This window comes from Carassius carassius, unplaced genomic scaffold (assembly GCF_963082965.1).
Source record: "Carassius carassius unplaced genomic scaffold, fCarCar2.1 SCAFFOLD_121, whole genome shotgun sequence".
Lineage (NCBI taxonomy): Eukaryota > Metazoa > Chordata > Actinopteri > Cypriniformes > Cyprinidae > Carassius > Carassius carassius.
In genome coordinates, this window is record NW_026775015.1 from 19,232 (window position 1) to 87,000 (window position 67,769).

At 38.1% G+C, this 67,769-nt stretch overlaps 1 protein-coding gene and 1 long non-coding RNA gene across 2 annotated transcripts; both read right to left on the bottom strand.

The window, feature by feature from the left end:
• Positions 1-4,014: 4,014 nt before the first annotated feature.
• Positions 4,015-7,645, bottom strand: LOC132134178 (uncharacterized). Its single transcript, XR_009429416.1, has 2 exons — positions 7,582-7,645; positions 4,015-4,194 (listed from the first exon to the last, which is right to left on the bottom strand). It is a non-coding gene; the product is annotated as an uncharacterized LOC132134178 (long non-coding RNA).
• Positions 7,646-45,856: 38,211 nt separating this feature from the next.
• LOC132134179 (uncharacterized) lies at positions 45,857-50,915 on the bottom strand. The gene is made up of 5 exons (XM_059546961.1): positions 50,781-50,915; positions 47,292-47,344; positions 46,495-46,812; positions 46,110-46,355; positions 45,857-45,987 (listed from the first exon to the last, which is right to left on the bottom strand). Coding segments are annotated over exons 1-5 (750 nt in total). The 5' UTR covers positions 50,783-50,915.
• Between the last annotated feature and the right edge of the window lie 16,854 nt (positions 50,916-67,769).

Consider the following 67,769-nt stretch of genomic DNA (forward strand, 5'->3'; position numbering starts at 1 on the left):
ATGTCCTTTATATAGTATTTTGAGTGATGACTGATGAGCAGCGTGCTGCTGCTTGATTAAATAAATAAAAAAACAAAGACAAAAAAGCATCTTTACAGATGAAACTGACCTAAAACCCTGAACAGTAGTTCTGCTTCTCTGCTCCAGCAGTCCACTCTCTCTCTCTCTCTCTCTCTCTCTCTCTCTCTCTCTCTCTCTCTCTCTCTCTCTCTCTCTCTCTCTCTCTCTCTCTCTCTCTCTCTCTCTCTCTCTCTCTCTCTCTCTCTCTCTCTCTCTCTCTCTCTCTCTCTCCCTCCCTCTCTCTCTCTCTCTCTCTCTCTCGCATTGATTACTCTGAGTCTGATCCAAACCGTTTGGCGGAGGCGCGGAGAGCGCGCGCGTCATGACTAACACTTCATGACTTATTAGAGATTTAATTATCAAATGGCGGATTCGAAAATGATCGCTTTAGTACATTCGGCAGGCAATTATACAATAATGATATTAAATAGTGGGGCAAAATCGGCTGCCGGGCCACCGGGATTTCCACAGACACGCAGAATGTGCAAGTCATATATTGCATTTTTGGGGCTTATATTCACAGACACTAGTCCAAGTCATGTTTTGATTCAAGTGTACTGACCTACTTTTGATTTAGTCATCCAAAATGTGGCATATTCCGTCAGCCTTAGGCATTTCGTTTTTATGACTGGATTCTATAAACCAGACTGTGTTTCCACATCCCGGAAATTATCAGGGCGGTATGTCTCAGAATAGTCAGTGCAATTTGGGAAATAAATCAGTTAAATCTGTATGTGGATGTGTGTAAATATTCAAATGTAATCCCCTTTGTAATCGTTAAAAATTTCGTAAATAACTGTAATTTAATTACTCATTTTTTCTTAGTAACTGTAACTAATTACAGTTACAATAATTTTGTAATTAGATTACGTAACGCCGTTACATGTAACTAGTTACTCCCCAACACTGATTATATCTACTCTTCCTCTCCCTGCAGTTTGGTAATATAAAGATTCCTCCTTTGAACTCCCACCTCTTCTGTGGGTTTTATTGTTCTGGGTCTGAATTTGGGCTCCTGGGGTCTCAAAAAAGAAACATTCTCAATCTCCCAAGGTGAACGTTATGACAACACCAGTGTTGTGCTAGTTATTAAGAAATAGTAACTAGTTACAGTTACTAGTTACTTAATTCAAAAAGTAACTCAATTACTTTGTTGATTACTTACACCAAAAAGTAATGCAATACTGTTAAAAGTAACTTTTAAGTTACTTTTTTAAAGAACTTTCTTTAATGTTCCCATTAATGCGCTTTCATGCGTTATGGTCTATACAAACACAAAATAAAACAGAAAGTAATTTTTAAACACTATTTTGATTAAGACCAGCACAAACTGAATATTGTATATCACAAGGATTTCTGAAATAAATAACAAAACACCTGAATAATATATTCATAATCAAAAACTTAAGTGGCTTCTGCATCATAAAAGCTGTTGTGTTGAGCCCTTAAAAATGTTCCTTTCACAGCTTAAGTATGAAAATTATCAACAATGGACAACATAACACAAAACATTTTGAAATAAATAAATGAAAGCAATCTGAATTATTCAGAATCAATTTCGAGAAACATACATACATACATACATATACATATGTGTATATATATATATATATATATATATATATATATCAGTTTTTCAAATATTGTCCTCCTAACAAACCAGACATCACTGGAGAGATGATTTATTCAGATTTCAGATTATGCATAAATCTCAATTTCAAAAATCTTGTCCCTTATGACTGGTTTTGTGCTCTAGGGACACATTTCTAATGTTACAATAGATTTCTATTTCAAATAAATGCTGTTCTGCTGAACTTTCTGTTCATCTGTGAATCCTGATTGTTCATGTGAATCATATATTATATTGTATTATATTATATTATATTGTATGTATATTCAGGCGGCTCTGTACAGACTGAGCGGGGACTGGAACCCGCTGCACATCGACCCCAGCTTCGCTGCGATGGGAGGTAAACACTCTTTAACAGGAAGTGTGTCCTTTTGAGGATGTTACAATGTTACAGATTATATGCAGTCAACCAATGGGGTGAGTGTGTGGGCGGGACTATCCGTTTGACCGACCAATAACAGATCAGTCTGGAGACACAGAATTACAGACTTGTGTTTGAAGCTGTATCTTGACCTGATCCTCAGGGTTCGAGTCTCCCATCCTGCACGGCCTGTGTTCGTTTGGCTTCGCTCGGCACGTTCTGAAGCAGTACGCCGCTAACGACGTGTCCAGGTTCAAGGCCATCAAGGTAAGACTTTAACGACTGGGAATTAAACATGTTTACTGCATGATGAAGTCTGTTAGAATGAGCCTCAAACAATAAATGAGCCACTTATATTTATATGATATGGTTTAGTTTAGCAATTTCACACCAGCAGCACTGTTTCACAGCCGAGAAACACACAGCGGTGATTCATTACTGAATGAATCTACAGCTTTGAACGAATCAAGTGAGTCGGTGATTCAGTGACTCGTTCATTACGGAATCATTTCTGAGTGATTTAATGACTCACTCGCTGCCACCTCCTGGCGCAGTTTCATATTTAAAGTATCATTTCAATTTTATTTATAATTTTTATTATTTATGCAAAGGTTAATATAAAAAGTTGTAAAGATTCATTCTGTAATGTCTAGTCAATGCTTTTCTCATTTATCACAATAATAGTGATGTGTATTCTCAGTCCAAATTGATTGCACATCATCTAATTAATGAATTTCTGTTAATAACCCTGATCTGTGCTTCAGGTGCGTTTCGTGAAGCCAGTGTATCCGGGACAGTCTCTGCAGACGGAGATGTGGAAGAAGGTAACAGGGTTCACATCCAGTGCAAGGTGACGAAGCGTTCGGTGTGTGTGTGTGTGTGTGTTTAGTCCTTCAGTGTGTGTTCAGCGCTGATCTGTTCTGGCTCTAGGTGAAGGAGAGTGGAGACGTGGTGCTGTCTGGAGCGTATATAGATCTGCAGACGGATGTGTGTGTCAGCGCCGGGTCTCCGCAGGTCTGCACACACACACACACACACACACACACACACACACACACACACATACACATCTGTTCGGATGGAGATCAGCAAAGACAGCAGAACCATCCGAGAGTGGAGTGAGCCAGACACTGCAGGATATCATTCATTCTCTTAACACAAGCAAAGATAACTGCCAAAGGGGCGAGGAATATAATTAACTATTAAGAGAATATATTTTTCTTACCACATCTGCAGATATTTTTGCAACAAAATAGTTTTTTTTTCTCCTATCACACAGTCACATGTGTTTTATGATGCACATTTAAGTGTTTCTATCGTCGTTTATGTGCATGTTTTCTTACCAGATCCTACTTTGTTGAATGCATACGTTTTTTATGCAATATGGGGTTGTTGTTGTTTTTTTTAAGTCATTTTACTTGTACAGTAAATTCATCCTGATTCAAGAATGTTTAGATATTTATATTAATGCTGTCAAACGGTTAATCACATTCAAAATAAGTTTTGGTTTACATATATGTGCGTGTACCGTGTATATTTATTATGCATATATAAATACACACACATGTATGTATATATTTAAGAAAAATGTTATGTATATATACTATTTATAAATAATATGAATACACATATTTATATGCATGTAAATATTTTAAGATATATACAGGCATGTGTGTATTTATATATGCATAATAAAAATACACGGTACACACACACACACACATATATAAACAAAAACTTTTATTTTGGAAGCGATTAATCGTTTGAAAGCATTAATATATACCAGAAAACAAGACAGAAATACTAAGTAAGAAAATCTCTGCATTAATCACTTAATCGTTTGATTCTGATTCATTCAGACATTTCTAATAATGTTGATACAAATGCTAATACTGCACTCATGTTTATAATAAAAGATGACATAATCATTCATAAAAAAAAACTTTTAAACCCAGCAAAGAAATAATGGATGTTGCATTAATTTATTTTCTCATTACATACAGTCAAGTATATTACAGATCCCTTCATACTCGAGATAAAATTAGATTCATTGGCGTATATATTCAGATTTGAGAGGTTAAAGGGCAGAGAGCATGATCACTATACAGCGGATTCCTCACTGCTTCCTCACATCAGCAATAATCTGGGGAAGAAAAAATGATTACACTCTGTATTCCAGTGCTAATATATGAACATCATGAAACCAAGACATTTGCAGCAGATGCATAATGACCTCAGATATTAATTTTTATTATCTACTCAATATATTTATTTTTAGATTTTTATTGGTTAATTCTTAAAACGGGGGGAAAAAATTCTGCCAAAGGTGAAAACTATTGTTTTTCTTAGCCGCTGACAGATATTTGTTCTTGTTTTAAACATTAACTCATTTATATTTCAGTAAATGCTTCTCGATTTAAGGATGTTCAGATATTTGAGCTGGAAAACAAGAGGAAGAGCATCATTCTCTGCGGTGAAGAAGAACACCATGACCTTCATCAAATTAAAATCTCTCGTGTTTGTGTCTGAGTCGAACGGTGGCGGGTAAAAGAAAAGAGTAAAAAATAAACCCTGGACAATCTTCCTAAAATGTACGTCTGCAGGAGCCTCGATGATTATAAATATGCTTTATCTTTATCACAGTATTATTTCATCAAGCCTTGTGTTCAACTTCATATTTACACTGAAAATAAAAGTAGCTGTGATCTTATTCTAGTTAGCGGCTCTGAAATCGAGTGACAGTTGATTGGTTGATTCACAAATGTCTTCACACACGAAGTGCTTCATATTCAAACACAGTTTAGATTAACACTCATATAACTGTATTGTCTGTGTGAGAGGAATCAAACAATCAAATCCTGCGATCGTTTACTCTTCCTCAGCCTGAACAAGTGTTTTTTTTTCTGCTGAACACTAAAGATGTTTTTTTGAGAGCGAACAGTTGACGGCACCCATTAACTTCTATGCTACAGGAAGAAATACTATGGAAGGGAATGAATGAATGAATCAGAATGAATGAGCTTTATTGCCAGGTATGTTCACACATACGAGGAATTTGTTTTCGTGACAGAGCTCCGCAGTGCAACATAACAGCGACAGAACAAAAAACACAATAAGGAATAAAAAATACAAAAAAATACAAATAGGTGGGTAAGGATTGACAATATACAAATTGACAATGTATGGCAGGTATATTAAAAAGAGCATTTATGTATGTACATGTATATTATGTGGAAAAATTTTAACTGTACGCTAAGTATGTGTGTTGGATAAATAAGTGTATGTGTATATAAATATAAATATAAGTAGTATAGTCTGTTCCATGTATGTACATGTATATTATGTGCAAAAGATTTACGTGTACGCTAAGTATGTGTGTTGGATAAAAAGTGTAGTGTATATAAATATAAATAGTGTAGTGTGTCCCACAGTTATTATCAGCTGTTCATAAGATGGATTGCCTGAGGGAAGAAACTGTTCCTGTGTCTGGTCGTTCTGGTGCTCAGTGCTCTGTAGCGTCGACCAGATGGCAACAGTTCAAAGAGGGAGTGTGCTGGATGTGAGGGGTCCAGAGTGATTTTAACAGCCCTTTTGCTCACTCTGGATAAGTACAGTTCTTGAATAGATGGGAGGGTTGAACCGATGATTCGCTCAGCAGTCCGGACTACCCTCTGTAGTCTTCTGAGGTCCGATTTAGAAGCTGAGCTGAACCAGACAGTTACTGAAGTGCAGAGGATGGATTCGATGATGGTGGAGTAGAACTGTTTCAGCAGATCCTGTGGCAGGTTAAACTTCCTCAGCTGGCGAAGGAAGTACAACCTCTGCTGGGCCTTTTTCACAATGGAGTCAATGTGAATGTCCCACTTCAGGTCCTGAGAGATAGTGGTGCCCAGGAACCTGAATGACTCCACTGCAGTCACAGTGCTGTTCATGATGGTGAGTGGGGGGAGTGCAGGGGGGTTTCTCCTGAAGTCCACGATCATCTCCACTGTTTTGAGCGTGTTAAGCTCCAGGTTGTTGAGAGTGCACCAGACAGCCAGCTCTTTAACCTCCTGTCTGTAAGCAGACTCGTCACCGTCCTGAATGAGGCCGATGAGTGTGGTGTCATCTGCAAACTTCAGGAGCTTGACAGAGGGGTCCTTAGATGTGCAGTCATTAGTGTACAGGGAGAAGAGCAGTGGGGAGAGAACACAGCCCTGGGGAGCTCCGGTGCTGATTGTACGGGTGCTGGATGTGTATTTTCCCAGCCTCACTAGCTGCTGCCTGTCTGTCAGGAAGCTGTTGATCCACTGACAGACGGAGGTGGGCACGGAGAGCTGAGTTAGTTTGGGCAGGAGGAGGTTTGGGATGATCGTGTTAAAAGCCGAGCTGAAGTCCACAAACAGGATCCTCACATAGGTCCCCGGTCTGTCTAGGTGTTGCAGAACATAATGCAGTCCGATGTTTACTGCATCGTCCACAGACCTGTTTGCTCTGTAGGCAAACTGAAGAGGATCCAGCAAGGGTCCAGTGATGTCCTTCAGGTGGGCCAGCACCAGTTTTTCAAATGACTTCATGACTACAGACGTTAGAGCCACAGGCCTGTATTCATTTAATCCTGTAATTTTGGATTTCTTTGGGATGGGGATGATGGTGGAGCGTTTGAAGCATGAAGGGACTTCGCACAGCTCCAGCGATCTGTTGAAGATCTTTGTGAAGATGGGGGCCAGCTGGTCAGCACAGGATTTCAGACAGGCTGGTGTAACACAATCTGGGCCTGGTGCTTTTTTCCTTTTCTGCTTCCTGAAGACCTGGCGCACCGCATCCTCGCTGATCTGTATTGCAGGTGTGGGGGAGAGGGGGGATGCAGGAGGTGTGAATGGTGATGGGTACCATCAAGGGTACCATCAAGAGTTTGGTGTTTAAAGCATCATCTTTTTAGCATTCAGCAGAAGACAGAAACTCGTACAAAAAATATATAATTTTTACATTTTATTTTAAAAAATAAATATGTAAAATAAGCACACACAGTTAAACTTTTATTCCTAACTAGTAATTCCCAAAGCAACCAACTATGTGTCATTGTTGTTAACTAAGACTGAAACTACTAAAAACAGTTTTCTGTAATTGAAATAAAGCTAAAGTAAAATGATATAGATAAATCGTGTAAGCTACTACTAAATATTGTAGAAACTTAATTTTCTGTAAAGTTGATTTGCAATGATTTGTAAAGCAAAAAGCACTATAAATTAAATGAAAACAGTACTAAAATTAAAGTAGTAACTTTTTACAAAAAAGTTGAAATGCTAAAATTATTAAAACTGACATAAACATAAAGGCTAAAAAAATAAATTAATAAAACTAATTCCTAAACCTCAAACTGCAACCATGAGGCTAAAAGCTATGCTATGTGTGACTCTGAGTAAGTGCTGTAACAGTTTATAAAGACCTTGATGTTGTTTGGACGCCAGAACCGTGTGTGTGTGTGTGTGTGTGTGTGTGTGTGTGTGTGTGTGTGTGTCTCCTGTCCGTCCTGCAGTGAACAGTCCACCTGGATGTTCCCGTGTTTGGCTCCTGGGATGATCTGAATCCTCTCAAAGCCCCTCCCCAGGATGGCAATGAAGACCAGGAGTCAGAGACAAGTTCAATTAATAATAATAAATTTACTTATCAAAAAGCCCTGTCAGTGTTCACAATATTAATTTGATTTGACTTGACAGGTGTTCATAAGCAGCTCCATAGAGCTTATTACAATTGTGTTGTTTAAACATAATTTTTTTTCTGTGCTATTTCAATTAATTCAAGCCTCTTGTTACGGTATTCCTCCATTAAGGGGCTATTCCCAGGAGATCCACACGTTTTTGTTCAACTTATCTCTGTTCTACATAAACCAAACTATTGTGTCATTCAGACCTTGAGGAGCCACAAAGTCTTACGGCTGCTTTAGCTTTTGCTCTATATTACAGAAACAGGATTCACTCCTCTGTTTCCCACCAGGCTTCTTTATGTGAGGTGCTCTCTGGAGAATTTGGTTCGTGACTTCAAGTCTAAAATATTTACCTTTACCATTCAAGCAACAAAGTGTTAACTTGTTCAAATTTAGACCCTCATTTAAATTTAGGCATGGATTTTAAATTTCACAAATCCAATCATATAAACACTGTTAAACATATTAATCCAGAGAGTGATTTAAATCAGCATTATTAAAGACAGAACAAGTCATTATTAGCAGTAGCGGACAGAGCTGGATAACCAATCCACTTAAAGCTCGTCCCATGTTCAGCATTGTCTTTTCATTAGTTTGACTCAGAATTATTGACTTCTGTAAAGTAATTTCACTTAACACATCTGTGATAATAAAACACTCATTCCAGAGGTTAGTGACTCAATATAGACAGAGCAGAAACAGAATCGTCCTCCAAAATATACAGTAGTCATCCTCATGCGTGCACATACTTAACATAAATATTTAACAGCTCATATTCAAGGTTTGCTTTTTGGTTTAATTAAACTTAAACATTGTCTGTGCATTTTACCTAGTTTGTACTTATAGTCTCTAATCTCCAAGTTTGTCTGTTCATTAATGATTTTTATTTAGAGTAAAATCAGCTGGTTGTTTTGGTCTATAATCATTGCTCTGTTCTGGTTCCTCTTTCTCAGCAGCTCCATCCCTGCCTCCACTCAAGCTCTCTCTCTCTCTCTCTCTCTCTCTCTCTCTCTTACTGTGCACAAAATTAGTTATTGATTTATTTGACAGTTTTCACCAAACTTAAACTTAGACTATAATATCAAATTCATTACAACATATAACCCTTAATCATTCAAATAGGTTAAAATTTTCAAAGTTTCTATATCTCAAATCTCAGTTTAGACTGTTTAAAATACATGATGCTAGGAACATTTCTTTAAAATTATTTTACCTTACATGCTTAATTCCCTTAACCTTTGTTATCTAAACCATCTCTTGATTCAGCAAAAGCAGTCCTCATTTCTAGCCACCACCATATCTTGTAATCATCTTATGCCATGCCTAATGACCTGCATGAGTAAAGACTAGGATATAGACATATTAGTTCAATATCATTTTAGCCTCATAAGAAATTTGGTCTCAAAATAATGGCTGTCATCACATGGTCTCAGATGGTTCTTGACAGCCCACTGCCATTAACTCTTTATAAATAAGCCTCTTTTCCTGTGTTAAGATCAGAAACTCCTGTGGTGAAAGGTCACTTAGAGTCAAGGAGGTCGACGAGAAGAAGACTCCGAGTTATTTAGAGGACTACGAATAGTTAGAAGTGAGTTCCCCAGCCACAGGGCAAGAATGTGTCCTGGAACTCACTGGGACGGAGGTAGTCCACCCGAAGTCCCTAGTTTATATTGTAAATGCACAAATGTTATGGTTTTGTGTTGTTACCTTATATATATATTTATATATATAAACGGGGTAAAATGTACAATAGTTGTAAAACATGTGATATATTGTAAAGAGTAATGTAGATAACTATTTGAAGCTATTGTTATCTGGGGAAAGGGGATGTAGTAAATGGGATGCATTTGACAAAGTTGTCCAGTAGAGGGCGGCATGCAGGGCCGGATTAACCATAAGGGCAACTGGGCAATTGCCCAGGGGCCCAAGACCTCTAAAGGGCCCAGGGCAGCAAGGGCACGAGCAAAATACTGTATCTGGTAATCTCCTGCTTTATATTAAACAAACTGTCAACACGGGCTTCTGCGCTGCACAGAGAGACGCTGCGCTGCCTATGACTTTGAACGTGAGTTGAGAGCGGTTGAGAGTCAGTCTCATGCGGAATGACCAATGAAGAGAGGGCCTCAAGTTAAGACCCTCTCCTCATTGGTCAGTCCGCATGAGGTGTGTCAAATGTTACGCCGAGCGGGTTACGTCAGGCGTTGCTACAACAGATAAAAATCTGACATGGAGAAGCTAAGTGGGAGCGCGAAGCGGAAATTAAAAAAGGAAAAGGACATCAGAAACGCAGAAAATTTTAAGTATATACCTAAAATAGGTCATTTCTTCACTCCTGTTAATGTTGCCGACAGTTCTGTTAAGTCAGCTTCCGTCAACGATGAGGACAGCTCAGCTAGCCAGGACTTTTCTTCAAGATGCCAATTGAAAGCAAACATGCACTCCCTAATTATTTAGGATTAAAATTGTGTGTTTTGCCAGGTTTTGAAGTATTTATTTTTATCTTTCTATTTTAGCTATTGGACATAAACTTGTTAGTGGCCTTGATTTGGAAGATGTTATACACCAGTTTGCACAGTCAAAGTCCAGAAAAAAGCCATTGTAAGATGTGTTTGCCAAATGAAGGCATTTCAAATTCAAACATGCACTTCCTCATTATTTAGGACTAAAATTGTGTGTTTTGCCAGATTATGTAGCATTTATTTCTGTCTTGTCTTCTTAGGATAAAAATGTTTATGAGCAGATAACAGTGATACTGCATTTTATTTATTTATTTTTTTCCTTGAGGTGTCAGCTTTATTAAAATGCTGTATATTGTTGTGGAGGGAAAACTGGCAGATTTCAAATTGTTTGTGTTGGACTAATAACTTGATTGCCTTGTTGAATTCTGAGGAGACAGGGTCACCCTGTCAGGGTGATTTCTGCTTAAAATGAGCTGAGGACCAAAATGTTTCTTGATGTGTTGTCTGTGGTCTTCTGTTATAGCTATATCAATTCAATACATTTCTATTGGGAATAAATGTTGTTAAATAAACAATGGTTTGAAAGTGGTTGCTTATTTATTCATTTTTGTGAAAATGGAGGATATTTCCCTCCCTCTCAATGTAGTGGGTCAATTTTACCAGATTATACAGATGCTGATGTGTTTTGTTTTCATAGCATCATATGTGAGTGAATGTCTTTGATAGGGGACATAGTAGTGCATTTGTAGTTCTATGAGCATTTAAATATTTGTAAATCAAAATACACCTGATGACAGTTAGAACTTGAAGTATTGAGTATATTTACTGTATATTACAGTAATATATTCTGTATATGACCATATTATGGTGATCCCGGGGTCGTGATGATGGGGCCCTTGAATATTGTTGCCCAGGGTACAACAAAGTGTTAATCTGGCCCTGGCGGCATGGGTTTACTTTTGTTACCTTTTCTCCTGATGAGGGTTGTTCCAGGGTTAGCAGGTCTACTGCTGTAACGGTGTCGAAATGCGTTGTCCGCTCTGCATCTGTTAATAAAGAATAAGCAAATTATCTCCATGTCTCCACCGTTGTGATGCATCAAAGGATATTAGACTATTAATAACAATCTGTCTCTAATCCTCTTTTCTCTTTATTAAAAGTTGATCTAGACAAGTACATGATAGAATCAAATGTTTTGTAAATCCGCTCGAAAGACCTGGGGTGCTTCTCAATATCCCTACTCGTCTCCTCGCTCCTCCGTCCTCCATCCTATGACCCGGAAACCGATCGAACACAGCCATCTTGAAGGACATCTCAATTCTCTAATTGCACCACGAGGAGACGAGGATCGAGGAGGGAGGAGGCTTCATGAGGAGAGATGAGCGAGGATACACAGGTGTATCCTATGCGGAAGTATTTTATCGACTTAACGTGACGCACGTATAAATTCTCCCCCTTCGCATCTGTTGTAACAATTTTTATTTATATTTTACCTTTTCACTTCAAATAAACCATGCATGTCATATATTTCAAACAGGGCATCTTGCTTTATTAATATTTATTATGAATGTCTTAATTAACAAACTTTAACAACATAAGGGCAGATCCCTTTAATTACAGCTGATAACACTTTGAAGTAACGCTGAAGGGAGCGAGGATAAATCATTTCACTTGATTCAAGTCCTCCATCCTCACGTCTTTTCCTTGCGTCCTTCCCTCGCATCCTGAAAGGGTGGAGCTAAGACACGAGGAAAGGAAGCGAGGAAAGGAAACGAGGATGCACAAATATGAATTGAGAAGCACCCCTGATCTCAAATGATTCGTGAAACGCGCTTCGAAGTCCCGATCTGAATCAAATGATTCGCTAAACGCGCTTCGGAGTCCCGATCTGAATCAAATGATTCGCTAAACGCGCTTCGGAGTCCCGATCTGAATCAAATGATTCGCTAAACGCGCTTCGGAGTCCCGATCTGAATCAAATGTTTTTGAACTCCGAAGCCCCGATCAAATGATTCGCGAAACGCGCATCGGAGTCCCGATCTGAATCAAATGTTTTGCGAACTCCGAAGCCCCGATCAAATGATTCGCGAAACGCGCATCGGAGTCCCGATCTGAATCAAATGTTTTGCGAACTCCGAAGCCCAGATCAAATGATTCGCGAAACGCGCATCGGAGTCCCGATCTGAATCAAATGTTTTGCGAACTCCGAAGCCCAGATCAAATGATTCGCGAAACGCGCATCGGAGTCCCGATCTGAATCAAATGTTTTGCGAACTCCGAAGCCCAGATCAAATGATTCGCGAAACGCGCATCGGAGTCCCGATGTGAATCAAATGTTTTTGAACTGCGAAGCCCCGATCAAATGATTCGCGAAACGCGCATCGGAGTCCCGATCTGAATCAAATGTTTTGCGAACTCCGAAGCCCCGATCAAATGATTCGCGAAACGCGCATCGGAGTCCCGATCTGAATCAAATGTTTTGCGAACTCCGAAGCCCAGATCAAATGATTCGCGAAACGCGCATCGGAGTCCCGATGTGAATCAAATGTTTTTGAACTCCGAAGCCCCGATCAAATGATTCGCGAAAAGCGCATCGGAGTCCCGATCTAAATCAAATGTTTTTGAACTCCGAAGCCCCGATCAAATGATTCGCGAAACGCGCATCGGAGTCCCGATCTGAATCAAATGTTTTGCGAACTCCGAAGCCCAGATCAAATGATTCGCGAAACGCGCATCGGAGTCCCGATCTGAATCAAATGTTTTTGAACTCCGAAGCCCCGATCAAATGATTCGCGAAACGCGCATCGGAGTCCCGATCTGAATCAAATGTTTTGCGAACTCCGAAGCCCAGATCAAATGATTCGCGAAACGCGCATCGGAGTCCCGATCTGAATCAAATGTTTTGCGAACTCCGAAGCCCCGATCAAATGATTCGCGATTGTATAAGTCATTCTACGAAAGCACATAACTGATATAGGCTTATGTTTTTTTCCCCTTTTTTATTCAAAACAATTCCAAACATGCTTAATATATCAGGAAATATCTCGTTTTTCAAATATGTGTAGGTAAACGCGTTTTGCACCTTTATAGATTGTTATTTGATCAATATATGGAAATGTAGTGTAATCTATTAACTACACATAAAAACCCGACTTTTTACTTAAGTGCCATATAATGCCACAAAACATTAAAAAAAAAGTAATGTAAATTTTTCAGGCACTTTAAACTCCCATTAAAATCACTGAAGCACTTTACATTATGAAACGAATATCTTACTTACATTCGTACGCACATCTGCACTTTTTGTTGTTTCTGATGAGAGAATTCGCTAAATAATTCAGTCAGCAAGCAAGTAAACAAAACACTGCGTTTCAGTGATGACTCTTCTGGACGTCTCTGATTGGCCATTGCATCCATAAGCGCAACAGAATAGTTTCTGATTGGTTATCATGAAGCGTTGTACGAACGCGTCTGTCTCCGGCTCAGCGCCAGCCAGCGAATGCAGATTTGAATTTAGCAGCTGATGCTGTGCACTGAACGATCTAATCTCACCGCTGTGATTGTATCAAATATATAAAAAAATAATATTCTGCATTTTTATGTAAATCCGCTCGAAAGACCTGGGGTGCTTCTCAATATCCCTACTCGTCTCCTCGCTCCTCCGTCCTCCATCCTATGACCCGGAAACCGATCGAACACAGCCATCTTGAAGGACATCTCAATTCTCTAATTGCACCACGAGGAGACGAGGATCGAGGAGGGAGGAGGCTTCATGAGGAGAGATGAGCGAGGATACACAGGTGTATCCTATGCGGAAGTATTTTATCGACTTAACGTGACGCACGTATAAATTCTCCCCCTTCGCATCTGTTGTAACAATTTTTATTTATATTTTACCTTTTCACTTCAAATAAACCATGCATGTCATATATTTCAAACAGGGCATCTTGCTTTATTAATATTTATTATGAATGTCTTAATTAACAAACTTTAACAACATAAGGGCAGATCCCTTTAATTACAGCTGATAACACTTTGAAGTAACGCTGAAGGGAGCGAGGATAAATCATTTCACTTGATTCAAGTCCTCCATCCTCACGTCTTTTCCTTGCGTCCTTCCCTCGCAACCTGAAAGGGTGGAGCTAAGACACGAGGAAAGGAAGCGAGGAAAGGAAACGAGGATGCACAAATATGAATTGAGAAGCACCCCTGATCTCAAATGATTCGTGAAACGCGCTTCGAAGTCCCGATCTGAATCAAATGATTCGCTAAACGCGCTTCGGAGTCCCGATCTGAATCAAATGATTCGCTAAACGCGCTTCGGAGTCCCGATCTGAATCAAATGATTCGCTAAACGCGCTTCGGAGTCCCGATCTGAATCAAATGTTTTTGAACTCCGAAGCCCCGATCAAATGATTCGCGAAACACGCTTCGGAGTCCCGATCTGAATCAAATGATTCGCTAAACGCGCTTCGGAGTCCCGATCTGAATCAAATGATTCGCTAAACGCGCTTCGGAGTCCCGATGTGAATCAAATGTTTTGCGAACTCCGAAGCCCCGATCAAATGATTCGCGAAACGCGCTTCGGAGTCCCGATCTGAATCAAATGTTTTTGAACTCCGAAGCCCCGATCAAATGATTCGCGAAACGCGCATCGGAGTCCCGATCTGAATCAAATGTTTTGCGAACTCCGAAGCCCCGATCAAATGATTCGCGAAACGCGCATCGGAGTCCCGATGTGAATCAAATGTTTTTGAACTGCGAAGCCCCGATCAAATGATTCGCGAAACGCGCATCGGAGTCCCGATCTGAATCAAATGTTTTTGAACTCCGAAGCCCCGATCAAATGATTCGCGAAACGCGCATCGGAGTCCAGATCTGAATCAAATGTTTTGCGAACTCCGAAGCCCCGATCAAATGATTCGCGAAACGCGCTTCGGAGTCCCGATCTGAATCAAATGATTCGCTAAACGCGCTTCGGAGTCCCGATCTGAATCAAATGTTTTTGAACTCCGAAGCCCCGATCAAATGATTCGCGAAACGCGCATCGGAGTCCCGATCTGAATCAAATGTTTTTGAACTGCGAAGCCCCGATCAAATGATTCGCGAAACGCGCATCGGAGTCCCGATCTGAATCAAATGTTTTTGAACTCCGAAGCCCCGATCAAATGATTCGCGAAACGCGCATCAGAGTCCCGATCTGAATCAAATGTTTTGCGAACTCCGAAGCCCAGATCAAATGATTCGCGAAACGCGCATCGGAGTCCCGATCTGAATCAAATGTTTTGCGAACTCCGAAGCCCCGATCAAATGATTCGCGATTGTATAAGTCATTCTACGAAAGCACATAACTGATATAGGCTTATGTTTTTTTCCCCTTTTTTATTCAAAACAATTCCAAACATGCTTAATATATCAGGAAATATCTCGTTTTTCAAATATGTGTAGGTAAACGCGTTTTGCACCTTTATAGATTGTTATTTGATCAATATATGGAAATGTAGTGTAATCTATTAACTACACATAAAAACCCGACTTTTTACTTAAGTGCCATATAATGCCACAAAACATTAAAAAAAAAGTAATGTAAATTTTTCAGGCACTTTAAACTCCCATTAAAATCACTGAAGCACTTTACATTATGAAACGAATATCTTACTTACATTCGTACGCACATCTGCACTTTTTGTTGTTTCTGATGAGAGAATTCGCTAAATAATTCAGTCAGCAAGCAAGTAAACAAAACACTGCGTTTCAGTGATGACTCTTCTGGACGTCTCTGATTGGCCATTGCATCCATAAGCGCAACAGAATAGTTTCTGATTGGTTATCATGAAGCGTTGTACGAACGCGTCTGTCTCCGGCTCAGCGCCAGCCAGCGAATGCAGATTTGAATTTAGCAGCTGATGCTGTGCACTGAACGATCTAATCTCACCGCTGTGATTGTATCAAATATATAAAAAAATAATATTCTGCATTTTTATGTAAATCCGCTCGAAAGACCTGGGGTGCTTCTCAATATCCCTACTCGTCTCCTCGCTCCTCCGTCCTCCATCCTATGACCCGGAAACCGATCGAACACAGCCATCTTGAAGGACATCTCAATTCTCTAATTGCACCACGAGGAGACGAGGATTGAGGAGGGAGGAGGCTTCATGAGGAGAGATGAGCGAGGATACACAGGTGTATCCTATGCGGAAGTATTTTATCGACTTAACGTGACGCACGTATAAATTCTCCCCCTTCGCATCTGTTGTAACAATTTTTATTTATATTTTACCTTTTCACTTCAAATAAACCATGCATGTCATATATTTCAAACAGGGCATCTTGCTTTATTAATATTTATTATGAATGTCTTAATTAACAAACTTTAACAACATAAGGGCAGATCCCTTTAATTACAGCTGATAACACTTTGAAGTAACGCTGAAGGGAGCGAGGATAAATCATTTCACTTGATTCAAGTCCTCCATCCTCACGTCTTTTCCTTGCGTCCTTCCCTCGCAACCTGAAAGGGTGGAGCTAAGACACGAGGAAAGGAAGCGAGGAAAGGAAACGAGGATGCACAAATATGAATTGAGAAGCACCCCTGATCTCAAATGATTCGTGAAACGCGCTTCGAAGTCCCGATCTGAATCAAATGATTCGCTAAACGCGCTTCGGAGTCCCGATCTGAATCAAATGATTCGCTAAACGCGCTTCGGAGTCCCGATCTGAATCAAATGATTCGCTAAACGCGCTTCGGAGTCCCGATCTGAATCAAATGTTTTTGAACTCCGAAGCCCCGATCAAATGATTCGCGAAACACGCTTCGGAGTCCCGATCTGAATCAAATGATTCGCTAAACGCGCTTCGGAGTCCCGATCTGAATCAAATGATTCGCTAAACGCGCTTCGGAGTCCCGATGTGAATCAAATGTTTTGCGAACTCCGAAGCCCCGATCAAATGATTCGCGAAACGCGCTTCGGGGTCCCGATCTGAATCAAATGTTTTTGAACTCCGAAGCCCCGATCAAATGATTCGCGAAACGCGCATCGGAGTCCCGATCTGAATCAAATGTTTTGCGAACTCCGAAGCCCCGATCAAATGATTCGCGAAACGCGCATCGGAGTCCCGATGTGAATCAAATGTTTTTGAACTGCGAAGCCCCGATCAAATGATTCGCGAAACGCGCATCGGAGTCCCGATCTGAATCAAATGTTTTTGAACTCCGAAGCCCCGATCAAATGATTCGCGAAACGCGCATCGGAGTCCCGATCTGAATCAAATGTTTTGCGAACTCCGAAGCCCCGATCAAATGATTCGCGAAACGCGCATCGGAGTCCCGATGTGAATCAAATGTTTTGCGAACTCCGAAGCCCAGATCAAATGATTCGCGAAACGCGCATCGGAGTCCCGATCTGAATCAAATGTTTTGCGAACTCCGAAGCCCAGATCAAATGATTCGCGAAACGCGCATCGGAGTCCCGATCTGAATCAAATGTTTTGCGAACTCCGAAGCCCAGATCAAATGATTCGCGAAACGCGCATCGGAGTCCCGATGTGAATCAAATGTTTTTGAACTGCGAAGCCCCGATCAAATGATTCGCGAAACGCGCATCGGAGTCCCGATCTGAATCAAATGTTTTGCGAACTCCGAAGCCCCGATCAAATGATTCGCGAAACGCGCATCGGAGTCCCGATCTGAATCAAATGTTTTGCGAACTCCGAAGCCCAGATCAAATGATTCGCGAAACGCGCATCGGAGTCCCGATGTGAATCAAATGTTTTTGAACTCCGAAGCCCCGATCAAATGATTCGCGAAACGCGCATCGGAGTCCCGATCTGAATCAAATGTTTTTGAACTCCGAAGCCCCGATCAAATGATTCGCGAAACGCGCATCGGAGTCCCGATCTGAATCAAATGTTTTTGAACTGCGAAGCCCCGATCAAATGATTCGCGAAACGCGCATCGGAGTCCCGATCTGAATCAAATGTTTTTGAACTCCGAAGCCCCGATCAAATGATTCGCGAAACGCGCATCAGAGTCCCGATCTGAATCAAATGTTTTGCGAACTCCGAAGCCCAGATCAAATGATTCGCGAAACGCGCATCGGAGTCCCGATCTGAATCAAATGTTTTGCGAACTCCGAAGCCCCGATCAAATGATTCGCGATTGTATAAGTCATTCTACGAAAGCACATAACTGATATAGGCTTATGTTTTTTTCCCCTTTTTTATTCAAAACAATTCCAAACATGCTTAATATATCAGGAAATATCTCGTTTCTCAAATATGTGTAGGTAAACGCGTTTTGCACCTTTATAGATTGTTATTTGATCAATATATGGAAATGTAGTGTAATCTATTAACTACACATAAAAACCCGACTTTTTACTTAAGTGCCATATAATGCCACAAAACATTAAAAAAAAATGTAATGTAAATTTTTCAGGCACTTTAAACTCCCATTAAAATCACTGAAGCACTTTACATTATGAAACGAATATCTTACTTACATTCGTACGCACATCTGCACTTTTTGTTGTTTCTGATGAGAGAATTCGCTAAATAATTCTGTCAGCAAGCAAGTAAACAAAACACTGCGTTTCAGTGATGACTCTTCTGGACGTCTCTGATTGGCCATTGCATCCATAAGCGCAACAGAATAGTTTCTGATTGGTTATCATGAAGCGTTGTACGAACGCGTCTGTCTCCGGCTCAGCGCCAGCCAGCGAATGCAGATTTGAATTTAGCAGCTGATGCTGTGCACTGAACGATCTAATCTCACCGCTGTGATTGTATCAAATATATAAAAAAATAATATTCTGCATTTTTATGTAAATCCGCTCGAAAGACCTGGGGTGCTTCTCAATATCCCTACTCGTCTCCTCGCTCCTCCGTCCTCCATCCTATGACCCGGAAACCGATCGAACACAGCCATCTTGAAGGACATCTCAATTCTCTAATTGCACCACGAGGAGACGAGGATCGAGGAGGGAGGAGGCTTCATGAGGAGAGATGAGCGAGGATACACAGGTGTATCCTATGCGGAAGTATTTTATCGACTTAACGTGACGCACGTATAAATTCTCCCCCTTCGCATCTGTTGTAACAATTTTTATTTATATTTTACCTTTTCACTTCAAATAAACCATGCATGTCATATATTTCAAACAGGGCATCTTGCTTTATTAATATTTATTATGAATGTCTTAATTAACAAACTTTAACAACATAAGGGCAGATCCCTTTAATTACAGCTGATAACACTTTGAAGTAACGCTGAAGGGAGCGAGGATAAATCATTTCACTTGATTCAAGTCCTCCATCCTCACGTCTTTTCCTTGCGTCCTTCCCTCGCATCCTGAAAGGGTGGAGCTAAGACACGAGGAAAGGAAGCGAGGAAAGGAAACGAGGATGCACAAATATGATTTGAGAAGCACCCCTGATCTCAAATGATTCGTGAAACGCGCTTCGAAGTCCCGATCTGAATCAAATGATTCGCTAAACGCGCTTCGGAGTCCCGATCTGAATCAAATGATTCGCTAAACGCGCTTCGGAGTCCCGATCTGAATCAAATGATTCGCTAAACGCGCTTCGGAGTCCCGATCTGAATCAAATGTTTTTGAACTCCGAAGCCCCGATCAAATGATTCGCGAAACACACTTCGGAGTCCCGATCTGAATCAAATGATTCGCTAAACGCGCTTCGGAGTCCCGATCTGAATCAAATGATTCGCTAAACGCGCTTCGGAGTCCCGATGTGAATCAAATGTTTTGCGAACTCCGAAGCCCCGATCAAATGATTCGCGAAACGCGCTTCGGAGTCCCGATCTGAATCAAATGTTTTTGAACTCCGAAGCCCCGATCAAATGATTCGCGAAACGCGCATCGGAGTCCCGATCTGAATCAAATGTTTTGCGAACTCCGAAGCCCCGATCAAATGATTCGCGAAACGCGCATCGGAGTCCCGATGTGAATCAAATGTTTTGCGAACTCCGAAGCCCAGATCAAATGATTCGCGAAACGCGCATCGGAGTCCCGATCTGAATCAAATGTTTTGCGAACTCCGAAGCCCAGATCAAATGATTCGCGAAACGCGCATCGGAGTCCCGATGTGAATCAAATGTTTTTGAACTGCGAAGCCCCGATCAAATGATTCGCGAAACGCGCATCGGAGTCCCGATCTGAATCAAATGTTTTTGAACTCCGAAGCCCCGATCAAATGATTCGCGAAACGCGCATCGGAGTCCCGATCTGAATCAAATGTTTTGCGAACTCCGAAGCCCCGATCAAATGATTCGCGAAACGCGCATCGGAGTCCCGATGTGAATCAAATGTTTTGCGAACTCCGAAGCCCAGATCAAATGATTCGCGAAACGCGCATCGGAGTCCCGATCTGAATCAAATGTTTTGCGAACTCCGAAGCCCAGATCAAATGATTCGCGAAACGCGCATCGGAGTCCCGATCTGAATCAAATGTTTTGCGAACTCCGAAGCCCAGATCAAATGATTCGCGAAACGCGCATCGGAGTCCCGATGTGAATCAAATGTTTTTGAACTGCGAAGCCCCGATCAAATGATTCGCGAAACGCGCATCGGAGTCCCGATCTGAATCAAATGTTTTGCGAACTCCGAAGCCCCGATCAAATGATTCGCGAAACGCGCATCGGAGTCCCGATCTGAATCAAATGTTTTGCGAACTCCGAAGCCCAGATCAAATGATTCGCGAAACGCGCATCGGAGTCCCGATGTGAATCAAATGTTTTTGAACTCCGAAGCCCCGATCAAATGATTCGCGAAACGCGCATCGGAGTCCCGATCTGAATCAAATGTTTTTGAACTCCGAAGCCCCGATCAAATGATTCGCGAAACGCGCATCGGAGTCCCGATCTGAATCAAATGTTTTGCGAACTCCGAAGCCAAGATCAAATGATTCGCGAAACGCGCATCGGAGTCCCGATCTGAATCAAATGTTTTTGAACTCCGAAGCCCCGATCAAATGATTCGCGAAACGCGCATCAGAGTCCCGATCTGAATCAAATGTTTTGCGAACTCCGAAGCCCAGATCAAATGATTCGCGAAACGCGCATCGGAGTCCCGATCTGAATCAAATGTTTTGCGAACTCCGAAGCCCCGATCAAATGATTCGCGATTGTATAAGTCATTCTACGAAAGCACATAACTGATATAGGCTTATGTTTTTTTCCCCTTTTTTATTCAAAACAATTCCAAACATGCTTAATATATCAGGAAATATCTCGTTTCTCAAATATGTGTAGGTAAACGCGTTTTGCACCTTTATAGATTGTTATTTGATCAATATATGGAAATGTAGTGTAATCTATTAACTACACATAAAAACCCGACTTTTTACTTAAGTGCCATATAATGCCACAAAACATTAAAAAAAAATGTAATGTAAATTTTTCAGGCACTTTAAACTCCCATTAAAATCACTGAAGCACTTTACATTATGAAACGAATATCTTACTTACATTCGTACGCACATCTGCACTTTTTGTTGTTTCTGATGAGAGAATTCGCTAAATAATTCAGTCAGCAAGCAAGTAAACAAAACACTGCGTTTCAGTGATGACTCTTCTGGACGTCTCTGATTGGCCATTGCATCCATAAGCGCAACAGAATAGTTTCTGATTGGTTATCATGAAGCGTTGTACGAACGCGTCTGTCTCTGGCTCAGCGCCAGCCAGCGAATGCAGATTTGAATTTAGCAGCTGATGCTGTGCACTGAACGATCTAATCTCACCGCTGTGATTGTATCAAATATATAAAAAAATAATATTCTGCATTTTTTTTTGTTGTTGTCGTTTGGAAGCTGCATTTAAAATCCACTTGGCTCAGAAATCTGAGGGGGCACGTGCCCCCTCACTTCGAATGGGCATGACGCCTCTGGACGCGCCTTTACTGCAACGTTTGAGTATAGCACACCAAGAGCCGACATCAGTCGAGCATTTCTTTGCTGGGACACGGTTGCACTGAACCCTCTTTTGAGTAAGTATTGATTTATTGATATATTGCGACATTCACAGCTTTGGTTTTTAAATCATCTTGTATATTAATGATTGTAAGACGTTGTTTGATATTAGGACAAACATACTAATATGTTTTAACATGTTCACTCATGGATAATGGTTAAGCGCTAGCTTCTACTTTTCTTTTATTCTTCATATACATATATATATGTATATGTGTGTCATTTTTGCGCCAACAGCACCAAAGTGAACCCCTTTTCCATCAGTTGCTGCATGGGTAGAATGGCTGTAGGCTTCAACTCTAGAGAAAGAGAGAGCAAGAGACAGATAGAGATAAATAAGAAACATTTGTTTAACATATTTAACTAGAGCTGAAACAACTAATCGATTAAAATCGATTATTAAAATAGTTGTCAACTAGTTTAGTCATCGATTAGTTGCTAAACAACTTTTATTTGCCGTAAGCGGATCATTTTGTTCATATTTTAAATCTGCGGTGACCAAAGTGTGGCAGTAGTGAGCCACCGCAGGTTTTATTCAGCCAGTACAACAGGAGAAGTAGCGAATAGCCAATAGCTGGCTTCGTTTTATGTCACGTGTTTCCCGAACTGCGTCTGCAGCATACAGCGAGATGGTAGAGGCAGACGGCAGTGGAGGAAGCTTTTGAAAGAAAAAAGCGGAAGATAAAACTAATCGAACGAGTCATCCAAAGTGTGGGAGTACTTTACTTTGAGCCCTCAAAAAAGAAGAGTAACCTGTAAACTCTGCACTACTGAACTGTTTAAAACTTTTATTTGTGCAGATTCTCCAGTACAATGTTGTTTGCAAATGTTTAGTCGTAAGAGCTAATAACATTGCTTTTTAACAGTTAACATTTAAAGATTTACAAACATGTTCTGTGATCAGTTTGTCATTTACAAGTTCATAATTCAGTCTTGCAGCCTAATTATGACTGAATGAGAGCGTTAAACAGAGGTGGAAAGTAACGAATTACATTTACTCGCGTTACTGTAATTGAGTAGCTTTTGTGTACTAATACTTTTTAAAGTAATTTTTTAGATCTGTAATTTTACTTTTACTTAATTTTGTTTAAAGTATTGTACTTCGCTACATTTTAAAACACATTAATTACTGAGTAAAAAAAAAAAAAATCGCTCCCTGGAAACTACGGCATTAAATAATGGGCAGGAGGGCAAACTGGCGCTAAAATCACATGAAAGATGCAGACGGACAAAACAGGCGTTAGTGGTGCAGACACCGCTGAAAACGAAACCCCGTCATATTCTGAAGTTGAACTCGAAGGAAATGAACTGAACCCCTGGCCATATGTATGCTCTATTATGCAGTGTAAGCTGTACTTGCCTAGGAAGACCAAACTAGCAGCTTATAAAATCTCGACAAGACATCAACCCTTCGCAAGAATGTAGAGGTAAGCTAAATAATTGCATCGTTGCATTGGTGGTTAAAATGAAGCTTTGACATTTTAGCAAGAGGTTTTGCACAAATTAACCAAAAAGACAGTGGTGAGGAGTTTGCTATATATATCGTCTGCGATAATATCATATTTTTTGTTTTAATGATGTGCGCGCGTATTTATAGTGCGTTCTTTCACTGTGTGATTCAGTCTCCTAAAATGCATTTAGAATGATCACAAAATTGAAGATATAGGGGCAGAAAATTCACATTTATATAATTTCATACATTAAATCAAAATCACACAATGCTGTCTTTTCATCATCATGAATATATACATACATATATATATAACAGTTCAGTAAACAAGTTAATTAAGAGACTTGTGTTTTAGACACCATATTGCCTTTTTTAGCTCTATTTCAACAAAAGAAAATAATTCCAAACACAGCCACCAAAGCACAGTTTTGCGTCTCTGAGCAACGTGACATGTTTCGTTCCTGAATGAATCAATCGTTTAAATGATTCGGTTCAATCGCAATGACTCACTTATTAACAGTGACTTGCTGACACATACTGGCCATTTTAATTTCACATTTAAAGTATCTTTTGATTTTTTTTAAATAATTAATTTCTTATTTCAAATGAGTATTCAACATTTTATGTCTTGTATATCAAAACATTATTCATGCATTTGTAACTGCAGGTTAAATGCATTCTTGTCCTGCACTAAACAGTGTAATACATCTAAATGCCACTTCCAATGAATCTTCTGCATTTCCTCTGCATTAAAAGATGAGTTTGTTGATACTGATTTGCCTGGTAACAGCCCAAATGTTCTATTATTCTAAATAACTGATTCCTTTAATTAAAAACAACTAGTTTGAGATTAATAGACCTATCCCAGGGGTGTCAAACTCAGTTCCTGGAGGGCCGTAGCCCTGCAGAGTTTAGTTCTAACCCTGCTCCAGCACACACATCATGTAGTTTTCAAATAAACCTAAATGATTAGATTAGCTGGATCAGGTGTGTTTAATTAGGGTTATATCTAAACTGTGCAGGACTGTGGCCCTCCAGGAACTGAGTTTGACACCCTTGGTCTGTCCCATTTTGACTCCCTCCCACTGTTAAAATGTAACTAAGTAATTTTTACTCTAAGTAAATTTTAAATGAGCTACTTTTTACTTTTACTTGAGTAGATTTTTAGACTGGTACTTTTACTTGTACTTAAGTAAAATTTCATTAATGTAATGGTACTTTTACTTGAGTAGAATATTTTTGTACTCTTTCCACCTCTGTCGTTAAATGTGTAAATGTATTTGAAATTCACTTTTTTTCCCCTGGCAGGTTTTTTTATGTGTGTCAAATAGTTTTTTTTTTTCTGGACAACCTTCTGATGGATTTTACTTTAAAATGTGAGTTCCATTCAGGTTTCATGCCACTGGCACTTTATTCGAAGGATTGTTTATAATTTCACAGCATAAGCTATAAAGCTGTTTCCCAGGTATAAGCTGTGTTTTTACAGAAAAAAATTAATAAATGCAATGTACTGCAATTTTATTCTTCGTGAAAATATTTTCTGAAAGATTCCTTAATAAGCTTTGTTCGGGATGTTAAACTACTTTAGGAGCCCTAAGGACTGCCATGGTGAAAACTTTTCAGAAACATTTGCTAGAGTATGGATCAGTGTTTTGATTGCAGAAGAGTTTGACACAAAATTACTAACACATATTAAAACAAAACTCCAGGTATATAGTGTTCCTGTAGCTCAAGGAGAGCATTGCACTGTCAAGCGCAAGGTTGGGGTTTGATTCCTCGGGAACACATGATAGGTAAAAATTGATAGCCTGAATGCACTGTAAGTCGCTTTGGATAAGTGTCTGCTAAATGCATACATTTAATTTAACTTATATTTTAATGAGGATATGACGATGCAAAATGGTTAAAATCTCTAAAAAGTCTATGTTGAATGATAAAGACCCTTTGTTAATAATTTAATTTGGGAAAAAATGGGCAAAACTAAAATATAAGTACATAGATTAATCGATTAATCATAAAAATAATCGACAGATTAATCGATTATCAAAATAATCGTTAGTTGCAGCCCAAGAACTTTCTTTAATGTTCTCATTAATGTGCTTTTATGCGTTATGGTCTATACTAGGGCTGCAACTAACAATTATTTTGATAATCAAGTAAATTATTAATAAATTGTCTTTATCCTTCAGCATAGATTTTTAAGAGATTTTAACCATTTTGCACTGTCATATCCTCATCAAAAATATACCTGGAGTTGTTTTGTGTTAGTAATCCTTTGTCGAACTCTTCTGCAATCAGAACACTGACCCATACTCAGCAAATTTCACAAGTAGATTTAAAATAATGTTTTCACCATGGCAGTCCTTAGGGCTCCTAAAGTAGTTTAACATCCCGAACAAAGCTTAAGGAATCTTTCAGAACATATTTTCGCGAAGAATAAGGATAAAACAGAATAAAATTGCAGTGCATTGTATTTTATTATTTACTGGGAAACAGCTTTATAGCTTTTGCTGTGAAATTGTAAACAATCCTTTCGAATAAAGTGCCAATGGTATGAAACCTGAATGGAACTCACAATTTAAAGTAAAATCCATCAGAAGGTTGTCCAGAAAAAAAAATCGGACACACACAAAAAACCTGCTGTGTGAAAAAGAGCAGTGAATACTTAGAAAAAAAGTGCATTTCAAATCTCTTTAAACATTTATCTCTCTCATTCAGTCATAATTAGGCTGCACGACTGAATTTTGAAATGGTAAACGACAAACTGATCACAGAACATGTTTGTAAAGCTTTAAATGTTAACTGTTAAAAAGCAATGTTATCAGCTTTTACGACTAAACATTTGCAAACAACATTGTACTGGAGAATCTGCACAAATGAAAGTCTTAGGGGCCGTTCACAAATCGTGCATAAAAACGTGTGGAAAACGCTAGGCGCACCGCTTTCTCCTCGTTTCCAAAGCGCTCGTGCAGAAGCGCTCCTGAGGCGTCTGCCTTTGCTAAGCAACCATGACGTGCTCTCTGCTTGAAGACGCGGATATTTCAGAAAAGGATAAATGGATTTGCAGCTCAAATAAATCGCTTGCAGTAGCTCTGCTACTAAATTTATTTCAAAATGGAAATCCATATACAGCTATGATCAGCTGTTCGTTTCATCTTGACTGAGCTTTTAACGTTGTTACGGGAAAGGATGAAGCTGATTGGTTAGTTATTGTCACATGACCCGCGATGCGCTTGCAGCATTCTGAAAAGTTGAAATGTTTTTAACTCGATGCGGTGCGGTGTTGGAAATAACGAACTTGAGCGCGCAAAAGACGCGATATGTGAATGTCCCCTTAAACACATCAGTAGTGCAGAGTTTACAGGTTACTCTTCTTTTTTGAAAGCTCAAAGTCAAGTACTCCCACATCACGCTGAATGCTGCAGAGACGCTGTTCTTCTTCTTCTTCTTCTTCTTTTAGAGTTTAACTGGCGGTTGGCAGACCAACTTAAGGTGCATTTACCGCCACCTACCGGATATGAGTGTGGTCGTCGAGAATAGTCAGAGGGAATTATTCACCTATGCGCATTCCTATGATATAAATATTTACATATTAAATTCGGTAGAACAACCCCGTATTTTTGAGAAACCTCATAACTTGATTTTTAACACTTTTAGATACATCTCCTAATAGATTAACTAAAGTAAGCGCTTTCCCTTCTTTATATAGGACTGATGTTAAACAACTACGCTCTTCCATGTAATTATTACACTCTATTAGGACATGTTCAGCTGTTTCTGGCTGTCCGCAATAATCACAAACTCCTGTCTGATGTTTCCCTATACGGAACAAAGATCTATTGAGACCTGAATGGCCAATCCTTAAACGTGTCAACACTGCCTCTTCTCTCCGACTTCCATCCCTAGATCTACCCCCTCCCACATTTCTTTGCACACAGTAAAGATGTCTGCCAGTGTCATTACTATCCCACTGCTCTTGCCACATCCCAATCACTTTTTCCTGAATAATAGATTTTCCTTCAGCTTTGCACATAGGGACATTGATGTTAACCACATCCAATTTCAAGGCCTGTTTAGCTAGAATATCCACCTCTTCATTTCCATCAACACCTACATGGGCAGGGACCCAAACAAACTGAACACAAACATTCTCACTATGCAGCTGAAACAACATATGGTATATTTTGTATAATAGATCTAGTCTGCATGACTTTCCAGTTTTTATGCTCAATAATGCAGCTTGACTGTCCGAGGCAACTACTGCTCTGTTTATGCCCCCAATACAACTCATAAGCAACCAATTAAGAGCTAAAACAATGGCAGTGAGTTCCACAGTATACACTGAAAGATAGTCAGATGTTCTTCTTTTAATTTTGATGTTATACTGTGGAATACTCACTGCCGCTCCTGTTCTGCCATTGTTGGGATCTTTAGACCCATCAGTATACAGTACAAGGTGTTCTTTAAACTGCTCAAAATAATTTTGAACAACAAGCCATTCTGGGGTACCGCTACTTTCCTTTTTCAATGCCAGTTGTAGCTGCAAGTCCACTACTGGCATAACAAACATCCATGGAGGTATAGATGAACATGGTACAGTCGAACTGAACTTAAATTGCATCAGGCCTACATTCTGGGCTTTAATATCTCCAATCCACCCAAAGCTATAGTAGTTAGACTTCTGATGTTCCCAACAATCCTGCAACACAGCTTTTGCTGGGTGAACACAGCTATGACCCTGGAGATTGACCCAGTACGCATACATTAGCTTAACTCTCCTTAACCGCATCGGAAGTTCTCCAGACTCAACCTGCAAAGCCAGAGACGCTGTTCGGGAAGCATGTGACATAAAACGAAGCCAGCTATTGGCTATTCGCTACTTCTCCTGCTGTACTGGCTGAATAAAACCTGCGGTGGCTCATTACTGCCACACTTTGGTCACCGCAGATTTGAAATATGCACGAAATGAGCCGCTTACGGCAAATAAAAGTTATTTAGCAACGAATCGATGACTAAATTAGTTGACAACTATTTTAATAATCGATTTTAATCGATTAAATCGATTCGTTGTTTCAGCTCTAGTCTATACAAACACAAAGTAAAACAGAAAGTAATTTTTAAACACTGTTTTCAGACCAGCACAAACTGAATATTGTATATCACAAGGATTTCTGAAATAAATAACAAAACACCTGAATAATATATTCAGAATCAAAAACTAAAGTGGCTTCTGCATCATAAAAGCTGTTATGTTGAGCCCTTAAAAATGTTGCTTTCACAGCTTAAGTATGAAAATTATCAACAATGGACAACATAACACAGAACATTTTGAAATAAATAAATGAAAGCAATCTGAATTATTCAGAATCAATTTCGAGGAACATATATATATATAGTAGAGACAGGCTGCATGTTTTCAACAATGTTTTATCAGTGCATATTTTCATTTTCACTGGATCCATAGCCTCATCAGTTACATGTGTTATTATTATTTGTTGTGGAGTTCATCTGTAGGCTATAGTGCTATCAAAATGAAAAGCAGACTACAAGTGTGTCACTTGTGGATTTGTATTTACTTGTCTTATTAAATTTTCTCAACGATAGTAAATTATGAGTGTTTAAAGATGTATAATTTAGATTTTATCCCAGTATTTCAAAAGGAATGAGCTGTGTTCTGATCTGAGACACAAGAAAGAGAGAAAAAAAGAAAGAAAAATGTTGGGATTGAACACAGAGAAAGCAATAAAACAACTGCATATTATGTAATGTACATTCAAATTACATTACATGAATATGTCACAGTTATACTAAATTAACAGATTTGTAAACCGAAAAAATCAACGAAATCAACAAGTGAGACAAATGTGAGCTTTCAATTAATAATTTTCCAAACCTAACTAAATAACTGGAGGCAAAGTTTTTTTAACTGCACCTCTGAAATCGGTTGATAAATGTGAACATTATCGTGTTTTTATTCAGTAAAAACCGCAGCTCCCCCGTTTACTTTCATTTGTTTTTAAGGCAGTCTTGCCCTCACTAACATGGCGGACGCGTTGACGTATCGCGGGAACGGCTCAAAGCAGCCAATAGACCATCACAGTCCCGCCCATAGCTGGTGCCGGAAGTAAAAATTCAATGCAATTTCTGCATTGACATTTGGGGTATAAGCCATAAAAACGTAACCATACATGGTAGACTTAAAACCAGCTACGGCTGTACTAAGCGATAGTATATGCTCATATAAACGCAAAAGGATCATGGGGCACTAACCTTGTTTTGATATAAATGCCTTTTATTTGCGATGTCAAGTCAAGTCACCTTTATTTATATAGCGCTTTAAACAAAATACATTGCGTCGAAGCAACTGAACAACATTCATTAGGAAAACAGTGTGTCAATAATGCAAAATGATAGTTAAAGGCAATTAATCACTGAATTCAGTGATGTCATCTCTGTTCAGTTAAATAGTGTCTGTGCATTTATTTGCAATCAAGTCAACGATATCGCTGTAGATGAAGTGTCCCCAACTAAGCAAGCCAGAGGCGACAGCGGCAAGGAACCGAAACTCCATCGGTGACCGAATGGAGAAAAACACCTTGGGAGAAACCAAGGCAAGGCAAGTTTATTTATATAGCACATTTCGTACACAATGGTAATTCAAAGTGCTTTACATAAAAGAAAGTAAAATAGTAATGAAGAAAAATAATAACAAGAATAAAACAAGCAATTTTAAAACTTTTAAAATTATTAAAACTGTACTTATTTAAAATGAATTTAAAACAGTTAGAAAATGATTTTACATAAAAAATTAAAAAACAGTGAAAATATATATTGCAATCAGTTCGGATTGCACCAGGCTCAGTTGTGGGGCCAGTTCTCCTCTGACCAGACGAAACCAGTAGTTCAATTCCAGGCTGCAGCAAAGTCAGATTGTGCAGAAGAATCATCTGTTTCCTGTGGTCTTGTCCTGGTGCTCCTCTGAGACAAGGTCTTTACAGGGGATCTGTATCTGGGACTCTAGTTGTCCTGGTCTCCGCTGTCTTTCAGGGATGTAGAGGTCCTTTCTAGGTGCTGATCCACCATCTGGTCTGGATACGTACTGGATCCGGGTGACTGCAGTGACCCTCTGATCTGGACACAGACTGGATCTGGTGACTACAGTGACCTCGGAACAAGAGAGAAACAGACAAATATTAGCGTAGATGCCATTCTTCTAATGATGTAGCAAGTACATAGGGTGTTATGGGAAGTGTTCCCGGTTCCAGTTTACCTAATTAATTAATGCAGCCTAAAAATCCTTTAACGGATTTGGATATTAAAAGCATATTAGTAAGTTATGTGTATGCCAGGTTAAAGAGATGGGTCTTTAATCTAGATTTAAACTGCAAGAGTGTGTCTGCCTCCCGAACAATGTTAGGTAGGTTATTCCAGAGTTTAGGTGCCAAATAGGAAAAGGCAGTTGATTTTGATATTCTAGGTATTATCAAATTGCCTGAGTTTTGAGAACGTAGCGGACGTAGAGGATTATAATGTAAAAGGAGCTCATTCAAATACTGAGGTGCTAAACCATTCAGGGCTTTATAAGCAGGGCTGTAGTCAAGACCACCTTTGTCGAGTCCAAGACAAGTCCAAGACCAGGACTAGTCGAGTCCAAGTCAAGACCGAGTCCAAAGAGGTTCGAGTCTAAGACAAGACCGAGTCCAAAAAAGTTAGAGTCCGAGTCAAGACCGAGTCCAGGACAGGAAAAAAAAAGTCTTATGCATGACATTATCAAGACTTCGGGTTATTATTTGTTGATCTAAAAGCAAAAACAGTGTCACAACACCCAGGATTTTTAAGTATAGACATTCCCCTTGATATCATATAATCTATTAATCTAAAGAAAACAGAATGATGATATATAGTGATACCTCATAATAGCAGTGTTAGAACTGATATACAAACACCAACCCACTTCTGTTACCAATGCTAGGTTCTAGTACTGAGCATTTAAGCAACTAAATTACAATATCGCTTCACTGCAGATGTACAGTAGTGTAGAAAAGAAGTGACCAGTATTACAGAGGGGGTACACTCTGTAATACTGGTCACTTCTTTTCTACACTACTGTACATCTGCAGTGAAGCTTTATTGTGGTTGGTATATATATATATATATATGGTTCCCTGAAAAAAATATTGTATTGTATTATATTGTTATTTGGACGTGGGTTAATAGGAAAGACATTGTATTTTCAGAAAACATTCAAGTTTGGTTGTAGAACAACAATGAACACAGTGTAATTTAACATATGTTATTTTTATTTGAGGACAAACTGCAAAATTTTAAAATAAATTCATCAGGTGTTTCAGAAATTCATAAGAATAATTTTTTCCCAGTAAACTTAACAGTACAAGCATTTGTACAATGGTGTATTCTTCAAAAGCGTTTTTAACATGAACTATAACAAGAAAAACAAGAAAAATCTGAGTAAATTATCAACTTTTAGAGTGTAGCATTCTGTCTGCAGGTGAGGTAAGTAAAACTATTCAGTTTTACAAAAGTGTTTTGTTACACTTGAGAAATATAAGGGAGGAGAGCATATTATAAATTTATGTCCAAGAACATTACCTTTATCTTCTGCTATGTTAACAGATGTTAACATAGCAGAAGACATTAACATGTTATGCTATGTTAGCCAATGTTAACGTTAACACATAGTCAAGGATTAGCAGCTCCAGCTCTGCAGTTAACTTACCGCGATGTATGATTCCTCTGCAGGTGTCTGACGAAGTTTGAAGTTGTCCCACAGGTTTCCGAAATTGTTGCTTTGCAGAATTTGCAGTCTGCTCTGTGTTTCTTTTTAAGTGCAGCGCTGAGAAATTCCTGGTGATTTCTATAAGCAAATTTAATGATGGCAGAATTGGCGGACATTCTCGTTTGTGCATGAAAATGAACGTTAGCAGGGCACGTGCACGCAGATGCAGAGCGTACCGTGCGAAGATAATCTAGTGTGTGATTGGTTATTAGTTTTTTTGTTTTGTTTTTTTTGTTTTTGTGATTGGTTAATGGTAGTGATGGGTCGTTCGGGCGGATGATGTGATGAAAAATAATATTTTAATTAAATTCGGACGGGTGAAATGGAAAAATGAAAATGAAAAAAGTTTAAAATGTGTGCTTACTGGGAACATAATAAAGACACCTGGACTCGGTCGAGACCAAAACCATATTTGGCAAGACCAGTGGCCGAGACCGAGACAAGTCCGAGTCCGAATGACAGCGAGTCCGAGACAAGTCCGAGACCATAAAAAACCGGTCTCGAGTCCAAGACCGGACTCGAGTACTACAGCCCTGTTTATAAGAAATAAGCAATATTTTAAAATCTATACGATGCTTGATAGGGAGCCAGTGCAGTGTTGACAGGACCGGGCTAATATGGTCATACTTCCTGGTTCTAGTAAGAACTCTTGCTGCTGCATTTTGGACTAGCTGTAGTTTGTTTACTAAGCGTGCAGAACAACCACCAAATAAAGCATTACAATAATCTAACCTTGAGGTCATAAATGCATGGATTAACATTTCTGCATTTGACATTGAGAGCATAGCCCGTAATTTAGATATATTTTTGAGATGGAAAAATGCAGTTTTACAAATGCTAGAAACGTGGCTTTCTAAGGAAAGATTGCGATCGAATAGCACACCTAGGTTCCTAACTGATGACGAAGAATTGACAGAGCAACCATCAAGTCTTAGACAGTGTTCTAGGTTATTACAAGTGGAGTTTTTAGGTCCTATAATTAACACCTCTGTTTTTTCAGAATTTAGCAGTAAGAAATTATTCATCATCCAGTTTTTTATATCGACTATGCAATCCATTAGTTTTTCAAATTGGTGTGTTTCACCGGGCCGCAAAGAAATATAGAGCTGAGTATCATCAGCATAACAGTGAAAGCTAACACCATGTTTCCTGATGATATCTCCCAAGGGTAACATATAAAGCGTGAAGAGTAGCGGCCCTAGTACTGAGCCTTGAGGTACTCCATACTGCACTTGTGATCGATATGATACATCTTCATTCACTGCTACGAACTGATGGCGGTCATATAAGTATGATTTAAACCATGCTAATGCACTTCCACTGATGCCAACAAAGTATTCAAGTCTATGCAAAAGAATGTTGTGGTCAATTGTGTCAAACACAGCACTAAGATCCAATAAAACTAATAGAGAGATACACCCATGATCAGATGATAAGAGCAGATCATTTGTAACTCTAAGGAGAGCAGTCTCAGTACTATGATACGGTCTAAATCCTGACTGGAAATCCTCACATATACCACTTTTCTCTAAGAAGGAATATAATTGTGAGGATACCACCTTTTCTAGTATCTTGGACAGAAAAGGGAGATTCGAGATTGGTCTATAATTAACTAGTTCTTTGGGGTCAAGTTGTGGTTTTTTGATGAGAGGCTTAATAAAAGCCAGTTTGAAGGTTTTGGGGACATATCCTAATGACAATGAGGAATTAATAATAGTCAGAAGAGGATCTATGACTTCTGGAAGCACCTCTTTAAGGAGTTTAGATGGTATAGGGTCTAACATACATGTTGTTGGTTTAGATGATTTAACAAGTTTATACAATTCTTCCTCTCCTATGGTAGAGAATGAGTGTAACTGTTCCTCAGGGGGTCTATAGTGCACTGTCTGATGTGATACTGTAGCTGACGGCTGAATGGTTGCAAAGTCATTACTGCTGTGGTATTGGGAAATGTTAACACTTGTTGAGGCTTTATTTTTCGTTAATTTAGCCACTGTATTGAATAAATACCTTGGGTTATGTTTGTTTTCTTCTAAAAGAGAAAACAGCTTTCCTCCAGCTGCGCTCCATTTTTCATTTTTCCATTTCATGGTTGTGTCAGTTAAAGTGTTTCCTAAACTATGCAACAAAAAAACGTTATCCCCTAAACCTACCCCACACCTTACCTTAACCACTGAAACTGATTGAATGGCGGGATTGACGCTGAATAGTGTGGTAAAGAAAGTTTCAGTTCAGGAAATGAACAGTTAATAAGATTATGCGGTATGAGACTCACCAGACACTGGCACCATTTTAGTTACACCCAGCATCACTACCCCCTCCTAGCCTGCAAATTTCGTGCCCCGGGACAGCCCCGTTGCTTGGAATAAAGCGATAGAGTAAAATCTTTCCCCTCCGCTGGGACGCTCCTGAGTGATTCCTGTTTACATCATGAAGCAGAGGTTCAGACTTAGGTTCAAACACCACTGGCCACGAGCCATGGCCTCAGCTCTCGTGGAGATTATTTATTTATATAGCATCTTTTATTTTTAGATGAACTAGAAACAATGTTTAATTTATAAAGTTTTATTTTGAAATGTAAGTCAGTAACAATTGACTGAAGCCACAGCCAATGGTGAAAGTCTTTGCGAAAGGAGACCCTGCCCCATTTTGGAGTTCACGCCCCATTTTGGAGATCTCCGGTCTGCAGTTATACCCTCTTGCATTCACCCCACACTATCAACAGGTGCATCATCTAGGATACACTTCTTGTTCTTGGTTTGGGCACCACAAGGTGTCACTGTGGCTTCAAAGCTTGCCCCTCGCCTACTCTTGCTCATTGCTATTTCTGAGGTCAAACACACCCTTCTCATCACCCTATGGACAACGAAATATAGAAATAAATAAGTGTGAAAATAAATAAATTTAGAAATAAATAAATGTGGATATAAATGCATGTGTAAATAAATAAATAAAATATGTGAATAAATATATGTGTACATAAATAAATAAATAAAAGTGGAAAAAAAGGAAAAAACATAAGCTCATTTCTGCATTTTTACTTTTCCTAATTTATTCTTGTTTATTTCTTATTTTCTTATTTATTTTTGCTTTTTACATTTCTTTGTACATTTCTTTGTATTTACACATATATATAATTTATATAATGAATAATTAATATAATTTCATGACTGAAGAGGCCCTGTGCTTTAATTGCAATATTTTCACAATAATACAATAGATTATCATCATAATATATATTTAAAAAATGAGTTTATTTAGCCAGGAAGATAAAACAACTAGCTTAAAGGTCAGCTGATTCTTGTTAACTAACTGCTCTGAGCTTTTTTAATCCTGATGTTATGGCTTTCTACACCCACACAGGGAGGGAGGCTTATGGAGCAGTGGTGCCAGGTATATATGTCCCGTGTCTAATTGGAGAATGGTAGTGATTGGAGCTATCTGACTGCTGGTCGCAGACTATGCCTCCGTTGCCTAAACTAACTGAACTAACGCTAAACTCGATTTGGCAGCTTCAGCCTGAAGAGCCTGATTTTTTCTCTCACGCAGCTTCTCTGCTCCTCCTTTGCATTCCTTCTCCATGATCACACTGAAACTGTGTGCAGGCAGAAATCCCATTGATGGTGCTGTTCAAAGACCCCCCCCCCCCCCCCCCCCCAATCTACGCCTACTAGTTTTAATGTATACCAGATGGCCAGTCCACCCCTGCTTCTGGTCCTAACCAGGCGACGATCAGTAATGAACTGTTGTGCAGTGCTGCTTACTTTAATAAAGTAGTAAAAGTGCCCCTTCCAGCACCTGAAACCAGTCGTTTGTTGATGAGGGTTTTAAACAAGGACTGTTGGATTGTTGTCCCGCTCACTTCACAGACGCTGAGTGAAGGGAGTTTTATAACGACGGGATACTTCTGTATAACTCTATATTCACCAGAACAGCTTGTTACATGCGTCATACTTCATTGCACAATGTCAGCGCCACTGCGTCCAGCAGAACTTTCCGGTTTTAGTTTTCAAATGTTTTAAATCTACATTGCAAATTAACAGAAATATTCGCTCTCTTTTTCTTAATAACTATGTTTTAACTCCTCATGCTATTTCAAAAATTGAATAAATCTGTGAAAAATATTTTGTAGAAAAAGGTTTGGACGCTTACTAACAAGTATTTATTGGTAAATAAGGACAAAGAGATCTCTTTTAAGCTTATTCATCAGTACTATCTTGTTAAAAGATTTATTGTGCAAATTAAACATAGATGTGAAGACTGTCCTGCATCTTTTTTGGGCATTGTGTTCATACAAGAACACTTTGGCAAGATATTTGTCAGTTCATTGTAAACTTCACACACAATGACGTCGAGCTTTTCTTCAAGAATGTTTTGTTTGGAATTTTCACTTTTGAGAAGCAATATGAAAATGTTCCCTTTCTCTGCAACTTAATTATTTGGTTTGCAAAATATTTTATCCACAAAAGCAAGGTTATGAAAGTTAACCCCCACTTCTCTTACTTTCAAGAAGATATAAAAAAGTATATAAAATCTTTATCTACCTCCTGTAACAAAAAGGCAAACTAAAACTTTGAATGTATGAACACTGTTTGATGTTTTTGTATAACTTCTATATGATCATTATTTTTGTGTAATCTTTTTTTTTCTCATTTACTTATTTTTCTACTCTTTCTTTTTTGACTTGTAATTGCTATATTTTGTTTGATCCACTGTGTAAAGAGTTAATAAACAAGATCTCAAAACAAATGGCAGAAGAGAACAAAAACATGACAAAAACGGCCAAAGGAAGGGACATTTGATGTAGCATTGTGTGAGGAAATGGAAACTCTGATAAAGTGAAAAAAACTACAAAACTAAAAGCATCATTTGTTCTCAAGGGAACAGTGAGAGTAACCGGAAAACTGGAGAAGGAGGGCAGACAGAGATGAGAGAAAAAGAAAAGTTATTTTCTGAGCCTACCCCCATTTGTTTTCAGTGGAAGAGTTCCCAATAATCAGGGGAACAGTGTGAGTAACCGGAAAACTGGAGAAGGAGGGCAGATAGAGATGAATAGAAGAGAATAACCAACTGTGAAAACACACAGAGAGAAAAGTGAAGGGGATTTCCAGATGGACTGTTACAGACAGACACAGAATTAGAAAAAAAAAATAAAGCAAACCAGGAAGATAAAACCGGGATTGAGGAAGGATTAGAAAAATGAGAAGAAAAGTAAAACAGAAATAGAAGCACAAGTAGAGGCTATGGAAGAAGAATTAGAAGAGAAAGTGAAGGAATCAGGAAAAAAAGATAGAAGAGGTAAATAAATTAGAAAGAGGGAGAAGTAAGTTGTTTGACAGTAATGAGGATGTGCATGAAGAAAAGGAGTTATTTGATAACGGAAAATGGGGAACAAGGCAGAGAAAGTGGGACACTCAGACCACTCGCTGCACAACTCCCAATTTAATCAAGAGTGAGAAGGGACAGTGTGTCCCCTGGGCTTCACAGGACCTCGAGGACTGGTCAATCCCCTCTCAGATATTCATGAGGGGGCTGGAGAGTCATTCAGGGTGTTTGAGGAAAAAACTATGGGTGAACTTTCAACTTTGGGAGACAGTAAAGCTTTGTTTCCTAAAATTGTAGGAGGGGCAAAGATGGATGAAATACTACAAACAACTACTCTAAATAGAGCAGTGAAGTCTCATAATATGGATGGAATTGTTTTTGATGCATTCGGTCCAGCAGTGTGCCAGGCAGCAATACAGCAGATTCAGAAGCTAAAAAAAGCTTCAGGGTGTCAGGTAGCCATATTAGCACCTGTAGTACTTATTAAACCTCAACTGGATTATATAATTCAAATTAAACATACAAGCAGGCCCCAGTGAACAATAAATGTGTCACAGAAGGGGAACTTATGGGGAAGGGAAAAAAAAGAAAAAGAGATCTGGTGTTCACATGAAGGAAACATTGTTGCATTTCACTTTTGAATATTCTTAGTCGCAGATGCACATGATTTAGACCAGTGGTTTTCAACCAAGCCAATTATTTTCTGCTCATTTCCAGTTCATTCTAGGGCTGTGTGATTAAAAGAAATCGTCATAAAATCACGATTTGAGCGTGCGCGATTTCTAAATCGCTTTATAGCACGATTTTCCGCGGCCCTGACCTCCTGCAGTATGCTTTTCGATGATCCAATCAGAATGCATTGCTCCTAGCGCGAGAACAGAACAGACTGGGCATATGCCTAACTCCAGGTTCACACGCTGTCTTTTTTTTCGAGCCCATGTTAACGGCAAATGGTCCAGCCATGGTCCAAGTGAAAGGAGACACAGCCTGATATCATCTAAACCACTGTATATTTCCCACGGGAAAAGCAGAAAGAAAAGAAAACAGACGAGCAGAAAACACAAGAGAAAGTAACAAAGCTTTGTTTCTATCTTCTGGAAGACAGAAACCAGGCCAAAACTAGACACAGCCGGTCCAAGATCCTGACAGCATTGCTATAAACTATTTCTAACTGAAGGAGAAGTGATTGTTTTATGACGTAATGTGAGACAGGAAGCTGACGCTGCAGTTCTGAACAAGTCCCAGTCACTTTGTCTTTCAGCACATCAGTGATGAGAAAAGATTCTCAAAACTTTTAAAGTAGATAGTCATTTATTAAGATATACAGACAGTAGAATAGAATTACATACTGAAAATCTTATTCTCCTTCTTATACCCTGAACAAAGCAATGTAAAACATTAGTGAAATACAACTGAAAAAGAACATTAATATTAAAAAGCAAAAAGGAAACGTAAAATACAATAATAGGATCTCACAGATGTCACAGAGCTTGATTTGCATCGTTCCTTCACTGCATTTACCAACAACAATTACCAAACTCACAAGACTGTTACATCAGATCACAGTCACAGCTTTCAGTAGCACGTTTAGAGCAGATGAAGTTTATTTTGATCCATAACCATTTCAGCTCGATCTGACATACTGTGTCAGGGGTGTGAAGAGAGAGGACTCAAACGCAGAGGATAAGTGCAACAGTTTATTAAGTAACAGAAAAACCCAAAATAATCCAATGTGTGATGACACAAACTTGAGCCAAAAACTGGTGTAACACCCCAGAGCCGTCCGTACAGTCACCTGCGGACACAGGCTGTGGAGACCACCTCTGGTGCAATGCACAACAGGACGAGGAAAAACGAGCACACGGCACACAGCACACGGCCAACGAAAGACTCCTCGTCTAGACGTCCTGAGCACAACAGCAGAAAAGCTGAGCACAGCACAGTCACAATGACCACAAGAAATCCACTGATAGCCAGGTACAGACACAGCAGGGAATATAAGGGAGAATGGGAACAAGTGACAGGTGAGGGCAATCAGCTCGTGATCTGCACACACCATCCGATGTATCACCACACTTCGGTGGACAGGATGACAATCAGACTAATTAAGGAACATGACCAGATAAAGGAACAGAAACCGGGGCAAAATGAGACACAGACGGTCAAAGATCCTGACAGAATTGAAATATCCTTTTTTTTCTACCTGAAGGAGGAAGTGATTGTGTTCTGAGAGAATGTGAGACAGGAAGCTGACACTGCAGTTCTGAACAAGTTCAGTCACTTTTATCTTTCAGCACATCAGTGATGAGAAAAACCCTCAAAACCTTTAAAGCAGATGAAGTCTCTTAGTCTCTTGAAGGAACTGTATGGAGTTTTTTAGCTGAATACATAGTTAATAATTAATTAAATCATAAAAATTTAAAAAATAACAACACTCAAAATATGAAATATTTTATTTGTTTGCATGTAATGTGACCATTAACCAATGTCAGAGTACCATGAACATGCAAACGTGTTCCTGAATTAACTTTTTACATCTACATTTTCTGTGTAATTACAGACACCTGACTAATATTATAATAAAATATATAATTATAATACTTACTGGTATTTAATGTGAATATCCACAAAACCGAAAGACTTTCTGAATGTAAACTGCAGGCTACTTCAGAATAGAAAAATGTAAAAGATGAAAAAGAATTGGGCAGAATCAATAAGTTATGAATAATTTATTGCTATTTTGTGAATTATATGTAATTATTTAATCAATACAAAAAAAATCACTAGCCTGATTATGAGTATTTTACGATGTTAAAAGTACTAAATTTTTTTATATATATGATTATGTAATTAATCAGTAAACAACCCAGCATGGGTGTGTATGTGTATATATATTTCAATATTTGTTGGCCCTATATATTAAATATTGGAGTCATTCCAACTGCATTCTACTAGACTTCATCACGCAGTGCACTCTTAAGATGTGTCTTTGTGTGCTTTTTTTTGCAATGTAAATGAGATATTCAATATTGCCACTCAGATCACACATCATTGAAATGATAATATTAATATTACTGCTGATGGTTCATATCACACACTCATAGCTGTAGAATTATACTGACATAATTCTGTTGGTGCTGAAGACAAATCACATCAGTAACCTTTTAATTTGCACAGATGTTAATAAAATACTGATCTAAGAGATCAGATACTACAGAACTGACACAATACAGAGACTACAAACCTTCTGTTTCAGTTTGATTTAAAGATTTAACAGTTGGATATTGAACATGAAAAAATGTCCAATAAGAAGCATCATACTATAATCTGTATTTGTTTAATAAATGATTTCAGTGTAATTCTCAGACCCAGAATGACCAGTCAAACTCAAGCACCCAATGAACACAAAGTGTATTCAATTATTTTTCCTGTTACCCACCAGTCCTCTCTTCTGAACTATTAATGTAAGTAATTGTAATTAAATTCAGCTCTAACTCTAATCAAACACAACTGAGCATGCTAATCAATGCTAATCAGTGTCTTCAGGAGCACTGGACAATCACAGATGAGTTTGATCAGGGTTAGAGCTAAACTCTGCAGCGCTTTTGAGGAAAAACCTAAATAATCATCTTCAATATAATCACACATGATGCAACATGTTGACTCATTTCATCAGCATCACTAGCAGATTTAGTTTTACACAAACAGAAAGAAAACTATTGATATAATAACAAAAACACACAAGTTAACTTTAGACTGAAAAACACAAAAACTTTAATGTTAAAAGTTCACAATGAATCATTTGTTCTGATGTAAACCACCGCACATTTAACATTAGGAAGATTAGACCCTTCCTGTCAGAGCAAGCAACCCAACTTCTTGTCCAAGCTCTTGTTCTCTCCAGACTGGACTATTGTAATGCTCTCCTGGCTCTTCCTGCATGTACTGTCAAGCCTCTGCAATTGATCCAGAATGCAGCAGCGAGGGTTGTCTTCAATGAGCCAAAAAAAGCTCAGGTTCCTCCTCTCCTCATCAGGTTACACTGGCTACCAGTAGCTGCTCGCATCAGATTCAAGGTACTGATGCTAGCCTACAAGACGACCACTGGCACGGCACCAACTTACCTAAACTCATTGGTTAAATCTTATGTGCCCTCCAGAAGTTTGCGCTCTGCAAGTGAACGACGCCTTGTGGTACCATCCCAAAGAAGTTCAAAATCACTCTCACGGACCTTTTTCCTGGACTGTGCCCAGCTGGTGGAATGACCTCCCAATCTCAACTCGTACAGCTGAGTCTTTACTCATCTTCAAGAAACATCTAAAGACTCATCTTTTTCGCCTGCACTTAACCAACTAACACTAGCACGTTTCCTTTTCTTGTCTTTTCATTTTATATAAAAAATAAAAAAAAAAACCTACCTATGCATTCTATACTAGACTAACTGAGACTTGTCATGGCACTTGTATACTGTTGTTGTTCTCTTGTTGACCTGACTGCTTCTATTGTTCTCATTTGTAAGTCGCTTTGGATAAAAGCGTCTGCTAAATGATTAAATGTAAATGTAATGTAAAAGTAACCAGACAAAAGTGAAAGTACATGAGACTTCAAGTTTCTTCCAACCAGGAGAAATCTGATCAGATCAGTTTATCAGGAATCTGATCATATCGGTTTATCAGGAATCTGATCGGATCAGTTTATCAGAAATCTGATCATATCGGTTTATCAGGAATCTGATCAGATCGGTTTATCAGGAATGTGATCATATCGGTTTATCAGGAATGTGATCATATCGGTTTATCAGAAATCTGATCAGATCGGTTTATCAGGAATGTGATCATATCGGTTTATCAGAAATCTGATCAGATCGGTTTATCAGGAATCTGATCAGATAGGATTATCAGGAATCTGATCATATCGGTTTATCAGAAATCTGATCATATCGGTTTATCAGGAATCTGACCAGATCGGTTTATCAGGAATGTGATCATATCGGTTTATCAGGCATCTGATCATATCGGTTTATCAGGAATGTGATCAGATAGGATTATCAGGAATCTGATCAGATAGGTTTATCAGAAATCTGATCATATCAGTTTATCAGGAATCTGATCAGATCAGTTAATAAGAGATCTGATCAGATCAGTTTATCAGAAATCTGATCATATCGGTTTATCAGAAATCTGATCATATCGGTTTATCAGGAATCTGATCATATCGGTTTATCAGAAATCTGATCATATCGGTTTATCAGGAATCTGATCATATCGGTTTATCAGAAATCTGATCATATCGGTTTATCAGAAATCTGATCAGATCAGTTTATCAGGAATCTGATCATATCGGTTTATCAGAAATCTGATCATATCGGTTTATCAGGAATCTGATCAATCAGTTTATCAGGAATCTGAACATATCAGTTTATAAGAGATCTGATCAGATCAGTTTATCAGGAATCTGATCAGATCAGTTTATCAGAGATCTGATCAGATCAGTTTATCAGAAATCTGATCATATCGGTTTATCAGGAATCTGATCATATCGGTTTATCAGAGATCTGATCAGATCAGTTTATCAGAAATCTGATCATATCGGTTTATCAGGAATCTGAACATATCAGTTTATAAGAGATCTGATCAGATCAGTTCATCAGCTGTTAGAGCTGAAATGGTCACATGACTGGAATCACAACACAAAAACATGTCATTCCTTCATTCTGCTTCTGTTTAAAACATGTAGAAGTTTAAACTGTATAATTAGACCAAAATGCAGAAACACTAAACAACAAAATCTTTCCACTTCCTCTCCAGAGCAAGAGAAAGCACTCAATAATAGTCTCTTTATCAGAGTTTCATCCTTCCTTTGATTTGTTACATCAGAATGAATATTACCTCACGTTTTTATTTGAAAGATGTGCTCTATTAACTTATTCTCTCGGCAAACAAAACAGTGTGAGTCCAGATGTAGATATTCCAGGTTTGATGGACTTGCTTTTGTTTAATAGTTTTGACAGTCCTTCATTAAAAAAGTGCTTCACAAAGTGCATCTCTTCATGTTTAACACGTCATAACATTAGTTAAATGATTAAATATAACTTTACACAGATCACAATTCTAATATATTAGTCTGATATTAACATGTAATGCTTCAGTCTCCTGTTGAAACTTTCAGAAGTGTGATGATTGTATGATTTTTCTTTTCTTTATAACTGCAGACACCAGAACACAATACCATGAGACTATAACCACATATATCTATAAATCAGAAACTTCACATTCACAGTCAGAAGGTCAAACAATAAGACAAGAAAGTCCATCAAACATTGTGTTTCTTCTGTTTGGCTCCACATGCAGCTGAATATCATCTTTACAGCTTTCAAATTTGAAGAAAAATATTATTTATTATTAATATCATCATATAACACATTAGAATAACAATATTTTTTAAAGCTTATGAAATAATAATATAAACAATAAAATAATCTTATAAAACAAGCATTATTATAGTTTTGATCTCTTGGCTATTTGGCTTAAACAGAGTCAACTTCAAGATTGGATTTCAGTTTTCTAATCCCCGAAATACATTTTGTTATATGACGGTAAACTAAATATATATTCTATTCCTAGTCAAAAATATATTTCATTGAGCTTCAGTGTTTAACACATAGTTTTGGCATTTATTTAAAATATATGTTTATATTTTATATATTTAAAATATAAATTTATCTTTTTTTTCCTTTTCTTTTTTTGCCATATGCGATAAAACACGAGCACACAGCTGGATTTATATTTTAAAACATGAAAACATGGTAAAAGGTGTTAAAATAACGCAAACCACAGCGTGTTTAGCGAGATTCGTGTCAAATTAAACTGAAAGTGTCACACACAGGTGAGCTCACAGACATGAGAATATGGAGATTCATGTATTATTGTCCTCTGCTGGTTATTAACAGAACATTAATGATCTCTTGTGTCTCTGACAGCTCCATGATGGTGTGAATCTGATCTCAGATCAGCTGTTAGAGCTGCACAGATCACGTTAATATTAATATCATTCACTTCAGTGTTCAGAGTTGAAATCATCTCAGGGTTTGTAACAGAACACAATACAGATCCAATAATAAAGCACTGAGTAATAGTCTCTACATCAGATCAAGTGTTAAATCTGTCAAAATATCTATTAAAAGTCCTCATGAATGTCTCGTGTAGTTTTTAATACTGAATGTGGTTTATTAGTAAGACATTTGACAACAGTACAGATGGAAATATTCAGGTTTCATACAACATACTGTAAACTCTATGAACAGCATCTTGGAGATGCTTTTGATTCATTATTAATGTTTATCATATTACATAAAAGCACTTTACAAAAATGTACAAATATAAATCATGTCTCTTTTTTTCTTTACATGCTGTAACATGAATTGAAATAGTGTATGTGACGTTACACAGACCACAGTTATACATCAGTCTCACATTAACACATACTCCTCTGGATTCACAGACAAGACTTAAGACTAGTCCTGGACTAAAGTTCAGTCTGAGCTGTTTCAGCTGAAAGAAACTTGCACTGAACTGATCTTAAAATATATCAGTGCCTTTGATTTGTCTCAGAAAGTACACCAGTAATGTTTTTTCCTGAGGCACGTTTATAAAAATGACTTAAATGTCTTTACTGAACTATGACACAAAGAATAGTAACAGACAACAGAAGCAAGAAAAAACTCTGAAGATGTTTCAAATGGAAAGAAACTTTGTGTGTCCTCTTCCTCACATTGACACATATTTCAACAGATGTGTTATAGAAATACATAGAAATACATAGAAATGACAGAACAATCAGGAGATGAGTTACTCTGTTATACTGTGAGGATCATATTCATATTCTGCTGATCTCAGAGTGAACGATCAGAGCTAATCAACATGAAGATGATCATCTTTATCTCTGATGATCTCAGATAATACTAACTGCTTTCTACTAGACTTCATCTCTTAATAATGTCAGCTCACACATCATATATTTTAACCACACATATCTCCCCAGCAGCTGTTATATGTGACAGAGTCGTCTTGGCACTGAAGACACATCACAAGTAACCAGTGGATCTCTCTATATGATGACAGGAATCACAATCACAGCCAGAATCAGCAAATGTCTGTGTAACTTACTGTGTTGTCCAGTGTCATTCGTTTGGTCTATATCTGTGTTTTTGTGTTTTTCCGGTGATTCTGTACCAGATGCTGAAAAGCAAGTCACACAGTTTAATATCAATATTTCTGTTAATGTTCAGATCATGATGAATAAACCTCAGCTGTCCAATTGCTTTATAAATAATATTTCCTCATATCTGAGTTTCTCTCACCTGTGATTGTGACTGTGATCAAGATTTCTCCTTCAGTGTCCAGAACTCTGTATGTTCCTGCATCACTGTCCAGAAATGATTTAATGATCAGGTTTCCATCAGTATCATTCATTCGGTCGCTCTGAACCCCGTGATCTCTCGTCCAAACCTCCTTCCACTCTCCACTAGAGTTTGTCTTCACTTTATCAGCATTAAACACCAGAACAGACATCTTTAGCTCCTCGCCTGTTTTCACAGAAATCTCATCTGAGGAGAAACAGAAAGACATTAATCATTATTATAATGCTGTCAATCAATCAAGACCATAAACACAGATTTATGATTGGTGACCAAATGTAATCATTTAAAGAAGCAGATGCTGATGTTTGATCAGTTTAGTCTTCACCATGAATATGAAGACGGTACGTCCACTCCTTGTTTTCCATCGGCACTATCTGATCATTATTTGGCTTCAGCTCTGTCTGATCATTATTGTAATAGATTCTCAAAGTGTATTTCCCAGCGTCACTGAAGATCAGATTCTTGATGACGACGTCACAGTTTCCTTCTTTAAACACTCGTCCTCTACATTCTTCAGTCTCACACACAGATATGTCTCTTGACCAATGGAATAACTCAATGTGAACAATATTACTGTCCTCATGTTCACATCTGAGTCTGATGTTTCCTCTCTTTTCTCCTGACACAGGTTTATATGTGTTTCCTGAAAATACAGACAATAAATATTAAATCAATATGTATCAGTAATGAAAAATACAAGTGTTTCTGTCTATTCTCAGAAATCAATGTTATTATGAAATATTCTAATAAGAGTTAATTTAGTCAGCTGTATTGTCTTTTGCTGAAGATATTTCATCTCAGTGGAAGTGGATTCATCATCTGTGAACTGATGGAGGAGTTTCTCTAATATTTCAGATCAGAAATGAATGTAAATATTAAGGATGTTCATTGCTCATCAGAAACATGATCTATTGTGTCTTTGTGCTCTTCATCTAGACTCTCAACCTCAGGTTACTTCATCGTCTCTACATGAAATAAAATCATTAAATGCTGGATCTCAAGCACTAATGACTAATGAGATCTGCTTCATGAATGAACAGAAAACAGCAGCTTCAGTCAGAATCTAAATCTGACACTGAACACCAAGAATAAATAGAGTTTATGAACATAAATGACACTGACCGCTGTGATAAACCAGACAAAACAGCAGCAGAAGAAGATTGAAGCATCTGAACCTGATGAGAATAAGAGACAGATACAGACACACATCACAAACACATTAATACAGACAGAAAATACTGATCTGAGATCAAACACTACACAACTCACACAATACACAGACTACAAACCTTCAGGATTTAAATATTTAACACGTGGATCTTGAAAATGAAAAAAATAATTAAAAAAAGTCTAATAAGAAACATCAATCTATAATCTGAATATTTGGTATTATAAATATTATAAGTATATATATCAGAGATGGGACCAAGTCACACATGTGCAAGTCTCAAGTCTTAACCTTCAAGTCTCAAGTAAGTCCCAAGTATTTGTTTCTTGGGCAAGTCAAGTCAAGTAACCTTATTATTGTAATTTTACCTGCAGAATCTGATCTTAATAAAGTTAAAAGACAAGATATAAGTAACTGTCAGTAAATTAAAATAATTTGGATTTGCATTGTAAATACTCATGTTCAGTAAAATACATCATGGAATCAAACAAAATTCTTCATAAACTTATTAAACTTATAAAAACTTCATAAAATTATTTATTTTTCACTTCTGCCAACAGCGTTTGAAATGTTTTACATTTTCAACATTGAGTCCATAAAACAAATAACAGCTAAACATCCAACAGACTTCTCTCTGAACACCTCTCTCTCTCTCTCTCTCTCTCTCTCTCTCTCTCAAACGACGTGACATGACATGACATTCAGCCAAGTATGGTGACCCATACTCAGAATTCATGCTCTGCATTTAACCCATCCGAAGTGCACACACACAGAGCAGTGAACACACACACACACACACACACACACACACACACACACTGTGAGCACACACCCGGAGCAGTGAACACACACACTGTGAACACACACCCAGAGAAGTGAACACACACACAGAGCAGTGAACACAAACACACACACTGTGAACACACACACAGAGCAGTGAACACACACACAGAGCAGTGAACACAAACACACACACTGTGAACACACACACACACACACACACACACACACACACACTGTGAGCACACACCCGGAGCAGTGGGCAGCCATTTATGCTGCGGCGCCCGGGGAGCAGTTGGGGGTTCAGTACCTTGCTCAAGGGCACCTCAGTCGTGGTATTGAAGGTGGAGAGAGAACTGTACATGCACTCCCCCCACCCACAATTCCTGCTGGCACGGGACTCGAACTCACAACCTTTCGATTGGGAGTCCGACTCTCTAACCATTAGGCCACAACTTCCCCTCAAACACAGTTTACATACAACATTAAACTTTCTTACATTTCTCCTCTCTCTCAAGTTCAAGTTGCTTTATTGGCATGACATTTGAGTTACAGTATTGCCAAAGCATTTAGATACAGAATAAAATATAAAATATGATTACAATAAAATACAATACAATAAAAATAGCAACAGCAGATACTATTTCTAATATTAATAATAGTAATTATATACAATTAAGAATATCAAATAAAACAGTTGAATACAATACATGATCCCTTTCGTATGGTGTGTATGGTGTATTAATATTTAGCAGCTATTGTGACTGCCGTCTCATTCTCTCCAAGTATATAGAGTAGTTTCTCTGAGTCATTTAGAGACAAGAATGAAGGATTCAAAGCTTCAAACTGTGGGAAGAATGTTTCTCTTGTAGTGCTGTATTTGGGACAGACAAGAAGGAAGTGTTTCTCATCCTCTGTTTGATTCAGCTCACAGTGTTTGCACAGTCTCTCTTCTCTCGGTAGCCAGGATCTTTTATGTCTACCAATCTCTATTTCCAAATCATGATCACTGAGTTGATATTTTGAAAGGATTTGTCTGTCTTTTAATTGCTTTAGTGATAAGTAATTTGCCAGTTTTGTGGTTCTGTTTAGGGCCGAATAACACTGGAGTTTGGTTTGGAGCTCAAATTCATTTTTTCATTTTTCATCATAATTATACTTCAGATTTTTGTCAATTAGTTTCTGAATGTTGGGGTTGTGATTGGAGTCAGACTCAGTTTGGGTTTCCTTCATCAGGTGAAGCACGAGTGTGTTTCTCTCTCTCTCTCACACACACACACACACACTCTCTCTCTCTCTCTCTCTCTCTCTCAGAGTATATCCGTAAGTCATTACCTCTATCACAAGGTATTGCACTTGCAAAATATAAGATTCGAGAGTCTTGTCTGCAAGCCGAGCACGATGTGGCCTATCCCACCATGTATGCGCCACCGGTATGCGCGCTCATAATGGAAGCAACGCGGTCGTGACGCACACGCGGTGCAACACGCTCGTTTTTTCCAATCGCGTCCGCACCGCGTCGAGTTGAAAACATCTCAACTTTTCAGAGAGCCGCAAGCGCACCGCTAGTTATGTGACAAGAACCAACCAATCAGCTTCATCCTTTCCCGTAACAACGTTGAAAGCTCAGCCAAGATGAAGGAACAGTTGATCATAGCTGTATATGGATTGCCATTTTGAAATAAATTTAGTAGCAGAGCTACTGCAAGCGATTTTTAGTGCTGCAAATCCATTTATCCTTTGCTGAAATTCCCGCGTCTTCATGGAGAGAGCGCGTCATGGTTGCTTAGCAACAGCAGACACCTCAGGGGCGCAACTGCCCGAGCGCTTGGGAAACAAGGAGAAAGCGGCGCAACTAGCGATTTCCACGCGTTTTTAGGCGCGAATTATTGACGACAAAAGCGATGACCCTCGGTACCCCTCAAGCTGAGATGTTGATGTGATGTGATATCTGATCTAAGTGGCCGTGGTGTGCGTAAGGTAGAGAGGGCATGACTGATGATAGTGTCCTGGTCCAGTCATGACAACGCGATTCTCAGCCTGCGCTCCAGCTGAGTAATCAATTTTATTTTTAAAAATAAAATAAAATAAAATTTTATATTCAATCTGAAAACATGATGTGATTAACACTCAAGTCATTCAAGTCATCCTGTCTCAAGTCAAGTCAAGTCCCGAGTCTTTAACTTCCAAGTCCAAGTCAAGTCTCAAGTATTTTATTTTTTGGCAAGTCAAGTCACAAGTCATAAAAATAGCGACTCGAGTCGACTCGAGTCCAAATCACCAAGTCACAAGTCCCCATGTCTGATATATATATATATATATATGTGTGTGTGTGTGTGTGTGTGTGTGTGTGTATTTCTTATTCACCTTGTCAACATGATGGACACAAACAGACACAGAGTAACCAAACAATCCTCACATCAACGTACAAATCATTTGATTGCATTGAGAAATCAATGTAGAACATTTTAATAATTATATTAATAACAACACTAATAAAACCCATCATCATAATCTTTGTTCATCAGAATAATGTTAAACATGTTCACTCATTTTCTTTGCATCAATAGCATCAACAACCCGTTTCCTCAAATAAACACAACTATTGGTATAATAACCCAAAGACACACAAGCTTTATATTTAAAAGGATAAAAAAACTTACATTGTAAAAGTTCTACAAGAGTTTTTCAATCTGGCTGTTTAAATTTCGTAAGCCACGGCACGTTTAGTGAGATATGAATGACAAAATTGAAAGTATCATTCCCATACAGGGATTTTTCAGAGGAATGTGTTTGGCTCCTCCCACTAAAGGAGAGTCTGTGTTTGGCTCCTCCCAGTAAAGGAGGCGTGTGTGTTTGGCTCCTCCCACTAAAGGAGAGTCTGTGTTTGGCTCCTCCCACTAAAGGAGGAGTATGACTGTCTTGTCTCTGCAGGACTATGATCGGTCTTTATTGTCCTCTGCTGGTTATTCTGTGAGATCATATCTTACACAGATATTTGGTTAAAAACAGAGTGAGTCCAGATAAAGTCAGCTGAAGTTTATTCTGAAGAAGATGATTTCAGTCTGATCTCAACAGTTTGAGCAGCAGATGTAAACTAATTTAACAAATACACATTTTATCATAATATATTCAATAAAGCATTATTTTTCTGAACTTTGTAAAAGAAAATAGTAAAACAATTTAATTCATACATAAATACAAATCAACACCAAGAAAATATATAGTTTAAAATATACTCTTTCACAGCAGATTTACAAAGAATAATGCAAATCCACAATTAACTGTTTATCTCCTGAACTGAAACTTTCTTTACCACACTATTCTAGCTTCATGCTACAGGCCCATGTTCACTTATTGGTTCACTCCTTCCTGATATCTTCGCAGCTGTCATACACTATTTAGGGATTAGAGAATGAATGAACGAGTGAGCGATTTGTGAGAGAGTTTGTTGTGAATCCGCTCACTGCACCGCTGTTACAGAATCCTATTCACTGATATATAATAGAGAACATTTATAGATCAGAGGTGATTCTGTTGTATGTTGTCTCGTCGAATGAAGACACTGTTCTGTTCTTTAGACAGAGACGGACAGACGGACACGAGCTGCTCCACCATCACATAACTTTATTCAACTGACTTCAGTAACAAAGCATTCACACGTGACTCTGGATGTCATTATATCAGATGACCACTAGATGTCATCATAACCTCATATATGCATAACATATACAATATGTTACAGACACAGTGTCAAAATTCATCTTTATCATCAATAACGTTTTAAATAATTGTTTAATAATACATTTTTCTAAATTTCTAAAGAGTAATCCTCAGATTGAGAATGGTCCAGATTCAGTCAAACCCAAAGTCTTAATACACAAGCAAGAGCTTCTAGAAGTTATGTTCCTTCACCGATCCGAGTAATCATGGTAGAACAACTGAACATTTATATTAATAATCCCACTGTAAAATTATAATCATAATCATCCTCGTATCCACAGTAATGTTCATACAGCAGAGACAGACAATCCTTCACTAGGTTTAGTTTTACACAAACAAACAGAAACACTGTTAACAACACAACACACAAAAGTTGGATCTATATTCAAAAGTGAAAACTTACATGATAGATGTTCTGCATGTGTTAAAGCATAGAACTCAGAACTGTATCACAGATGAGACTGATGTAGATGTAGTGCAGCATGAGCATGTGTTTCACCAAACCCACTGACGAGGACATCCAAGCGCAGCATCTGACCGTGTTCAGACTCCTGGACAAACCTCCAGAGGAATCTGATGCATTATTTATTTTATTGGTTATTTAATTGGTTTACATCTTTACTGTGTCTTATTCTTTTAGCTCAATATTTCTGCAATGCATCTCTAGGATCTACGCTCAGATTATGAACACTGAAGGCCATAAGCAGGTATTGTGACTAAAGTTATGTAAAATATGTGTGTATTATAACTGCACTGATATTTAAACGATAAATTCAGACTTTTAATAGATTTGCTACAGTCTTAGTTAAAACTCTTAACTGATTATGTTTGACTTTAACAAAGCTGGTCGTTGTTTCAAAACCTGCTCTTATATTTTACAAATGTTTTGTATGTTTTTTTTTTTTTTTTACGTGATAATGTAATGCAATTGAACCATTTGGTTTAATTCATGAATTCAGTTTTCAGTGTAATGCTCATACGAATGGATCTCTGAGGATAACTGCAGCGTCCACTTCAAGCATTACATCTCAACAGAATACAGTGTAGAATTAATTTAGTCAAACAAACAAAAACCTGGTGTGTAAACTCTGTGTTACAGAAAAGTTCAAGTCTGGGTGAGCAGAAGTTACATTTCAGTGACCTCTGACCTCTCTCTGCAAACCAGAGGATCACTTTCCTGTCAGCTTTTCTCTGTGCATCAAGACGTGTACTTTATAGTACTTTATTTGACTAAAGTGTGTGTGTGTGTGTGTGTGTGTGTGTGGATTAATCTACTTTAAAGGAGGACATTTCAACAGTGATGTCATTTTACTTCCATCTTGGAAAGAAGGTCATTGTATGATTGCTGTAAGTTCATTCAAATAACTGCTCTTAATTAGAAAAGTTCAGAATTGCTGTAGAAACACGACTAATAACCGGGAGGAGACCCCGGGGAAGACAAGGACACGCTGGAGGGACTGTGTCTCTCGGCTGGGAACGCCTCGGTGTCCCCCGGAAGAATCCCACAACTCTTGTTTCCTTCTGGAGCATCAGTGAACGTTTGAACCTTTTTAATAGCAGTGTTTGAGTCCCTCAATCGTCCTCAGTGTGAAAAGATGGATCTCAAAATCACAGTCACTGCTGGAAAGGGTTCAAATATGCAAAGATGCTGGAAAACTAAAGAATCTGCAGGACCTGCAAATTTCAGCCATTTTTTGTGTTGTGGACTACATGGAAACATCTTTTATGTACAATATCTTACTCAGGACAGTACTAAATAAAAAAGAACATGCATTTAGTATGATCTCTCTAATTTTGTTAAAATGATTCACATTTTCACAGATTCTGCAAGGGGTGCCCAAACTTTCGCATGCCACTGAATCTCAAATACAAAGCACCTTGTCATGTTCTCGCCATCAATCCTGTTTTTATTAGGAAACACTCCAGTTTTTCTGAAAGTCTGAAATAGTTGACATAGTTGCAGATATGATTTAAGGTTTAGCATTGGTAATGATCAGATTTTGTACCAAAAAATGCACAACACCTGAGATATCAACAAAAGTGTTTCTTACAAAAGTGCTTCATTTGTTTAGTTCTGCACAGTTCATGCTCTTTCAAAGCAGATTCATAAAGAATAATACAAATCTCTGGATGATGATGAAGACAGTTCATCTTGTGATTCTCATTATATTACATTTAAACTTTTTAAACACTTCTGGGTTTTATTTCAGCATCATTACATCTCTGGTTTATAAACTTGTATATGTTTTATAGATGTTCAGTGTAATCCTCAAACACAAATCTCCAATTCAGTAACCTGCTAGCAACAAATCATTTGATTACAATCAGTAAACAGTGAAGAATTACATTAATAATCCACTAATAAAAATCATCATCATAATGATAAACATACATATCCTTAGCATTATTAGCAGATTAGCAGGCAACTCTTTTCCCCAAATAACACAACTATTGGTATAATAACACAAAAACACCCAAGCTTTATATGCAAAAGGATAAAAACTTACATTGTAAATGTTCTGCATGAGCTTTATATTCTGTCTGTCTAAATTTCATAAACCACAAAACGTTTAGAGATTGAAATAAAAACGAAAGTGAAAGTATAATTCACACACAGCTGAAAGCTTTCAGAGAGTTTGGTTGAGTCTCAATGTGTTTATTGTCCTCTGCTGGTTATTAACAGAACATTAGGCTACATCCCTGATAGCATACACTTCCGGGCCTTATCTGGGCCAAATATGGCACATATGGCTGAGTTCTGGCAGTGGCAGAGGTCATTTGGGCCAGATTTGGCCCACACACATCAAGCTGGTTTTAGTGTCAGTTCCAGCTTGTTGTGTGTGGGCCAGATCCGGCCCATGTGTGACAAACCAGTTTTAGGTTGAGTTCTGGCTTGTTGTATGTAGGCCAGATCCGGCCCATGTGTGACAAACCGGTTTTAGGTTGAGTTCTGGCTTGTTGTATGTGGGCCAGATCCGGCCCATGCGTGACAAACCTGTTTTAGGTTGAGTTCTGGCTTGTTGTATGTGGGCCAGATATGGCCCATGTGTGACAAACCGGTTTTAGGTTGAGTTCTGGCTTGTTGTGTGTAGGCCAGATCCGGCCCATGTGTGACAAACCTGTTTTAGGTTGAGTTCTGGCTTGTTGTGTGTGGGCCAGATATGGCCCATGTGTGACAAACCGGTTTTAGGTTGAGTTCTGGCTTGTTGTATGTGGGCCAGATCCGGCCCATGTGTGACAAACCGGTTTTAGGTTGAGTTCCAGCTTGTTGTGTGTGGGCCAGATCCGGCCCATGTGTGACAAACCAGTTTTAGGTTGAGTTCTGGCTTGTTGTATGTGGGCCAGATCCGGCCCATGTGTGACAAACCGGTTTTAGGTTGAGTTCCAGCTTGTTGTATGTGGGCCAGATCCGGCCCATGTGTGACAAACCGGTTTTAGGTTGAGTTCCAGCTTGTTGTGTGTGGGCCAGATCCGGCCCATGTGTGACAAACCAGTTTTAGGTTGAGTTCTGGCTTGTTGTATGTGGGCCAGATCCGGCCCATGTGTGACAAACCGGTTTTAGGTTGAGTTCTGGCTTGTTGTATGTAGGCCAGATCCGGCCCATGTGTGACAAACCTGTTTTAGGTTGAGTTCTGGCTTGTTGTATGTGGGCCAGATCCGGCCCATGTGTGACAAACCGGTTTTAGGTTGAGTTCTGGCTTGTTGTATGTGGGCCAGATCCGGCCCATGCGTGACAAACCTGTTTTAGGTTGAGTTCTGGCTTGTTGTATGTGGGCCAGATATGGCCCATGTGTGACAAACCGGTTTTAGGTTGAGTTCTGGCTTGTTGTGTGTAGGCCAGATCCGGCCCATGTGTGACAAACCTGTTTTAAGTTGAGTTCTGGCTTGTTGTGTGTGGGCCAGATCCGGCCCATGTGTGACAAACCGGTTTTAGGTTGAGTTCTGGCTTGTTGTGTGTGGGCCAGATATGGCCTATACCAGGTGACCATTTTCTGAAGACACGTCCTGGCAGATCACCTTACTTTACCAGTCAGTGGTTCTAAAACTATTTTGAGTACTGGACGCCCACAATATTTCAGGACACGTAATATAAATACATACACACATTTATTTGTCCTACACGGACCTGTTATGAAGCTGCAATGTTATTCGATTTTTTTACATTTTTGTACCATGTCCTCTGGTGTGTATGTGGGCCAGAAGAATATGGGAGATGTGGGCCAGAACTGGGCCACATGTCATTTGCTATCTGGGATATCTCCCCAGTAGCTGTTATATGTGACAGAGTCGTCTTGGCACTGAAGACACATCACAAGTAACCAGTGGATCTCAGGTGTTCAGTGAAGATCATTATAGTTTCTCCAGTTCCTGTGTCTCTTCTGCTGGAAGCTGTGTGTGATCTCTGTGCTGACGTCTCCATATGATGACAGGAATCACAATCACAGCCAGAATCAGCAAACACACGACACACACGACAACTGACACAATCCAGTTCTCTACAGATGGAAGAGAGGAAGATGGGAAGAGAGCATATATTTAAAAAAAAAACTCATTTTTCATTATTAAACTTGCTTGATGATTTTGTAAAGCTCTCAATGTCTGTGTAACTTACTGTGTTGTCCAGTGTCATTCGTTTGGTCTATATCTGTGTTTTTCCGGTGATTCTGTACCAGATGCTGAAAAGCAAGTCACACAGTTTAATATCAATATTTCTGTTAATGTTCAGATCATGATGAATAAACCTCAGCTGTCCAAATGCTTTATAAATAATATTTCCTCATATCTGAGTTTCTCTCACCTGTGATTGTGACTGTGATCAAGATTTCTCCTTCAGTGTCCAGAACTCTGTATGTTCCTGCATCACTGTCCAGAAATGATTTAATGATCAGGTTTATATCAGTATCACTCATTCGGTCGCTCTGAACCCCGTGATCTCTCGTCCAAACCTCCTTCCACTCTCCACTAGAGTTTGTCTTCACTTTATCAGCATCAGACACCAGAACAGACATCTTTAGCTCCTCGCCTGTTTTCACAGAAATCTCATCTGAGGAGAAACAGAAAGATATTAATCATTATTATAATGCTGTCAATCAATCAAGACCATAAACACAGATTTATGATTGGTGACCAAATGTAATCATTTAAAGAAGCAGATGCTGATGTTTGATCAGTTTAGTCTTCACCATGAATATGAAGATGGTACGTCCACTGCTTTGGTTCCTTCGGCACTATCTGATCATTATTTGGCTTCAGCTCTGTCTGATCATTATTGTAATAGATTCTCAAAGTGTATTTCCCAGCGTCACTGAAGATCAGATTCTTGATGACGACGTCACAGTTTCCTTCTTTAAACACTCGTCCTCTACATTCTTCAGTCTCACACACTTCTATGATTTCTGACCGAGTGATTAAATCAATCTGAACAATATTATTGTCCTCATGTTCACATCTGAGTCTGATGTTTCCTCTCTTTTTTCCCGACTCAGATCTAACAGGGTTCCCTGCTGGCAGGATTTCTGCAAAAACAGATTAATTAAATTCAAAGAATCAATACATGTGAAAAATGCATGTGGTGTTTCTGTTTATTCTCTGTAATCAATGTTATCATATTCTAGTGTTTTTTTTACTCAGCTTTTATTTTACTCAGCTTTTATTTTCAAGACGTTTCACCACACATTCAAGTGGATTCAACATCTGTGAACTGTTTGTGGCATTTCTCCAATATTTAGCATCAGAAATTGTAATGATAATATTAAACTTTAAGGTTGTTGGTGATCTATTGCTCATGAAAGCATGAGATTGTGTTTGAATGCCAGCTGATTATTCTCACGTTCTGCAGAGTTCAGAACGGTTCATCTTATGAAGTGTGATGGTGTAATAGTCTGTGAAATCAATCCAAGCATCAGCTCCATGACTATAAACTAAAATGAGCAGATTCTGGGTTGTGTTATAGACTATATGACTAACCTATGATTAACCAGTAGTGCAACATTCATATGAATGAACTGTACACATGAGAATCACCTTTGTAGCCATAGTAGTAGTAGACATTAACCACACAGAGACATCAATATCTTCTTTTGTGTTCAAAAGAAGAAAGAATCTCACAGGTTTGAGGGTGAGCAAATGGTGACAGTATCTTCAGTGTGGATGAACTATTATTTCTAATGTATTTCACTTCATGGTGTTTGAATATTGATTTTCAGAATGTTTTAGAAAATTGTACAATATTTGCTGGATATTGTTACTAGTTAACCATTTAGGGTTTATTTAATTTTTAGTTCTTCTGTGTTGGATGAATCATCAACAGAAATCATTGGATAGCGCTAGAGAAATCTCACTCGCAGGATCAAACAATCAGCAGATTTATATAAAGAACAATAAAATACGATTACTTTATATGCACGCACAACTATATTGCATTAGTAAGTTTGAGATATTGCAGACAAATATGAGATGAAAGCGCACTGCTCATGGAAGGAGTTCTCGTTCTGCACGTCTGCTCAGCGCACCTGCTCCACTTCCTCATGGCACGTGACACACATGATGGTGACGTGGCGTATGTTCATTGGTCACAGGAAGAAGCCTTTTGAACAGCAATTCTGAACTTTTTTTAATTAAAAGCAGTTGTGGTTTCAGTTAATGGCTGTAGCCTGGAGCAATGGGCGCGCCGAAAGGTAGGGGACGGGGCAAGGTGTGCCAAAAGGAAGGTGCGTGTCAAAAGGTTTCTCATTGGTGAAAGGAGTTTTACTGTGCTGGCCAATCAGTAGTAAATATACATTTACGTAATTTCCTTAGACAAGGTGGCGGCGATAAGACGTGAGGTAATTATTTATTGTTTATACGTTTATCTATACTTTATATACCACAAATATGTATATTAAGATAAGTTTGTTACAATACGATCATAATTTTTCATTTGCGTTATATCTTGCAGCTTTAGTAATTAGTTTATTGTTGTTGACAGACATATGTAGGGGAGACCGGGGATGGTTGTAACACGGGTCAGTTGTAACAACTCCAATATGTCCAATCAGGAACTAGTTACAAATCACCTGATTCACTTCGCACATGCTCAGTTTAGTTCTTATTCCACATGTGAAAAAGTAGAGCCCTGTTGGAGACACAGCACATGTTAGAGTGGAAAAAACAATTTTGAGGTATGAAAGTAACTTTTTTTACTTTTTTTGTTTTTGTTATGGGAATTTCTGCTTTGTAGTTAAACTCCTCAAACTTTTATTATGTTTATTGTCTGTCTGTGTAGATATTTTCCATGCAAGTTGTTAGTGCTAATGTTTTGCCTGTTAGCTGTAAGGTGAGCTAGTTCATGGCTACATGACTCTGGGTTAGTTGTAACAACAAGACTCTGGGTTAGTTGTAACAACAAGACTCTGGGTTAGTTGTAACAACAATGAAACGTTATAACCTACCCCAAGAAAATTTAGTTAAATTTATATATGTTTTATTTGAATTTCAGTATGCCTAGGTCTTGGAAGAGAAAGACAGACAGAGGGGTTTCTCTCACAATTTTGAGGAAAGCATCAGATGAGACAAAGGGAAAGTCTATAAGATCTGTGGCAAAGTTGTATGGTATTTGCCATGTAACCTTGTACAGATTCTGTAAAAAGAGGAGGATGTTAGAAGAGAAGGGATCAGGTGAACTTCCGAGAGTAGGCTACCACAGTGGAAAGAGGGTCTTCACTGAGGAACAAGAAAAACAACTTACTGAGTATCTGTTGGAGGCAGCTGATGCATTTTATGGACTGTGTCCACGTGAGGTAAGTAGAATAAAGAGTAGAAATAGGGATATAATAGGAGTTCAGAGAAAATCATCAATTTAGAATGGTGGCAGTGTTTAAAATATAGAGATGGATAGATGGGGGAAATATTGAAAATACTGAAATTTGTATGTGATTAAAATTACAGGTGAGAGAACTTGCGTATCAGCTTGCTGTGAAATATAAGTGCAAATATCCAAAGACATGGGATGAATCTTTAAAGGCTGGAGCAGACTGGTTTTCAGCTTACATGAAAAGAAACCCAACTACAACAATACTCAAACAGTAACAAACGTGCTTACACATACACAATGTTCAAGTGTTCAAGTTTAATTATGGTCAATTACTATGACTGAGAGTAACACACAAACGTTTAATTCTTTAATTTAGTTCTTTAATTTAGTTCCTATGGTCAATTACTTTAACAGACACACACACACACACACACACACACACAATGTTCAAGTGTTCAATTTTATTATGGCCAATACTAACACTTACAAACAAACAATTTTTGAGTTCAAGTTCAATTTATAATGGTAATTACTATGACTAGTTATATTGAAAAGTCAGTGTTGAATAAAAACCTTTCAAAATATTTTTTTTGTCAAAATCCTTATTTCATTATGTTACATATCACCCCGGTGGATATCATAATGTTACATCTCACCCCAGGGTATGTTACAACTAACCCAGACTATGGGGTGAATTGTAACATTTCACTCCTCGTGTTTGAAACTAAACCATGCATTTTCTGTTTGTGTTGCAAAGATAATAGCTATGTCATTTAATAGCAGACACTTGTAACTAGTTTGGATCACATTTTGAACACACTGACTTCAAAGTACTACAAGCTATAGACAGAAAGGTCAAAATTGTTACAACCATCCCCGGTCTCCCCTACAGTGAGACAAAACGATGACCGCATCGACGGCGAATCCTTCAGAGATGATAGTTTATATCTGCGTCCTTTTTGTACAATAGAGTACAGAATACATCCTGTAAGTATAATAATTATTACCACCTCTGCTATTACAACTGTACTATGATCAATTCACAATCTGAATACGATTAGACAAAATAAAAAAAACTCTAATTTAGAGTTTGTTTCTACCTTTCTGCCAGGTGTCCAACTAATGCAGAGTATATTCAAGCTGCCAACACACTGATGTGAAGAACCCTTTCCAGAGAAATATAGAAAGAAATGACTGTAAGTAACATTGTTTTTAAACCATTGATTTATCTCTATCAACATAATCACACACAATATTGTAGTAACAAGATGTTGTAATCTTTATTTGCTGGAAAATGACAATCAGTCAAGTTTGTGTTTTGAGCACATCTGACACATCCCTAAACCTGAAATGTAAAGCAGAACGTGCTCCACTTGCAGGTTATTGTAGAATATGGAAGCACACTGCCATATGCATAACTTATTTTTGCACTGTTAATCAATTTTACATTTTCACTTAGTGCAGGTTAATGTAAGGAAGATACTGTATTACAGATATTTAAATCCTTTTTGTATGTACTCCACTTCTTCACTGCCTGACCATCATCTTAATGTTTATGCAGGTCAATGTTTTTATTATTTTTTATATCTAAAGCACCTTGTTCAGTAAGTATTTAAATGTTTTTCATATCTGTCATGGTCTAAGCATGATCTGTTTCTGTTGTTCTGATGAAGGAAGCTTGTGTTGGGGAGGATTCAGTGTCTGTTGAGGCACATGTGAATGTGTTATAAAGTGAGTATCAGAAAACACATCCAGACACTTCGACTGTCAAAGACCACACGACAGGAACATGCTCCTCGAGACGCTGAGAAAGCACAGAAGGAATGTCTGTGGAGGATGTACTCAAAAAATACACATACTTCAGGACACCTGCTGGAGTGAGTATATTAAAGAAAAAAAACTCATCAACTGTAAAATATCTTGTTTCAAATCTTTTCAGGTAATGTTTTATTCTTCTGTACCCTTTTAGCCCATCTGTTAAAAATTTAAAGCAATAGTTTTAGAAAACAATGTAAGATTTATCAGTGTATACAAGAACATGAAATGCATCGTATTGTGAACCTTATACATTAGCTTCTGATTGTTTCTGCAGTGTACTGTATGTAGCTACACTGTCTGAGCCAAAGAGGATGCAACAGAATCTGATGAATCTGAAAAGAGTTTTCTTTTGTTCTCATTATTATTATTATTATTGTTGTTGTTGTTATTCTTTTTATTTATTTATTTTATGAAAGGGGGACCCGGCTACACCTGATGGATACTGACTGTAAAATGTCAGTCATAGTTCGAGCGCTCAGTGTGGTGACAGAAGATGGAATAGATGTGTGTCCGTGCACCAGCCTTGATGAAGCTTCATAACAGCCTTCTGTGTGTATTCTGCTTTCAACATTGCATATCCACCACACCTGAGAAAGACACTGACTTTCCTTCAGAGGCATATTGTCAGCAGTACAGTTATTATTATAAGGAGAAGGGTGCAGGCTTGCACTCTCAGACTCATGCGCTTCTTTTTTTATTGGATAGTTTATTCTAGTTATTGGTAACTTCTTGTTTGAATCTATCAACATTTGTTTCTCTCTTGTGTAGGTATGGTTGACTGGAAGTCTGTCAGTCCAGATGTGAGGAAGACATACAGAGTGGAGCTGGAGCTCAGCAGATGTGTGATGCTGTAGATACTGTGGTCTTGGAAAGAACCAATCTTCACAGCTTTCTATTCAGACAAAGAGTTTGCTGGATTCTGTTCTATGGACTGCTACTACAGAATGAATGAATGAATTAATGAATGAGTGGTTTATCTATCTATCTATCCATCTATCTATCCATCTATCTATCTATCTATCTATCTATCTATCCATCCTTTTACTTGAATTGGTGACTGAAACTGAAAGCTAAATAAATGTTTTAGTGGATAAAGCTGTGTCTGTTTGCTTAATTGGTTAATGTCACTTAAAACAAGGTTACTTAACTCTTCTGACTAATTTTTAAATTTATTAGTTTTTTAATTTTTACCAATTTTTCTCTTTCATTTGTTGACTGATGTATTAACTAACATTAACTATGAGCAATACATTTGATACTGTATTTATTAAACTTTGTTAGTTAATAAAAATACAGCTGTACGTTGCTTGTTCTTGTTAGTTCACTAATGTTAACAAATACAGCTGACTTTAAATTACTTTAACTTAAGAACAGCAAGTGCGACTAACCGTGTTAAGAGATGTTTGTATTCTCAAAAATAATTGTAATCTGTTTTTGATTATTGATAAACTAAGACCTAAACGTGTGGTGGTGATTACGTCAGTAAGCCGTTTTGAAGGTACTTTCGAAAGTAATTTAAAATAATATTCTTTACATCATTAACTGTTTTTACATTGGATGAATTTCAATTGGTTTTATAGGATTATGTGTTTAGTTTATCGCTTTCTATTAATCTATAGGCCAGTAGCGATTAAGAGTATGGCTCGCCTTTAGGCGGAACAGACCGTTTTCTGTCAGCTAAACCTTTTGCCACGCCCCCTACCTTTCTTTCCACCAATGGAAACCTTTCGACACGCCCACCTTTTGCCACGCCCATTGCTCCAGGCTGCAGTTACCCCTACTTGCTTCCATTTGAAATTGGCTGATACCGGTAGTTTAGAATTTGATTTTGCCAGGGGCTATTTGAATACAATGAATTATATTTACACTAAGTGAAAATTGCATATTTTATTAGCAACAGATTGTATTTACACTATTTAATAATATGAGTATTTTCTTACAGTAATAGTAGTTTGATGCTGTTTGTGCTACTTAGTGCAAGTAGTGACCAATATGTGCACCTCATTATTGTATTAGGCTACATTATAAAGCAGTATAGGCTACAATAATAACATATTGAGTGTAAATTGTAATTTTATTTAAAAAATATTAAATGAATGCCGCCCCTAAATGTGCCCTAACCTTATACAATATCCATGTTATTTTTAACATTTCGATCATTTCGTTGAGTTTTATAGAAAATATATGCCTTTCCGATGTACTACTGGATGTGAAAAGGGTGAAGAAAGAGCTCGACAGAAGGCGGAATCGAACCCGGGTCCTTCGCGTCAAAAAAACTACTGCTTTGTCCTCTACCATCTGCGCCACAGATTACAACAGAAAATTAAGGTCTTTTTATATTATTGTTTAACACTACCAGACGTTGGTAGGCGGAGTTAAATAAACTGTGCCAAAATAAAAACAAAATAATTATAAAAAATAGCCTACAGGAGCTTTTATTTTCAGGAGAGGGCAATTGAATGTGCCCATTCTCTGTTGGACTCTTTACCTTGTCGTCTATCAACAATAAACATTCATAAAGGGTTGCACTCCTTATTAAATTATGCACATATCCAAAAAGGAATTAATGATATCTTAAATTACAATTTTTACTAGTGAAAATGTAATTTTAACATGTTAGAATTAAGTTACTGATATCAAGAATTATGTTTATTACTAGTTGTAATTTCATTGTTGATATGATAAACTTATTTCTGCGAGTGATGATGTCATTGTTGATATCAAGAATACCTGTTGTTACTAGTGGAAATGTAATTGTTGATATCAACAATTCATATGTTTAAATGTTAAAACGGTGCCAAAACTATTACAGATATCAAAATGCATTTGTTACAAGTTACAATTCTAAATTCACATATCAGCTTTGTATTTCTTACTAGTAGAAATATAATTTTTGATATCAACAATTTAGTTGGTACTAGTTGAAATGTTAATTCTTGATATCAAAAATGTAATTGTTACTAGTGACAATGTTCATTTCTGATATCTGAAAATGTATTTCTAATATCAACAATTGGGAGGGTAATTTCTGATATCTAAAATGGCTTTCTTACTAGTAACAACTACATTCATGATATCAGAAATGAACATTGTCACTAGTGACAATTAAATTGTTGATATCAAGAATTGACGTCGGTACTAGTAGCCGTGTGATTACTGATATCAAAAATAAAGGTCTTTACTAGTAAGTAGTGTTGTCACGGTACCAAAATTTCAGTATTCGGTACCGATACCAGTGAAAATCCACGGTTCTCGGTACCAATTTCGGTACCAAAGCAAAACACAAAAATATGCTAATTAAAAAAATAAATAAAACCAATGCCATTCTTTATACTTATTTACAATTGTGTTTAAAGTTCTTCTACAAGTAATATAATTATGAAAAACAGTAAACAAGTTTCACCCAAATTTAATTTGTCTTTTAATTTATGACATTTAAACACATTTTATTTTTTGGTAAATAAAGGGGATTTGCTATTAAAATTAAAACATGGAAGAAATGTTGTGTGATTAATTTTTAATTAACAGTAGTAGCAGTATCACATACATTTTACAAAGTAATAGTAATATTTCTAGCACAATGCCTTTATGTAAAAATTAATTTGTAATGAATGCATATTTGTCATTTATCTTAAGACTGGTGGTGATGCTTAAGATGTTTTTGTTCATTGAGGGTTTCTGTAAAAAAAAAAAAGTAATAGATCATAATAATTATTATTAAAAGATAATAATACTACTAATTCTACTACCATACTAACAATGTACAATGCACTATGGATTGATGAGCTGCTTGGTTCATGAATATTAATCACGTTGTCTGCGTTCGGTCGAACTGATTTGCTGAAATCAAAACAGGGACGGTAAAAGATGAGCGCCAGTTTGGCCAAATTGACATTTGCGCATTAGCTCCGCCCACTACCGGAGAAACCGGCATATCTTCTGCTTGTTCGAAAATATGAATAATTCTAAATGAACTAAATCATTTTGACAGGAGAAGACAACAAAGAATATCGTTTACATGTAGCATGTCGATTCAGCGTGGTAAGACTCTCGCTCTCTCTCTTTGCATGTGTGAGAAACAGAGCTATCAGCAAAGCGACGGCGAGTCGTGCTCCTTCACACAGACAGAGTTTACAGTTCGGCAAATACCATAGACAGTTAAAGAGGCAAATACAGGTGTAGTACTGTGCGTCCATTGAGATGAATTGAAAAGTACAGATCGCTTTTTGGAGAGAGAACTCTGAAGCGCTCAGTCAGTGTTCAGCGAGTGAAAATATATCTGCGCCAATCGTATAATAGCCTCGAACACACACACTGGCGAGTAAAATCTAAGAATTTATTAACCAATGGCTAACAATAGACATAATTTACTCGCCCTGAGAAAAATTTATTCACATATGCGAGTGATTTACTCGCAATGTAGAGGCTGTTTTGACGGTTTTCCGTGAATACCTTTAAATTGACACTGGTTTTACTCAAATGAAACGGTAAAATGCTTGTGAAGTGACTCAGAACAGTTCTGGTGATGTTGTATGTCCTCATTATTGCAAGCGTCATTCGCTTCAGTCTGTAGTAAACAAACCATTCATTCATTCACACAGACACGCGCAGAACATGCAGGATGCAGATTTCAACCAACTTTTGCGGCTTACATTTACAGATACTGGTCCATATGGAGATTTGATTTGATTAATTTATGCTAACTTTGACAAATTCAGTGACTGTCCATATTAAAATGTAAGATTCATTTTCATGACTGGATTTTGAGATTCCGTCCGCGTTTTCTGCTTCGCGGAAAAATCATAGCGCTGTATGCGTCAAGAACCGGGTTTGAACGGGACCTCGGTACTACCGGTACTTACAGAAACCTGGTACCGTGACATTTTCATTTTTTTAGTACCGACTTGGTACCGAAGTACCGAGTCTTTTGACAACACTACTAGTAAGAATTGTATTTCTGATATGTGAAATTGGAATTTAAACTAGTAAGAAAGCAATTCTTGATATCAACAATTAAATTTGAATGGCAGCCTATGGTGACATTTAACTAGTGAAAATACAATTCCTGATATCAAGAATTAACATTGTTACTAGTGAAAATTTAATTGTTGATATCAAGAATACATAACCTGCGAATGAATAAAAGTTAATTCGGCTTGCCATAGACACATCACAAGTAACCAGTGGATCTCAGGTGTTCAGTGAAGATCATTATAGTTTCTCCAGTTCCTGTGTCAATGTCAATGTCACCTTTATTTATATAGCGCTTTAAACAAAATACACTGCGTCGAAGTAACTGAACAACATTCATTAGGAAAACAGTGTCAATAATGCAAAAATGAGAGTTAAAGGCAGTTCATCATTGGATTCAGTGATGTCATCTCTGTTCAGTTAAATAGTGTCTGTGCATTTATTTGCAATCAAGTCAACGATATCGCTGTAGATGAAGTGTCCCCAACTAAGCAAGTCAGAGGCGACAGCGGCAAGGAACCGAAACTCCATCGGTGACAGAATGGAGAAAAAAACCTTGGGAGAAACCAAGCTCAGTTGGGGGGCCAGTTCTCCTCTGACCAGACGAAACCAGTAGTTCAATTCCAGGCTGCAGCAAAGTCAGATTGTGCAGAAGAATCATCTGTTTCCTGTGGTCTTGTCCTGGTGCTCCTCTGAGACAAGGTCTTTACAGGGGATCTGTATCTGTGTCTCTTCTGCTGGAAGCTGTGTGTGATCTCTGTGCTGACGTCTCCATATGATGACAGAAATCACAGCCAGAATCAGCAAACACACGACAACTGACAATCCAATCCGGATCTCTACAGATGGAAGAGAGGAAGATGGGAAGAGAGCATATTTATTATATATTATCATTATTAAACTCATTGTTTGAGGATTTTGTAAAGCAGTTTTACTCACTGTGTTGATCAGTGTCTTCCAGTTTTCCCTGTGATTCTGTATCTGATGCTGTAGAAGATGTTAAAAAGGTAAATCTCAGTTTAATATCAATATTTCTGTTAATGTTCAGATCATGATGAATAAACCTCAGCTGTCCAAATGCTTTATAAATAATATTTCCTCATATCTGAGTTTCTCTCACCTGTGATTGTGACTGTGATCAAGATTTCTCCTTCAGTGTCCAGAACTCTGTATGTTCCTGCATCACTGTCCAGAAATGATTTAATGATCAGGTTTCCATCAGTATTATTCATTCGGTCGCTCTGAACCCCGTGACCTCTCGTCCAAACCTCCTTCCACTCTCCACTAGAGTTTGTCTTCACTTTATCAGCATCAGACACCAGAACAGACATCTTTAGCTCCTCGCCTG

What these genes read in the sequence shown, in the direction of transcription:
- LOC132134179 (XM_059546961.1), bottom strand. An exon ending in TTGTCTGGTTTATCACAGCG is followed by an intron (nt 46,813 to 47,291) that starts GTCAGTGTCATT and finishes CTGTATTTTCAG; the next exon opens with GAAACACATATAAACCTGTG. An exon ending in GTACCGTCTTCATATTCATG is followed by an intron (nt 46,356 to 46,494) that starts GTGAAGACTAAA and finishes GTTTCTCCTCAG; the next exon opens with ATGAGATTTCTGTGAAAACA.